Source organism: Salarias fasciatus, chromosome 22 (genome assembly GCF_902148845.1).
Source record: "Salarias fasciatus chromosome 22, fSalaFa1.1, whole genome shotgun sequence".
NCBI classification, from domain to species: Eukaryota; Metazoa; Chordata; class Actinopteri; order Blenniiformes; family Blenniidae; genus Salarias; species Salarias fasciatus.
Window position 1 is genome coordinate 26741956 of NC_043765.1, and position 69670 is coordinate 26811625.

Sequence of the window (69670 nt, forward strand, 5' to 3'; positions counted from 1 at the left end):
TAAAAGCAGCGTCCATCCTGAAGATGAAGACCTGATGAAGCGGGCAGACGGTGGAGTGATGGAGCTCCTCCATCAGGACACTAGTGCCTTGCTTCGGCGGCGCTGCCCTCATGAATCCTGTCCTCCTGAAAACCCTCCTGTCGGCCGCCGTCCTGACAGACGTCCAGCCTCAGAGCGGCGGCGGCCGGATGACGGATTCGGGATGTGGGTCTGGATTTGTTCCTCTGGAAGCAGCTTCAGCGTCACGTTTTCAGCCCATCAGGAGGATCTGGCTGGTTTAAAGACCGCATCAGACCACCACGGCATTAGACCACCATAGACCATCTTAGAACAGATCCTTATTAGACCACCAGGGTAGACCATCATCAGACCACTATGGCATTAGGCGACGATAGAACATCGTAGAACTAATCTACTTCAGCCCACGAAGGCATTAGACCACCATAGACCACCTTACAACAGATCCTTATCAGACCACCAGATCTTTTCTATATTTCAAAGAAAAGTAGAATATTTTCACTGTGATGTCGTCGTCCTCCTCCTCCTCCTCCTCCTCCTCCTCCTGGATCCTGGAGCTCCATCTGGTGGACTTCACTCTTCAGCTTCTGACTTCCATCCAGATCGTGCTCAGATTGATATGATGTTGAAAGAAACACTTTAGTCTCAGTCTGGTCCCTGTCTCTGTGCTGATGACGGATGACTGATTGGATTTGGAGTTCTGACTGGAGTATGATGGATATGGACCAGCGCTAAATCTCACATCTGGCTTGAACTGTTTGAACTGAAACGTACCGAAGTGACCAGACGACACAGAGACGGCGCTGTGGCGAAAACCATCGGGTTTATTAGAGCCATGGACAGACAGATACCATGTTACAAAGGTAAGAAAGGCAGACGTGGGAGGGGGCGGTTCTTCAAACTTTACTCGTTACAAATAAAAACAAAAGGTAGAAAAAACAAAAATGGGACTGACGATTAACGCCGGGCGTCTTCACAACAAGCCCTGCCTCTTCAGATCCTCGTAGGTCTTCTTGTTGACCACGTTCCCGCTGGAATCCTCGTACTCCTCCTGGAAAACAAAACCAGACCGGCGGCGTTGAGTCGGGAGGCGGTTTCAGGCGGAACGTTCTGCCAGAGAGAGTACCCACCTCCGTGTCCGGCTGCCACCGCTCCAAGGCCTTCTGGGACTTCAGCTTGGCCCACACTGAAAGAGAGCAAAGAGCCGTTAGAGAGAGGGACCGGGTCTGGCTCCGGGTCCAAGTCCAGAACCGGCCGGTACTCACGGGAGACGGCGTCCTCGATCTGCGTGACGTTGGCGAAGTGGGCCGTGTTGGGGATCCCCAGACACCTCATCCCGTGAGCGTGTCTCCACTCCTGCAGGGAGCAGCCAATGAGAAACAGACTTCAGCCGGGTCCGGGAGGGGGGAGCCCTCGGTCCGCCTGGCGGTTTTGACTTACGGCGAAGTGTCTCTGGAAGGCCTTGGGTCCCCTGTAGGTGTAGTTCCCGCAGATCTCACAGTTGTAGTTGATGTTGAGGCCATGGAGCTTGTAGAGCCAGTAGGGGATCGGCTGCAGGGAGAAGAAGACGGTTCAGGACAACGGTTTGGGACGACGCTTCGGGACGACGCTTCGGGACGACGCTTCGGGTCCCGAACGACGCTTCGGGCCCCGAATGACGGTTCGGGACGACGCTTCGGGACGACGCTTCGGGACGACGCTTCGGGACGACGCTTCGGGACGACGCTTCGGGACGACGCTTCGGGACGACGCTTCGGGCCCTGAATGACGGTTCGGGGCGATGCTTTGGGCCCCGAATGACGGTTCGGGACGACGCTTCGGGACGACGCTTCGGGACGACGCTTCGGGACGACGCTTCGGGACGACGCTTCGGGCCCCAAACGACTGTTCGGGACGACAGTTCGGGAAGACGCTTTGGGACGACGCTTCGAGACGACGGTTCGGGACGAAGGTTCGGGACGAAGGTTCGGGACGAAGGTTCGGGAAAACGGTTCGGGACGACGGTTCGGGACGACGGTTCAGGACGACGGTTCAGTAAGACGGTTCGGGACGACGCTTCGAGTCCTGAACGATGGTTCGGGATGACGCTTCGGGAAGACACTTCGGGAAGGCGCTTTGGGACGACGCTTCGAGACGACGGTTCGGGACGAAGGTTCGGGAAAACGGTTCGGGACGACGGTTCGGGACGACGGTTCGGGACGACGGTTCAGGACGACGCTTCGGGACGACGCTTCGAGTCCCGAACGATGGTTCGGGATGACGCTTCGGGAAGACGCTTTGGGATGACGCTTTGAGACGACGCTTCGAGACGACGGTTCGAAACGACGGTTCGGGACGAAGGTTTGGGAAAACGGTTCGGGACGACGGTTCAGGACGACGGTTCAGGACGACGGTTCAGGAAGACGGTTCGGGACAACGCTTCGAGTCCCGAACGACGGTTCGGGACGACGGTTCGGGACGACGGTTCGGGACGACGGTTCGGGACGACGGTTCAGGACGACGGTTCAGGACGACGGTTCAGGATGACGGAACAAGAACCCGGATCAGAACCCAGTTCAGGGGGACAGTTCAGGAAGACAGTTCAGGACGATGTTTCAGGACAACGGTTCAGTATAGGCCTGGGCGATTATATGATCGTGATTGGTGATCATGATTAATTTCCAGTCAATCAGCTGTGAGCACATTTACTCGATCAGACATGGCAGAAATGTGCGTGACCACAGCCAATCACAGTCGACTTTTTCCTGCTCAACTTCCGCCTGTAAGTTTTCTGAGAAGTAAACAGAGATGGAGCTGAACGTGGAGCCGAGGGCAGCGAAGCAGATGAAGTCAGCCATGCCTCGGCGTTATCCTCTGAAGATGAGGCTGCTGGTGACAGGAAAGGCTGCTCCACCCGCACCGCTGCTAGCACACCGATCTGCAAGGAATCTGGTCTTTTGAGTACAGGAACTACTTGTGATGAAGTTTAACCAACGATCGTTCAGTTCTTCTCTTTTACTGAAAAAATGTTGCATCGCATCATTGAACATATCACCACGTCTTGCCGCTAACATGCAGAGAGAGCCTGCAGCGCCCTTCTTCCTCTAGTGGCATGAAGTGTAAATGCAGTCATGGTGTCGACTGTGTTATTCCAAATGTTTCAGAAACCAGAATATTTATATTAACACTAGTGCTGTCAGTTTTAATCGCATTGATAGCAATTTAATCGCATTGATTGCAATTAATCATGATGAATGCATGGAGAACTGTCAACAATTAACTTTTTTAAAGTTGAGATTAATCGCAATGAAGAATCTAATCCTCATAAATCAGTCCTAATGTCAGGAAAAACACTATTATCCTCTAGTTCTTTTCTTTGACCCAATTAGCAGACCTCACTGGATTAATCGCGATTAAAACTGACAGCACTAATTAATACGAATATTGACTGCATGTAAACGTAGCCAGTGTCGTCTTTTCAGGCCACTGCACCATACGAGCAACATTCTAAGAGGAGAGAAACAATTGCTTTTGTCTATTTTTTTTGTATTATTGTAGTTTACATTTTAAGTCTAATCTGTCCAGTCTAGATTATTTAAATTTTGTACATTTGATGCAAGCATTAATGATGGCAGCAGCATATTTAGCGTCATAACTTGAAAATAATGTTTACATTCTAAAGCACCTTCATTATCCCCAGGCGGTTTCGTTTTTTAATCTTTTATAGCAACGAAAATCCTCAGGGCTGTAAACTGTCACACTTTAACTAACGATCGTTCCGTTCTTCTCTTTTACTGAAAAAACGGTGCATCGCAAGATTTTATTGTCTTGGTGCTGGATTTTTTTTTTCCATTTACTGCACTGTTAAGTGAAATTGTTGTTATATTTTTCTACGTTTATATTAATTAATTTGCATTGCTATTTGCTTGGTTTGTTAATAAAATGTTAAACTATTCTATAGTTCTAGTTTTCAGTGCAGATGCTTTAAAACTGGTTTAAAACAATATAACATATGGTGATTATAATCGAGATTGAATGATATGGAAAAAAAAATCATGATCTTTTTTTTCCCCCATATCGCCCAGTCCTAGTTCAGTGTTTGTTCGCCTCGGACTGGCAAACAAACACTGAACCGGGCTCAGTCCAGGAACCTGGTCCAGCGTTGGTTCCCGCCCGGCCCGTCCTCACCTTGCCGTCCCAGCCCAGCGGCAGGTTCTTGGGGTTGTAGATGATCTCGTTGTCCTCGTCCTCGCTCTCGCTCTCGCTGAGCTGCTCCTCCTCCTCCTCCTCGCGCTCCTCTCCGGTCCGGGCCTGCTTCCTCTGGACGTTCTCGTGGGTCAGCTGCCGCTGCTCCTGCAGAGCCGGACGGCGCCCGGGGTCAGGACGGAGGGAACAACACGGGGAGAACGAGCGGCGGGGATTACCGGACGGAACCCGACTCACCCCGAGGATCTCCACGTACTCGTAGACCTGGGCCTCCAGGAAGCCGATCTCCTTGTTCCGCTCCGTGTCTCTGCGACGAGAAAACGTTACGAGTGACGACCGGAACGCGGCGGACGGTTTCCCCGCCCAAACTTACTTCTTGGGGCCCTTGGCTTTGGGGTTCTTGGCGAAGAGCGACGGGTCGAGGGACTCCAGGGATTTGCCCTTGGTGCTGAAGAGCCTCTGAGCGCGCTCCTCCAGCGTGCTGCACACACACCAACACAACGGCGGGATCAGTCAGACAAATTCGAACCACCCGGGGCCGAAAAACTGGCTCCAACTTCAAAATGAGGCCAACGCAGCTCCCAAAGTTCCAGATGTGCGGTGGATTTGAAACAAGTACTGAATTATTTTTCAAGAAGTTTTAGTAATAACTACGGATGGCAAATATTTCAATGTTTCATCAGTTTCATCCATCTTTTTCAGCGTTTTTCCGACAATTTTGTCATTTAGAATACAAATACGGGATTAATCCCAGAAGGAAATCCTGGACAGGAGGGACGTTTATTCATTTCATCCCTTTTCTAATCGGTTTTACCATTTTTTGAACATTTCTCAACCAATTTTAGAAATTCTAGTCATTTTCTTACAATTTCCTGTTTTAGATTTTTTTTTTTTTTTAATCCAAGAAAAAATATGATTCAATAAAATGTTTTTAAAGGTTATAATTGAGTGAAAGCTTCAGGAAGAGTCAAACAGAAGCGTCAAAGAGCCACATGTGGGTCTAGAGCCGTAGGTTGAACACCCCTATTCTAGAGTTTCATCTCTAGCTCTGATATAAATCTGTATGTTATGCTGCTTCAGTGAAGTTTAAATTACAAGTAATGATGGCAAACATTTCATTACCTTATCATCTGTTTTGTTTCGGATTTCAGTTTCATCTTTTTTGTAGCGTTTCGTTTTCTCCTTTGACATTTTGGCTCTTTTTAAGCAGTGTTGCATGTTATTTTTTTTTGCATTTACAGGATATCTTTCAACTTATTCTACATTTTTTTCCAAATCACTTTAGCAGTTTCTCACATTTCTAGCAGTTTTACAATTTGCAATTTTTTTTTTAAATTTCAGTTACTGTGCCGTTTATAAATCCCATTTTGAGCCAAGAGTTTATAGTCTTTTTGAAAATGACTGTTGTGTAAATGAGATAAATATGATAAAATGTTGATCAATCATTCAGTGAAAGCTCCAACACTCAGAGGGTTCAAGGGGAACGCTGCCACCTTGTGGCCAGAAGGAACACCTCATCTCACTGTCCTGCCTGATTTATCTCTGTTTTGACTGGATTCTATCTTCTGTCGAGTGATGATTCGCCAGCAGCAGTCCGAAATTCCACACAGCCGCTCAGAGGTTTGAAGTTTCCACACAACGCTTTGGTCGATAATCCCCTCAATAAACTAGATCTCCTTAACCCTCCCCACTTTCAGTATCCTTGTTCCCTTTACAGTTACCAAACAACAGAAATGTTTGGAAACGTTTGTGTCAAACCACTTTTTCAATGCATCTAATCCTGATGACACTTCCTTTCTTCTGTTCTACTTTCTCCCTGCACAAAATATATTTGTATCATCAGCAAATAAAACTAAAAGAAGCAATATAGAGATGTTATTTATATACAGATTGAATGGTTTGGGTCCCAGTACTGAACCCTGGGGGACGCCACAAACAATGAAAATCCCTCATTTTCACAAACTCATAACTTGTAACATTACATCTTCATGTGACAAATAAACTCAAGAAGAAGAAGAAGGACAAGTTACCCTCCACACTTGAGTCCTAACGCCATGAGAGCCGACTTCAACCTGTCCAGACCCAGAGAGGCCAGCTCCTGAGAGAGAGCAGAACCGAGAGAACTGGTCAGTCAGAGAACCAGGGGAACCCCGAGCGTTCCGTCTCTCTGGTCAGTTTACCTCCCAGGAGGAGAAGGCCGACAGGTCCAGGTGAGCGCCGGCGTGCGTCAGAGCGCTGCTGGTCTCTTTCTGCCAGACAGAACCCGGAGAACGCGTTAGCTTTCAGAAACGGACCCGTGGTCCAGAGGTCATCAGTGGGGGGGCGTGGACGACTCACCGGCCAACCGGGGAACGTCCCGTTGTCCCACTTCTTCTCGAAGTCCGTCAGCACCTTCCCGTAGAGCTCGTTCTGGTCCAGCAGCGGCTTGACCCGGTCCGTGTAGTCCTGCAAGTACTCCAGGAGCATCTCCAGGTACCTGAGGCCAGACGGCAGAACGTCACACGCACCCGTCCACACACTCCTCCCCCGGAACCCGGGGCTCCGCCGGACTCACTTCCTGTACTCGGCGTTCTTCCTGTCCTTGGGGATGTCGAAGAGCTGGTCGAAGGACGACAGGTAGGTGATGTACTCCAGTTTCTGCAAGCAGACGAACAGACAGCGGTCAGGAAACACAGGGTGGCGTTCCGGCGAGTTCTGCGTCAGGCGGGTCGGAGGGACGGTCCACCTCGGCTCCTTTCAGGTTGATGAACTTCAGGTAGCAGTCGTGCAGGTCCAGGTAGCGGCCGTAGCCCTCCTCGTCCGTGAACTCCACCATGTCTGAGAACCAGAACCACGCTTAGCGACCGCAGGAGCAGGGACCGCCAGATTCTAGAGGGAACACTCACTCTGAGCCTCCTCGCTGGGGTTGTCTCTGGCCTTCATCAGCTCCTCGAACTCCGCCGACATGGGGATGGAGATCTGCAGGCGGGGGAGGGATGGAACGTCAGGTCGGAGGGAACGCTCGGCGTGGAACACTGGGGGAAGGTTTAGTGTGGAACCCCGGCCTCATACCTCGTTGGGATGTTTCCTGTGGAACTCTTTGATCTGCTTCAGACGGTTGTAAAACTCCGCAAACTCATTTGGACCCGAGATGGCAGCGAGTTCATCTCTCCTCATCCTGAGAGAGAGAGAGAGAGAGAGAGAGAGAGAGAGAGAGAGAGAGAGAGAGAGAGAGAGAGAGAGAGAGAGAGAGAGAGAGAGTATTGCTGTGTCCCTGTCTCTCTCTCAGGACGTCCTCCGTCCCCGGGGTCTCACTCACCCGTCCTTGTCTTCGTAGGAGTCTCGCAGGTTGGCGCTCACCTCCATGTACCTCTGGAAGACAATGCCCCCGTCAGACAGACTGACTGGTTTCCATGGTAACCGGCGACAGCAGGTGTTTATAAAGACACTCAAAATTTTATTATAGAAGGAGCTAAACCACGTTCACCAGGAACCTGGCAGCGACAGGAAACGCTAAAGGAAGCCGGTCACCAGTTAACAGGGACACCAGATTAACCAAAACATCAGCACTAAACCTCTTGACACAGGTGAGCAACTTCAGTTCTGAACATCTGGAAAACGCAGCCTGTTAGTTCTGCTCCTCACATCTGGATCTCCAAGCATTGGTGGACAGATTTGAGCTTTTCTTTGCAAAAATCCTTTATTTGTGTTGGGTTTTTCTCTCTGGAGTGGCCAATCAGGTAAAATAACCCAGAGTTTATTGTGTGAGTGCCTGAAAAAGCCATGTGGATCTTTCTGTGTTCCAATTACAATCTGCTGTAACTTCATTAATATTTAAGTTATTCTGGTTTATGGCTCATTTTACAGCTCTCTTCATGTTCTGTCCCTGTTCATATTCTACTGTTCAGCTCAGTAGAATATGAGCCATCAAAACTCAGGAACAGGATTATAAATTGTAGCAGCTTTTGGTTCCTACACTACTCACATCTGGAACAAACTGTGTCACTGACAAACTCAATTCCTGTAAATTAGGACTTAAAACGCCATTATTCACCCTGGCTTTCCATTCATACTTAGTTTATTACTTGCAAAAGAATAGACTTCTTGCTTCATTGTCCTTTAAGGCCTCAGAATTGCCTTGTTTTAACGTATTCTATTTATTTCTCTGTAAACCACTGAGTTAGGACTCGATCCTTGTGGAGAAACACTCGGTCCTGAAGTGAAGGCGCTCACGTTACCTAACAGTTAGCCGCCGACAATAAAACTCTGACTTACATCCAGCATCGCTCTGGTTCGATGGTCGGAATTGATTTGTTCCCGCAGCTGAAAGACAAACAAGGCGAATTACTACCAAGATTTGGGGAATAAATATGTTCCGATTTCATGCTAATGCTAATTAGCTTCGTACCGTGGACTTCTTATGGAGCATTTCTTTAGTTTTAGCGTCCATCAGCCGCTCTTTCTCCTCGTGGTAGCGGCGCTGCTGCTCTAAAATCGTCTCCATTGTTTACAAAAAATTACAAAAACGGGTAAAAATATGTCAGAAGGGCGAGCAGAGGAATGAAAGAAAGAGGTTTATGTCCCGTTTGTTTTCAATGGCGCATGTCGGAAAGAAGTCCGTCTCTGTTAGGCGACGTCAGAGAAACACGGAACCGACAAAAGGTTCCGGATAGTTTATTCTGCACAGTTCGGAAACATCAATGAATAAAATTTAATTTCTTTTTAAAATGTATTACAGTATGAATAAAATAAGAAACCTATAAAAGGATATAATAAACTCACTTTTTGATCCACTCTTTGTGTCACTGGCCACTGAATTGAATTGAATTGAATTGAATTGAATTGAATTGAATTGAATTGAATTGAATTGAATTGAATTGAATTGAAAGTCCTTTATTTGTCCCAGAGGAGGAAATTTCAGTTTTCCAGCAGCAGTATAACAAACAGAGAAAAGAAACCTAATTAGAATAGAAATGTTAAAATTTAAACAGCAAACCATACATAAAAAAAAAACATTAAATATGAATTAATTAGAAATTTAAGTCAGACACATATGTAAAAGATAATAGAAAAATAGTTGGAGCAGTGTTGGTTATAGAGTCTGATGGCAGCAGGGAGGAAAGACCTGCGGTAACGCTCCTTCACACACCTGGGGTGACGCAACCTGTCACTCACACTCTCCAGGGCCCTCAGGGTGTCCTGCATGGGGTGAGAGACCCTGTCCTTTCTCCCATCACCCCTACTGGGTCCAGGGGACACCCCAGGACAGAGCCGATCAAGCTTCCTCCTGTCAGCAGCTGAGATGCTGCAGCCCCAGCTGACCACTCCACCACAGAGCCATAGAAAGTCTTCAGGAGGGGCCGCTGCACCCCAAAAGACCCCAGCCTCCTGAGCAGATAGAGTTTTTTGACTTTTTGATAAAATCACTGAGAGAGCAAACAGTTGAGAGGCGAGACGGCTGCAAATCGCACAAACAGCTCCGTGGTCGACAACCAGTGGAGACCGGCTGGCGGAGCAGAGCCCAGCCAGGGGGGTCAGGGGATCAGTTTGAACACTCTGAGCAGATATCCAGCAGATAAAAAACTGGGGACTGCTGATTACAAAGCTAAAGAGACAGAGACAGAGATCTTTTGTTCGTGTTTCAGAAACTGAATAAGCAGGTTCAGCCCAGACCCTGTAGGCTATACCAGGACTGACCGTCACAGATCCGTTTAAGACGACTGTTTTCAAACAGACTGGGAAGAAACACCCATTGAACTGGACCAACGTCTGATCCATGACTGAGTCAGTCTCACTCTCTGTTCCACAGTCGTGATCGTCTCACTCTCCTGGTTGTCTCACTCTCTGATCCACATCGTGATCATGTCACCCTCTGATCCACAGTTGAGATCGTCTCACTCTCCTGATTGTCTCACTCTCTGATCCACAGTCCTGATCGTCTCACTCTCCTGATCGTCTCACTCTCTGATCCACTCTCCTGATCGTCTCACTCTCCTGATCGTCTCACTCTCTGATCCACCGCTCCAGAAGGTGTGAATCTTTCATAAGCAGGAAATTGTCTCTGAAATCTTAATGTGCGCCTCTCAGTGGAGATGGATCGGAGCACACACACACACACACACACACACACACACACACACACACACACACACACACACACACACACACACACACACACACACACCACACACACACACACACACATGAAAGCACACGGGTCTTTTTTTCCACTTCCCTTGTTAGTCTACACTCTCATCAAAATGTGACATGAGAGCATGTGATGGCATGCAGCCAGTTGGGAGTGCGCACGGCAGAAGGCCTGCATGGGAATAAAAGAGAACGTGTCCATTAAATCATTTAAAAACAGGCAATGAGACCTGATGGCTTTAATTGAAGTAGTGTTCATGTCGTGAAAAGGAAAGAACAAGATTAAAGGAAACATATTAAGTCCTCATAACGTTAAAAAACATGGAATTAAAACCGGAAAAAAAAAACATTTCAAGTTTACACACAATACTAAAGAAGTATGAGTAAAAGTTCATTGCATGACTTGGTCATTGGCTTTTCCATTCAATAAGATTGAGATCAAGAAACAAAAAAAATTAAAAGTTATTTGATTTGATTTGTGGTTTTTTTTTCAGGGTCAAGACGGAATAAACCAAAATTTTGTTCTTTTTTTTGTGGCTTCAAATTATTATTTAGTGGCCACAAAACATTAATTCAGTCCATAAAATATTACATTATGGCCACAATTCAAAGTTTTATTTCAGAAGTCCTGTCCCGGGATCCATACGTCCATCACAGGTAGTATTCGTGCATTTTTGTCGCTCTTGAAACAAAGCACGGTTCTCATTGGTGCTCTTAATTTGAAATTCACAACATCCGGTTTCACAATGTGAATTTTTTTCATTTCTAGTCTCTAATAGTCAATTTATTAATTTTTTTTAATGAAGAGAAAATTAAAATCAATTTGTTTTTACGTTTTGCTGATATCCTGTTGACCCTGATAACGAAAAATACCTTGAATTTCAATTTAATTTTTTGAATTTGAAAATTAAAATCACATCATCATCCAATGTATGTTTCTTAATATCATTTTGTGGACGGAAGGGCATACACGGACCGTAAACAACAAAGAGAGAGAAAGGTTTCACGCTTTTATTTTCGGCTCCTGGACCGGAAGTGCGGCGCCGCTTCGCGCGGTGCCGCGCGGTGCGGAGCGGAGCGGCGCGGCTCGCGCGGCGCGGCACCGCGCGGTGCAGTCTGGATTCGGCAGCAGTCGCAGCGGAGGACGGGACGCGGCGGACGGAGCGGCGCTGTACTGCGGATTTATCGGGACAAACGGCGGCGATCGGAAGGCGTCTCTCCTGCTGCGGCGCGGCCAGCCTGCTCACAACGGTAAGCGGACCCCGCGGTCCTCCGGGGAACCGGCGCCGGAGCCCCCAGCCCGCGCTGCGGCCAGAACCGGGGCTGAGAGCGCTGTGTGCCCGGGGAGGAGGGAGGGGGCGGCGGCGCTGCTGCCTCCGCCGCCGCCGCCGCCGCTGGCCGGGGAGGAAGAAGAAGGGAGGACGCGGGGAGGAAGAGGGGCCGTCCAGCGGGGCTTTTGTTGCCGGATCCAGACGTGTCGCAGCGGCTTTTTGTCCGCGCGCAGCGGCTGAACTCCAGCCGGGGAGAGGAGGGAGGGACCGGGGCGGAGAGAGCCCGGGGCCCCGCTGCTCCAGCTCCACCAAAGTCCATTCAAAAAAAACCCCATTTTACAGAAACTCTCATTTAAAGTGCCTCAGATCCACGTTTTAACCCTCCTTACAGCAGGGCCTCTCGCTCAGAGCAGGCTGAAGTCTTCAATTACAGCTAAAATAACACATTTAATCACTGTAATGTGTCTCTTGAATTCCAGATATAATCTCATTAAACTAACAGGAGGTGCAGGTTTTTCCTTCTACCTCGCTGAAGCACATGGCAGCACTTACTCTCATATTTTCTTCATTTTTAAATCAATTTAAAGAAGTGTAAGCGAGTCATTTAGTTGTAATTCTGTTTCTTATTCATAATAACATTGTTTTTGATGCTTTCATCCTTTAAATCGCTGAATATTTAGTTATTTTGTAAAAATAATTGTATATTTTTGAGATATGGCGTTAGAGATGAACTGTCAGTAGAATGTTTTGAAATCAGACCTTGTGATAGTAAAAATGGGCATAAAATAAGTTCCAGCATCTGTCCATGGACGGACGCCAGTGTGGTGTGAAAGAGGTAAAAGTGAATATTTCTTCCATCGGGAGATCCACGGAGCTTTTCATAGCTCTGTCTTTGTAACGTGTTCCTGAAGATCGTTGGTTGGAGTGTGTGTGGATACTTTCTGCGTGTTGGTGGGTCTGGTTCTAAAGGTGGCCCCCCCTCCAGCTGCCCTCGGTGGGGTGGGTGAGGGCCTCGTGGACTCTCGACCTGTCCAGGTGGAGACGCAGTGGAACTGTGCTTCTGGAGTTCAAACAGAGTGAGAATCCCCCTTTTTAACTGAGCGGATTCCTCATGGAAAGACTTTAATCTACACGGGATGAGAGTGAAGTGAAATAACCCCCACCTGGAGGGGCGGTTGGGTGGGGGAGGTGGGGGGATCAGGTTGGGGTCCTGAATCCTGAATCCTCTCCTGGATGGGTTTTCTTCACAGCTTTACCCAATAAGACAGTTTGGAAAGCTTGTCCAAGCCTGATCGTTCCCAGTCGTGGTGTTGTGACAGTTTGACGCCTGAGGGAGTGGGGTGGGGGGGTGGAGGAGGGAGGAGGGGGGTGGAGGAGGGAGGAGGGGGGTGGGAGAGGAAGAAGAACATCTGCCCGGCTGCTTCCTCAAGGTGATCCAGCCGTCGCTCCTGTGTGGAGCTTCCTGCTTCCTCACAGCGTTTGTCCTCACCTGACAGGTAGAAAGCATCACCCCCCCCCCCCACCACCCCCACCCCCCGTCATCTTCATCGTCCTCACCTCATGGGACCCTCCACGTCTCCTCCCCGGCGGAACGGTCCGTCCTGTCCGACGTGACTTTGCTGTTCTGCCTGTGTCGGACATTTTTCCACAGCAGAATGGAAATCGAGGCGTTCACCTTCAGGCTGCCATGAGCACCGCTGGTGGAGGGAGGGGGGGAGTGGTAGGGGGTGGGGGGGGCTTTGGATTTAACCGAGACCTTGTAGATGTAGAGAACGAACGCGTGGAGTCATCATGTGTTCGACTCCACCGACTCAAGAGAGGTGAAATATCAACATCAAACCCCCCACAACCTTCAAAATAACCCCCTGCCTCCAAATCAATGGAGCGACTTGCTAAACGTGACTGAATAGTGCAAGAAGTAAACAACAAAGATGCTAAAAATGCCCAAAACTATTACAAATCTAATCTTTTAAAGCTGCTGAAAATAGCCGAAAACATGAAAACGTCTGGAACTGGAGCAATAGAATAACAGCTGAGGTTTTCTAAAATGCTAAGAAGTGACGGTGCGTTGGCCCAAAGCAGCAGAGCGCACGTGTCCACTGGGTCCGTCAGTTCAGTTCATCACACACACTGTTGAATCCAGTCAACTTCGTGCAATTGAGCATATTGTCCGACGCGTCGCGGAACCTTGGAAAAAGATCTGAACTATCTGCACTGGATGTATTCCGTAACTGCAAGGCTTTTTTCACTCCTCAGATGAATCAGAAACACTTTTATTTGATAATTCTACGGTCTGCCATGTTGGTCTGGTAGCGATGCTACATGCTAACCATGGTTAATCACTACAGTGTGTAGATTAAAGGCAGAACTTGGCAGTTCAGGGTGTCCAAAAACCTTTCAGGGTGTCCAGATTTCTGGGCCAAAATGAGCAAATCAGAGGCAATTTTAGAAGAGCGTTGGCCACGCGGTTTCTCTGTGAAAAGGTAAAAGATCTCAAGGTTAAAGATCTCAAGATGGGCATCTTGGACGACTTTGGAAAAGCCGTCCGCCAATCTTTAGGTCTTTTGTCTTTTGTGAAATCGACCGTCCAAAAGATGGGTGGACGACTGATACTGTGGTGTCGCTCGACGCTCCGCTCCGCTCTGTCCTGTACTGGTTGAAGAAAAGCCTCTTTTCATCTAGACGCCACTTAGTGGCCGAAAGTGACACGCCCACAGTGATTTTTTAATATCGAGAAACAAACCAAGCTGACCTCTGTTTCCCCTTGTGCAGTGTCAGCATGTCCAGCGAAGTTCAGCCGAGGCCGGACGACAGTCCCAACACCAGCGGGGGGAGCTCGGACGCCGAGCAGAGGGAGGCGGCCCCCCAGGAGCAGCCGGGCCCCGAGCAGCGGGACCAGACCCAGCCCAAGAAGAAGGAGGCCAAGATCTCCAGCAAGACCGCCGCCAAGCTCTCCACCAGCGCCAAGAGGTACGAGCGTGCGGCGAGGCGGCCATGTTTGATTCTGGCGCAGTGACTTCGTGTGTGGATGGGGGGCCGTGGTGCCCCTGACCTTCTTTTTCCAATACCAATCCAAACACTTGGACCAGGCTTGGACGGATTGACGAACTCAGAACGTAGATATTGACATCATCTGCGTATGGGTTTACACTCGCCGATTTGTCCCCCTACAGAACGGTTTGGATCACGTTTGATCCATCTTTTAAGATTTCAATCAATCTGACGACACTGTATCTTAAAGTTACCCCTCTAATAATCAGAAACATTTCTCTTGGGGGGTGGAGTTTGGGGGGGCTCAGGGTTTTAATGCTTGGCAGCTTTTGAAATAAAAGGCAGAGACGACTTCTTATCGCCGCTGATCGCTGCATCATAAAGAATAAGGACCTCCAGGGTTCGCGCTTTATTGGGAGGCTGACAGGCGCCGTGTTCAGCAGTCGCTTTTCAGGCGAGCGCCAGCAATAAATCATCACACACACACACACACCAAAGCTTTCCCAACATAAAAACTCTGCTCACATGATATGGACTCTGCTGGTGTCGGGGCGGTTCTGCACGTGCAGCCGCCTCCGGGGATTATGGGACGCAGCGAGCCGCGGAGCGCCGCAGCCGGCGAGCGCTCGGTTAAAGGGGTCGGGAGCTGGCGGGAGGAATCAGAAACACCCCCCTCCCCTCCCCCCGTCTCTCTCTCTCTCTCTATAACAGGTCCCCCCGCTCCGCTCGGTGAAATTGGCCACCTCAGGAAATACTGCAGATGAAATTACACGGCGCGCGGAGTGACACCATAACCGAGGAGATGGTATTACAGGCTCCTTTTCAAAAAGATGTCTTCTTCCTCTCTGGCTCCCGCCTCCCCGCCGTTTAGATCCCTTTAACCGCTCACCTTTTGTCCTCCCGGCTCACAAAACCATCTCTAAAAAATCTTTCTCAACTTCTTTTTTTGAAGAACTTGCTTTCTGACACATTAGTATTCACATTTTTTCAAAGGGAGAAAGTCAGAAAATTAAAATAATTCAGACTCTGGGTCTGATCTGAAGACACGGGAATACATTAAAGGGCTCTGTGTAGAGACACGGGCTGCTCAATATATCTCAAATGAGGTTCATTAATGTGGAAAGTTTACAAATGACTGAATTCTGTTTCTGTGCGTTGGCGCTCCACACGCGCAGAATCTGAAGTTGGGAAGAAAAATAAGATTAAGTGTTTTAAAAGCTGTTGAAATAAATAAAAGGAGGAGGAGTGCTGTTATTTGGGTGAACATCATCTACTAATATCTTCACATTTGACCCGAATCTCATGGATTGATTCACCTTCGCCCTAAGAAAAATAAGATTTCAGCCCAAATCCGTCCCTTTAGCTTTGATGCTAATGCTACTTAGGTAGCAATAGCTGTGAGAATTCAGTTCCATGTCTCAATGACGCTTTAAAACCGCGATTGTTGCTAAAACATTGCGTCCCCTACAGGGCAAACGAGGCACAGCAGCAGTGCCAACTGGGGAAACCACAGTTCGGGTCTTGTTGTAGCTGTAAAAATGAACAAACATCGACGACGACGATGTCTTTCTGCTTCATGATTGGTCCGTCTGAAAGACAGGACTCTTTCTTTTGCACTTATTCTGCAAAAGTTTGATTTTCACGACATTTTTGTGCCACTTAATTCTACCCCTGTGTCCGCCAGGGAGGAAATAAATCAGGTTGTTGATGAATTCACCACATGTTCCCGTTTTTGTGTTTGGAATACAGTTTTTAGAGGCATTTCACCAGCTGGATCTCAGTACTCCTGCATGTGCTTACTGTAAATGACGCCTCAGATTTAGACCAAATCTATGACGTAATGTGACGATAAAATTTAAATGCAGTCGGATTGTTGAGAAGTAAGTCCAAGTGTTTGAACCAGAAACAAACTGGTGACATTTTAACAGATTCTTCGTTGGATTATTCTAAATTTCTGCTTTCTGTTCTTCCTAAAAAGTTGAAAAACCAACGCAAAGTGTTTTAGAGCTCATAAAATCGTCACTTTATTGAATTTTAAAGCAGTTTATGTGTTTAAGTTGGTACGGATTTAAACATTTGACATTATTTTCTAACTTATTTTATGAATTTCCTTCTTCTCTCTGGACTTTTCCCACATCGTCTCGTCTCTCCGTCCTTCCTCGCCCGGTCTTATCAGTGTTCCTCTTCCTCTGAGGAACTTTGAATCGGAGCATGAGAAGTGCTGTGTCAGTAAACTCTGATTGATCGATTCAAGTGTTCTCACAGCTCCCCAACACTCTCGTCTTTGGGTGTGTTTAACCGGCTTCCCCCCCTCAGCAGGAAGACGTTGCGCCGCTTCACGGTGTCACTCATCCGCCGGCGAATCGATGCTCAAACGATCCATCACGCCGACAATAACTGCCTGTCACCCGTCTCCCGCCCTCGCGCAACCAGCAAATTATATTTACATTCGGCTAACAAACAGACCGCCTGATCAATGGCAGCAGTCGCTGATTTAATCCCGCGCAAAATGTGTCCGCCCGGCACGCCGAACACAAAGAAGATACACGAGCGTTCAGAGCGGGGAGCAGTAAAAATCCATTTGGGGGAGATGAAGCCGTCTGTCTCGGCTCCTCCACCAACCGGCGCCCTCGGTGGTTTTTATGGTCCAAACGTCGGTGTAACGGCCACAAGGCCGCCGTCCGACAGCTGATATACAGCGCGGCAGACCCGTATCGGTCCGCCAGTCACCGACGAGAGCGCCGATCGATCAATATGTCGAGGTGATTGTAGCTTCCCAAGCGAGACCGAGAAGACGGTCTTGTTTTCCTCCGGATTATGTCTTCAGGTTGGTTCTGCTAAGCCGGGTATTTAGAAAAACATGTTTCCCCTCTATGTTTAAAAAATAAAATAAAATCTCTATTAAACCTGGTCTGCTCTGAGCGTCCAGGCCTGCAGGTACAGATACAGGTACAGGTACAGGTATATACGTCTTCATCTAACACGATGGCTGCAGCTTTCAGAGACGATCGTTTTCAGTGACTCGTAGCTTGAAATATCCTAATTCCCGCTCATTGTTCTGTGAACAGAGCCTGAAAGTACAGCGCATAGATGTTAAAAGGTGTCACTGAAAGGTTCAAACATCTTTTCTTACAATATAGACTTAATCAACACTTCAGTTCCTTCAGGCACTCGTTAGCACAAATGGCTTAGTCAACCAATCCGCTCGGTGGCAGCTGAACGTCTTTCGGTGTGTAGACGGTGTGATCCTGATGAAGACTTCCAGGAATGTCAGTCAGCAGGCCACGGAACATGACGACGAGTTCTCTGGACTCCCAAGACCTCCTGATGGCCTGGTCCTGGTCCAAGGTGATAGTTACCAGTGTTGCTTCTACCGCTCCGCAGCGACAGACGATGTTACAGAAGCTTTCTTTAACTCCAGATCTAAAGATAGTCGAGGCCTTTTGATACGTTTTGCATTAATATTTACCCACGATCCTCCGCCGCCGTTCCAGCGCCGTGCCGCCAGCTGAGGAGAGGCAGGGATGACGCGACCCGACTCGGCGTGATGCATTCATTGCTCATTCCTGCTGGAGGGGTGTTTGTCGCTCGGCGCTCTCTGGATCCGCGTCGTCCTCGTTGACCCTCGCGTCCGTCCGTCAGATACCTCACCCGAACAGCAGGAACAGTCGCACTCGGCGCCCTGAATCTGGATCAGTCCCCAGCTCGTGTTTCCTCCCACAACATGGAAAGACTTGGCGAACATGTCCGCTCCGGCGGGGGGCCACCTCTCTGTTCTCCTGGCTGCACGGGGCAATGCGTTCTCAGGGTATCCCTCTTAAGTCTCTTTGAATCCTGCACGCTGATGACTGGAGGATGGTTAAGGTTACCCTGACCTCCTGGTTCTGACACTTTTCTCAGACGCGGTGTTACTTTTATCACCTTTTACCATGGCTTTTCTAGCGGGGCTTTGCTGTTGGCAGCCGCGGGGCAAGGCCTGGTTTATAGCCGCTGATCAGGATACGACTGGACTGTGTAACGCAGTGAGACAAGGCTTGTGATTGGAAACGCAGTTTTTGGTTTTATTTTTTTGGTTAAATGTTTCCATTTGCTTTTCTCTTTGAGCAGAAATAACTCATGCTGATGATGGTGTCTAACTTCATAATAGTTCTAGAAGTCCTTTTCATTTTAGAGCAAAATAAATTCAGAGTGTTTAAAGTAATTTAAAGCCGATCGTCAGTCTCCAGTAACTGTCTGACTCCGCTTCGCTCCAGAGGTTAGAATCCAGCTCGGAGTGTTCAGACTCAGAACCCTGTTAACTTTACACCTTTCAGCCCAGTGGGGGAGAAGCAGTGGTGGGTGGAGCAGGTTAAAGTGTAGCTTAATTTGGGTGGAGCAGGTTAAAGCGATGCTTTGTGTGGGTGGAGCAGGTTACCTTTAGGTTCATTGAGTCAACCTTGACATTAGTTTCTCACAGCTTCGGTTTAATATCACGATTTCCTCATCCGGACTATCCCGTCCTGCTCTGTAGCTCCGCCTGGTGGCTGGCTGCTGTATTGCAGCCTGCTGGCACCGTGAATGCTGCAGTAACCAGCTGCTGGTACCAACTCCTCCGAGCCGGCCTGTGAGGCTGGAGACGTCTCCCTGATCAGCAGCTGGACTAATTCCCTCTGATCCAGCAGATATGATTCCTTTATCCACCCTTTGACATCGATATCAGTTTACACATGCGTGTGGAGAGGAGGCAGATTCAGACGTTCAGCCATCCGTCGCCGTGTTGATCCGGCGTGACAGGCCCTGATTCTGGTGCTCCATCACGGCGCTCTGGAGCTCATTAGAAAATCAATGAGCTGTTCAGTGTGTACATTTGCAGATTGATTCCACGAGGCTGGATTTATGGAGGCGGTAATAACGCAGACCCCTCTCCTCTCCTTCCAGGATCCAGAAGGAGCTGGCAGAGATCACCCTGGACCCTCCACCCAACTGCAGGTAAGAGCCCGTCCGCGGGGTTCCGGGTTTGGGGTTTTTCTCTCCATTCGAGCCTGCGTTTGTCTTTCTTCTCAGGCTTTCTGAGACTTTTCTGGAGAGACGACCTAAACGTCTTCACGCAGCGTGTCTGTGAAGTTCAGGCATTTCCTGCAGGGCTGAGAGGGGAGGGGAGGGGGGGGGGGTTCAGTGATGCATGCTCGCTCTCAGGCCTGGAGGCTGAGCAGCTGTGGGTTCAGTCACTCCACATATTTTTAGCCAACAAGTCCGCCAGCCGAACGCTTTGCCTCGTCGCGCCGCTCCGCCCGGTGCTCGGCAGGAGGGACTCCGCAGAGTCCTCGCATCCCGCGAACGCACAGATGGAACGTGTCAGGATCGATCTGCTATGGAGTGTTAGAATGATTACAGCCTGTCACTGTCGTCCTGCAGTCGTGGTCTGGAAAGGGCTGATCTGAATCCAGCGCCGTAGCTCCTGAAGTTTCAATGTTCTCGTTACTCTCGTCTGTCGCAGAGCTGCTGTTAGCAGACGCTGCTGTGCTAAACTATTGTTTACTTGAGGAGTAGCGCTTCATCTTGGATTTGACTTGGTCTCAGTCCCTAAAACTCTCGGTCTTGTCTTGGGTCTTGGGATGCTCTGGTCTTGGCCTTGACTTAGTTTCAGCCCCTAAAGGTCTTGGTCTTGGTGTGCTCTTGGGGTGCTCTGGTCTTTCTTCACGAGATGGTCTTAGACCCATAAAGTCTGGTCTTGGTCTCAGGACCATCTCGGGATGCTGTGGTCTTGGTCTTGACTCGATCTCGGTCCCTGAAACTCTTGGTCTTGTTTTGATCTTGGGATGTCTTGGTCTTGGTTTTGGCTCGGTCTCAGATTAGTTGATCTCGACTAAAACAGCAGTTCACAGGCTGACCTACATGGTCTTATTATCTACACATTAATGTGATTCAATAGTTACTCTCTGAAATAACTAGTTACTTTTCATTCGCTGTTAGTTGAACAGTAACTCCTCTACCTTTTTCATGAACTGCCCAGCATCTGCGATCAAAACCAGATTTTTAATACGATATTATAAATACAACAGAGAAGCACCTAAATACAAACATATCCAACCAAGCCTTAAGTTATTTACTTCGATGCCATGCGTATGTTTAGTGGTGTTTTACATGAATGAAAGTGGCTGATCAGTCGTATCGACTTCACTTGCCTGTGGATGAAATCAGGACTTTTCCTAATGTGATGTTTTTCCCCAGAGAAAATAGAAACTATCTTCATCTTTTATCATAAAAATAGCCTTTTGGCGACTTTTCCCTCCAAATGAATCACAAAACAGGTTTAGCATCTGAAGTGAGAAGACGGCTCATGCTTGCCTTGACTTGACTGCTAGCTTTAGCATTAGCCACAGCAGTTTTCCCATCAGTTACTCTTTGACTGACCTCCTGTTTACTGGGGAAGAGCCTCATTCACCCTGAACAGTGTCAGTCCTCAAGACACAAACATGAACAATGCCTCATTAGCATTAGCTGTGATTAGCATTAGCAGCCGAGAGAAACGGTTACCCGTCTATTGTTCATTTATCTGTTTTTTTTCCTGCATAAAGAGCATCTTCCTCCTGATGTGATTTGAGTTTACCAGAACAATCAGGTCCTGAACGCTCCTCGGGGATGTAGACGTTCGGCACATCATGAACATTAAACACCGTCAGGCGTCGCACAGGCACCACCTTCCCGTTCCTCCGGTTTCAGACAAAAGCTTCCCGCCAGCCGCCTTCCCTCCACCTGCTAATTGATGCGACGAGGGCTCGCGGACGGACGCCGTGATGCAGCTCATTACTCTCCGTCTTCATCCCTCCCATGCCAGAAGCATAAAGCGCGGCTCATGATCACAGCCCGGCGCTGCGAGCAAACACCCTCTCTTTTCCTTTTCCCTTTTTTTTAACATTCCCCTTCGCTCGTTCGAAGAAAAAAAGAGGCGCTAATCCCTCCAGGGAAATAGAAACCAAGAGAACCTTTAACTTGTAGCTCGATGGCTTGTTTTAGACATCATTTGGCTTCGCTTTTAAAAGGAGACGGCGGATTTTTGGATTCTTTTTCTTTTTAATCATCGCTGTCGCCCTTCCAGAGAGTAATTAATTGAATGTGACAAGCGCTCTGGAAGGGTATGTAAATAGCACCCCTCCATCAGACGCATTGCATTAGCAGTCGGCCTTGCTAGCTCCGATTGCGTGTCGTGTGTGTGTGTTTTCTATAATTACCATATCCTTTCAAGCTCATCCTGGCAGCGTTTGGATGAGAATCCCCCACTGACTCAGGGGGAAACAATGTGGAATCCAAAGGGGTGGAGGGAAAAAGATGGCACTTTCCCTTCTCGCCGGACTCTTAAAACCTCCCTGGCACGAAGTAGACGTGATTCAAGCAGGACTGGAGGCTTCATTACCGTCCAACTGGCAGTAAATGGGGCTATTATGACTTCTCAGACTTTTAAAGGCTTCATAAATGCAGTCAAAGAGACATTTTCTGCAACACGTTGGTCTTTTCTTCAGCCGTGAGCGATTGATTTAGCTATTTTTAGACAAAGTAGTGTTCCAGGTGTTCTGTTGGTTCTAAATGTTTGTGATCATTCATTGGCCTTCGGAACGCCACAGCCAATCACCGATTGCCAATGTTGACGAGCCTTCCGCCTTCTCTTGAATGAAGTTTGTCAGTATGGAGGCCAGCAGCATCGCAGTCGGTGATGACAGTTTTAACGAGGAAGAGAGAGGAAGTCCAGATGTTTTCAGAGGTGAAGAAAACAGAAAAGGTAATATTAAGCCAAACATTCCAGTTTCTTAGTCTGGTATCGCTCAAACTACTCTGTTGGGATCCTTAAACAACCTCAATAATACTGAATTTAGCGTAATATTTTCTCTCTAATGTTTTGGTGGATTTACGAGACCTTGTTGAGTTAGTGATGAATCTTGGGTTGAGTTAAAAAGCATCCATTCTGATGTTTCCTTGATCATTAGCAGAAAAGTCTGTTTTGATCAGACGGGTGTTGATGGATCAATCAGACATACAGCCTTAAAAGAATCCAGCGAGGAGACGCAGTACTGCCGTTTCACGTGTTCATAAGAGCGAATAACGATCTTTAAGCTACGTAGTAAAAATGAATCTCTTGTGTTTCCCGATCTGTGGAGTTGTTCGCTCTCCATCCAGCCAGAGTTTATATTTGAGCGCTCTCAGGGTGGATTTCACAAGTACAGACAGAAAAATGGTTAAATAAAAGTCTAAGATTACTGACTTGGTTTCAAGAGACGAGTGTTTGCTTGTAAAAGACAGACGAGACGCCGTCCGGCTGTTGGCGAGGCGTACAGTCTTCCCCGCAGCGATTTCCCCACACGGTACTTCTCCAGCTTTGTGTTTGTGACCGTCGTGTCTCTCGCTAACTGTGAAAAGAGCAATTCATCAAAGTCACGAGCGCCGTGCCTCATATCTGTGTCACGGAGAGGTTTCTTCAGATTTAAAGACGTCGGTAAAGAGAACGGCGTGAACAGCATCGGCCCCTCTTTGCCCACGGTGACTGACGGAGGAGAGATTGGTGGAGAGTGTTATTGACTCCCTGCTGCCCGTCAGCTCTTCTTCAGCTGCTGTAAACCAGCCGAGAAAAGGAGCTTTTACTGCAGAGGAGATAAATCCTGCAGCCAACTGAGTGTGCCGTGCGTCCCAGCCAAGAAGGGAGTAGAAAGTTTGATCCAAAGGCGTTTAGAAGACGCCCTGAAGGTGACGCTCCGCACGGATTCACTGTCAGTGTGAGTCATTTTGGTTCAGCCCGATATTTTAAAGCCGATTGCTGATTGGCTCTGGAGAACCACATGAACCGTCTGATTGGCTACACGCCACGTCACAACTAATAAGAGGTTGCCGCAACAACTACGGTCCAAGGACTTCAATTCTTTAAGGTTCATTTTAAACTTCTTTTGAAGTCCATGAAACCAAAGGTGAAGTGGCTCAGACCACGAAGTGACTGATTTCACCCTCGAGGTCAGATTAGATTTTATTAATAAAAAACCAAATGCGCCACAGCCGCCGCCACAGTATGAATAAATTATGACAGTGTATTTCATTCACAAGACCAACCGGACTTCATCCAACAGACGGTAAATCCGGCCAAAAATCTTAAAAGTGCCATGAAAGCATCAATGTCAGGTCGTGTGCAGCCATGTTGAAAACACCCCCAGTCAGAGTCCTTCAAGCTGCCATGAGTTTACCCTTGGAATGCCTTGCTAAAGGGGGCGTTTTCTCCTGCTCCGCAACATCCAGCAGCAGCGACTTCCAAGGTCCAGGCCAGAGGTAACGCAGCGACGTCTGATTGGCCCATTTCAGCTGCTGAAACAGCAGCAAGGCAGCTGTGAGAGGCCGGAATTTGACACCAGCAAAGGTCAAAGAGGCATCGTTGATTCCAAAAATCAGACAATCTGGTGGCTTCACTGTAGGTTTTTGGCCAACTGGAGATCGGAGAGGAGGTCCACAGCCTTTTTATAAAGACGCAGTGTTCAAGAGGTTTAGTACCTCTAGATCTAGAACAGGGGTGTCAGAGTCGTTCTTTTTATCAGACCAGCGAAGCTGAAAACAGTCACAATCTAAATGTTTCCCTGTAGTTTGTACAAATATGTGAAAGCTCTTCATGAAAAGTAGTCAAATTAAATGCACAAATCCAACGAGAAGCTAATGAAGGGTCACCACAGCGCAGCGCTGATCTATACAGCACTGTGTCTGCAGTACCCATGATGCAGTGCGTAGCCTCTACGTAGCCCCTTCACCCTGGACGTTCTCGGTTCAAGCTGTGCTCCAGTCGTTCACCGCTACGCTCGAGATGTCGCAGAAGGACCGGTGGAAACCACGTGAGACTCGGCAGTATTTATTTTCCAGTTGATGGCGGCGAGCTACAGGCCAGCCTGAGACACGGAAATGTCCTCGTCTCAGACGTGCGGAGCGGTTCTTTGAATCTGTGTCTGTTAAATTCCTACAAGTGGGTAGCAGCACACAGGCAGCTTGCTTTGGGATTACTGCTGCTGTGTAACAAATAGAGAACTCACAAACAGCGCCGAGGCGTCGGGCTCGTCTTCGGTCTGCCCGCAGCGCGGCTCTGGAAAATCACAGTTCAGCGTTTTGCATAAACACACATCGAGTATCGACGCGTCTTCTCGTTCTCTCTAGAACATGTGAGATGGGATATGGCAGGTGATCCTGGGAAAAAGACAACCGCAGATCAAATGTCACGTCACTCAGATATTCATCGTTATAAGAACCTGGCAGATCAATGAGGGGAAGCACCAAGCAAATATCTATCAAAACCAAATGTATTTCATTCATAAACGTAACAGATCAAGTCAAGAGAAGCGGTCCAGTCCGGCTCGCCTGCCTCGGTGGGTCGGTCTTTAATCAGATCGGATCTGGTCAAACGCGAGGAGCTCCAGGTTGTCATTATTAAAGCTCCTGCAGTGAATCAACCAGCTTGTGGCCGCAGCAGCTGCTCAACCAGCCACTCGTTTCTCAAGCTGAAAGCCATATGCGCTCGCATAAAGGGATGTGGAAGGGATCCGGGCGATGCGTCCTGTCTGGGCAGGAGTCATTATGACCAGCGGGATCGTGTCGGGGTCAGGCGCTCGCTGTGACTCGGAGCGAACAGGAAACGGTACGGGGTACGTGGTCTGCAGCTGGGAAATACCACAACTTCTCTTCCACTGTCGTTCTACTGCTGATGGAGGATAGCGAGGATATTTCACCGCAGACCTCAGAGAAGTGCCTAACCTTCACTGAAACTCTCCGCCCGGAACGCTTTATTACTTGAATTGTACGTTTGGAGCAAGTCCAGGGGATTGTTGGTGAATTGGTCCACGTGAAGAATCTCACCATTAAACCGACAAACATGGTATTTTCTCTTTTTGAGTGCTGAAACAAATATCTAAGACCTGATGCCTGCATTGTAATGGATTTAAAAACAAGCTGAATGTTCTCCAGCAGTGAGGTCAAACACGTGGCTTGTGGTTCTTCTTACCCATCCAAATGTAGTAACACAGATAAGTCACTTAAAATACGGATAAACTTAAGAATGCAAGAAATGAATTAAACCAGAGGGTGAAGGTTGAGAGCTTCAACTAATGATTATTTTATTGTTTATTGATTTGTCACGATTATCTTTTTCATTTCAAGCACCTTTTCTGCGTGGTACTTGAAGATGTGTTTGTGGCTGCTGAGCTACGATGAACGTGTTTCGCTGGTTTATTTCAGTGAAATGATGCCGAACTTTGGAAACATATTCTTATCGTTTTTATCAGAGCATCAGGTGGAAAATCAGCCATTGACTTGAACGAGGGCCATTCTTTACGCCTGGCGTCCCGGACCTCAACGTATTGAGTGGAATATGAGCTTTTCGTCTGTTTGTTCCACCATAGTTAGCGTTCTTCTTCTCTCTCGCAAGAAATACTGCCCCCAGCACTTCCTGTAGTGAACTGCAGTAACAGAGAAGACAAATGACGAAGATTCACACCAAAGTATCCATCATGAATCTGGAATTAAGTGAAAAAAGAAACATTTTTTTATGGAATATTAAGACTATTCAGCCCAATCTTCAGTTTGCTGCTTGACCAGCTGCTCCTGGGGGTACCGATGTCTAAACCGAGCACGGAGGGGACAGAGCTTTTTCCGTGAATCGAGGTATTAAACACTTAACGAGCTGCAGAAACAAAGTTGAGTTGAGTTACTCGGACTCGGTTACCCGAAATGACAATAATCACTGTAACGTAGCTTCTAGAAAGTACAACTCCCAGATAAGTTTGAGGTGAAGAGACGGGAGAGGATCCATAAATACATTTGTTTCCCCGCTGTGAAGAGAGACGGTGCTGATGCTGAGATGTAAGAAGGTGTGAAAATTCAAAAACGGCGCTTGGCGGCGAGGCGGGCCGAGTTGCAGAGAAGGTGAATCATTAGTATTTCCAGAGCGTCTGCTCCCAGCAGGGGGGCTGCAGAAATCTGGGAGTTCCTCCTCTGATTCCTCTGCTGAGCAGATGGGTCCGTCTCCACCGCATCCCCATCCCCCGGGACGATACCCGGATCTGACAGGACGCCCGTTCTCCAGCACAGACGCCAGAGACGCCATCGTGGCCGAGGACATCTCAGCAGTGTGAGGAGAAACCAGAGGAACTCAACTGCAGTGTGACGCCTTCTCATAGCGTTCATACCTGGAGGAGGACCGGTGTGTCCGCCACCAAGAAAAGAAGGACGGAGGTCCAGTTCAGTCAGCATTTCCAGAGAAAACAGGACATGACGGCCTGTTTGTTTACATTTAATGCTTATTGCTTCTATAATCAATTAACTTTCACTTTCTGTTTGTCATTGCCTCCATATTCCAGTCATTTCTTTTTTTATTCAAGTAATTTCCTCTCTATTCTTGTAAATTCCTCTATTTTCCAGTCATTTCCTCTTTAATCAAGTCTCTTCTTCTAGATTCTGGTCATTTGATCTTGAGCCATTTCCTCTGTATTCTTGTAATTTTCTTGATACTCTGGTCATTTCCTCTATATTGTGGTCTCTTTGTCTACATTCTGGTCAATTTTCTTTTTAGTCATTGTGTCTATAGTCTTATAACTGCCTCTACCATCTTGTCATTTTTTTCTATATTGTTGTCATTTTCTCTTTAGTCATTTCCTCTATAGTCTTTTAACTTCCTCTATTATCTTGCAATGTCCTCTATTTTATAGTCATTTCCTTTATATTCTTATAACTTCCTCCATCGTCTTGTCATTTTTTTTCTGTTGTTGTCATTTCGTCTTTAGTCATCTCAATATTTTTGTCATTTCCTCCATTGTCTTGTAATCTCCTCTACACTCTAGCCATTTGTTCTCATTTCTGTCTTTATATTCTAATCATTTCCTCTATATTTCAACTTCATCAGTCATTTTGTCATTTTCCCGATATTCTTGTCTCTTTTTCTATGTTCTGGTCATTTCCTCTGTATTTCTTATAACTTCCTCCATCTGCTCATTTTCTCTATGTTGTAGTTATTCCCATCATTGTTATTTCCTCTATACTGCAGTCATTTCCTGTTTATTCTAGTTTCATTGTTTTTATTGTAGTCATTCCTTCTATTTTCTTGTCTCTATTTATATATATTTTTTGTGATTTTTCTATGCTATTAATTTCTTAAATATTATCGCCAACTCTGTTATTATCATTTCTTCTTAGACATTCTGATATTATTTTTTCCCCTACATCTGAGGAATTTCCCATGGATTGTAATGATTTCCTCTGTTTTGTTGATTTCCTCTGAGATATTATGGTCAATACAAACACTTACGCAGATGATGGTAGTGTCTTTGTGCTTTGAGACACTTCCTCCCAAATCACAGTGCTCTTTCTCTTTCCCCTAATTTACACCAGAATCTGCATTTCCCAAACGACCTGACCTCTAATGGACAAATTCGGAACCGCACTTCCCTCTATTGCTGCTTTTCGTTTGTGTGAATTTCGGATTCTGATGAAGCTTCATGCTCTTAATGAGCATTAAAGTCAAGTGTGAGCAGCAGCGTAGCGTCAGCAGCTCAGACCACATCTGCACACACCTGGACCACATCCTGCCCTGCGCTCAGAGAGGAAGCTCCATTCATGTCACTCTCACTCACCTGACACAGATTTGCTTTTCAGGACGTGTCGCGGAAAGGTCGCGGCCTCCCGGAGGGAGACTGACGAACACAGGCGGTGCGCGATGTTAACCGTACGATCGTTTAAACGCCGAGCGAAAGCCGCCAGATGAGGGCTTTCTGGCAGGTCTCCAGCTTCGTGCTGCTTCACTTTGGAGGATAACCACAGTCCACAAACACACACTTGTTAGCTGTCACCTCAAGGTGTTTCGGCCTCTGAAGCTGAGATGTTCCTGCAGAAACCCGGCGGTGTTTTTTGTAAACGTGCTGACAAATGTTCTCAAACTGCTGTTTTCTCAAGTACTTTCAGAGTAAGTGAGGATGGCTTTCAAAAATAGAGCATGATGATACCGAGGAAGCCAAAATACTGCTCAAGAAAGAAGCTGAGATCTGAAGAAAGAAACGCTTCTGTTTCAGAAATGTTTCATTTAAGCAGGAAAAGAAGAAGAGCGAGACATGTCGCTGTCAGATAATAGGAAGTAGTGTTGAACTTCAGTTTCGATTAATCTCTACAGCATGAAATACAACACAGTTCTTTAAAGGTTCTTTAAAACCAAGAATTTTACCTGAAAAGATGAATTAAAGGAAAACTTTATCAGGAAGAAACCTGTAGAACCAGGCTCAGAGGAGACTTCCTGTAGAACCAGACTTCCTGTAGAACCAGACTTCCTGTAGAACCAGACTTCCTGTAGAACCAGACTCAGAGGAGACTTCCTGTAGAACCAGGCTCAGAGGAGACTTCCTGTAGAACCGGACTCAGAGGAGACTTCCTGTAGAACCAGACTTCCTGTAGAACCAGACTCAGAGGAGACTTCCTGCAGAACCAGACTCAGAGGAGACTTCCTGCAGAACCAGACTCAGAGGAGACTTCCTGTAGAACCAGACTCAGAGGAGACTTCCTGTAGAACCAGGCTCAGAGGAGACTTCCTGTAGAACCAGGCTCAGAGGAGACTTCCTGTAGAACCGGACTCAGAGGAGACTTCCTGTAGAACCAGGCTCGGTGGACCAGACTTTGTTCTTTGAAGACAACAGTTCCTCAACATGTGGACTTTGTTTTCATTGTTTAGATAAACTGGGTAAAAAGACTCTCTCTCTCAGCATCAGCAGCTGACTCTGGATCCCTGATTTCTTCCTCCTCACACACTCTGAGCGCCGTGAGGAGCCGGCTGAAGTGTGTTTCCCTTCAGAAGCCGCCTTATCGAGGCTCGATTACACAAAGTGAGATGTTGTCGGCGTAAACACGGCGTAGTGATCCCGCTCTCCCCTGGAGGACGGGCGGCTCTGCCCTGTGGATCTGAGGTGGTTTCAGGAGCCAGATTTTCTTGTCATCGTCGCGATAAAGTGGACGGCGAACAGCGCGAGTCCCTACATCTTCCTTTCTTCTTCTAATCTGCCCGTGTTGTTACAGCTGAAGTGGACCGACCGGTCTGGAGAGAGAGAGGAGATAAGGCGAAGCTGCGCTCCGCCGTCGACGCTCGGCATGCATACCCGAGGCCGATAGCGCAGCAGAAATGTGTGGCCTCGGGAAAAAACCGGCAGATAAAGCGCCCGGTCCGCACTGCTGCTGAACGCTGGGTTTTTCTTTCTATTAAGCTCAATTACCGGCGCCTGAAAGACAAATGTATTCTCTCTCTCTGCAATTTTCCAGCCTTTTCTGTTGGATTCGATTCAGTAACTACAATCGCTTTTTGTCGGGTTCATGCTGAGTCCGTGGATAAGGAGCAGCTGAAGCAGGGTTTAGGGTCAGTACGATGCCAGAGTTAACCAGACTGCTTCCACTGAGAGTCAGTGGAAGCAGGATGCATGTGTTTATGGGTACGTGCTCTCCGTCCCTGGCGCATTAAAAAAAAACATGAAAACAATACATTTCAAGCAACAACTGATTTTAATTGCATTAATTGTGATTAATTAATGGAAGGCTGCCAATGATTAATAGCAGAATTAGGGTTATGGTGAACAAGTGGTTCAAAGAGAAGAGTCATTTTACTGTCATTGGGACATTGTTTTACATCCAGTGCAGGTGCATTATGGGACATTGGTTTTTCATTTGGTCCAGGTGCATTATGGAGCATTGTTTTTTTTTTTTTCATCCAGTACAGGTGCATTATGGGACATTGTTTTTCCATCAGTCCAGGGGCATTATGGGACATAGTTTTTCCATCAGTACAGATGCATTATGGGGATTAGATTCTTCATTTGAAGCTTGGCAGTGTTCCAGATCTCGTCCTGTGGCGTCTCTGTTCTGGACGGTTCAGCAGGAGGAGGAGCTGGGACTGACCTTCCCTTTAGCACCTCAACTTCAAAATGTTGGATGGTTCAAATTCCACATTTCTGACTGTTTTCTGTCGTCAGCACCGTCTCTCTTCACACCAGAACCTTCTGGAACTAGAATTCTTTTTCCATTTCCATTAGAGAAGATTTAGTTTTTTTTCCCAGGGCAGTTTTTGAAGGCCGTGTGCTTAAGAAAGTGAGAAATGTGGCTCTTCGCTGGTACCTTAAACTGGCATCAGCAGCCAGACACCGCCTGTTCCTTCAGGGAAGGAAGTACTGTTGAGTCCTGATTTAGTCGTCCTCCGTGTTCCTGCACAAAATCACAAACAGAGCCTCATTCTGACAATTTTCTTTAAGATCTGTTGAATTCCTTTTGCACTGAACACATTCCCGGGACGCGTTTTGAAGTCATTGGAGGAGGAAAAGTCACTGTAATGGTGGAACGGCTGCAGAGATCTTCTCGTCTGCAGACTAAATCGCCCCCGGAGGACACGGCGCAAATCACTGGACGAGCACAAAGTGAGGTTAAACCAACAGTTTCCCAGCTGAAGCAGCAGGAAAGGCCCCCGCTGTTGGTTCTGGACGGACTCTGGGCTGATGCTTTTGCTAATTGTCGCAACGTGTCTCATTTTTACAGACGGTAGATTAGATATGCGACTTCCTGCAAAACTTTCAATAAAAAGGCAGCAAATCGTGTCGTTTTTAAGAGAATCTAAAATGTTCTGCACCTGCACTGTCTGGGTTTTGTTCATTTGGAAGCTAATTTGCTGCTGACGAGCCTCCTCCACGGGTTTCTCAGGCCTGTTAAAACTTCTCTCCAGCAGTTCTCTGCTGGATCGACTCGTCAAATTGATCAAAACCTCAGCCGTCGTCTTCTGTATTTTCTGTCAGCTGCTCTCCGAGCTGGATGTGTCGGCATTAAACGGAGAGGAAAGGGTTAACCAGAAGAGCTTACAGTGCAGCGTTTGATTTTTCCACTAAGTGTTTCTGTGGGTAGTTTTGGGACTTAGAACCACAGATCTGTATTCCGGAGCTGCCTCGGCGTGCTGGCGAGCTCCCGCGGAGCTCCCCTCAGCTCCCGCTCGCCTCCCTCTGTTTATTTTCCATTTCTCATATCCAGCCGCTGCTTTTCTAAACTGCAGCGCCGCCGAATCAATGAGTGCAGCGGGCGGGGCGGGGCCGCACACGGCTCACACACTCGCTGTAACACACACCTCGGGCTGCCTCTTAAAAGAGAAATCACTCCGTAATGTAATGTGTTCCAGGCAGCAGGCACAGCCGCAGCAGGCGTGGGAATCGGAGGGTTGGTTTTTTTTTTCCTACATCAGGGCTTCACTGCGAGGCAAAAGTCGGGACACTGCTGCAGAAACAGCAAGACGGGGGGGAAGCCGCAACATAAGAAGTCACAACTTGGATAAAACAGCTGGAACATGACTGAAGTACAAACGATGAATGCAAAAGTCACAGCACCAAACAGACTTAACATGATTGAAAGAGTGACAGAACCTGCAAAAGTCACAGCACACTGGAAAAAAAAAAACAAAAAACACGAAACCTGCAAAAGTTACACCAACTGCAAAAGTCACAACACAAATAGAACATTAACAACATATATTGAAAAAGCTTGGAAAATGCCAGGAAACCTGCAAATGTCACACAAAACCTTGGAAAAGCGAAAACATTAATACAAAAGCAAGTGCAGTATGACAAGTCCCAGGCAGTGCATGATCCACAGCACAAACAATAAAGCTGCAGTGTCAACACCAAAGTCACGGGATGAGTGTAAAAGCCTCAAATCCTGCAGAAGTCACACACTTCTCAAAGCTGAAACACAAATACAAAAGTACATAAATACAAAAGCCACCTCCTGAAGGAAAAAGATAAAACACCAGTGTTTACTCTTTCTGTTGTCTTTTGTATTGGTGTTGTCTCTTTTGCATTGGTGTGTCTTTTGCATTGGTGTTGTCTTTTACTCCGGCGTTGTCTTTTGCACTGGTGCTGTGTTTTGCATTGGCGTTTCTTTTGTATTAGCGTTGTGTCTTTTGCATTGCTGCTGTGTCTTTTGCATTAGCGTTGTCTTTTACATTGGTGTTGTTTTTTGCATTAGTGTTGTGTCTTTTGCATTGGTGCTGTGTCTTTTGCTTCGGCGTTTAGTCTTTGGTGTTGCAGCTCCCCCGTCTATTTCTGGAGTTTTTTGGGCCTCCTGAGCCCCCGTCTCGTCCCTCCATGCGAGAACTCTTGCCTCAGCTGTCTTGGCCACGCGCACGTCTGCCCTTGACGAGATTAATTACCCACAAAAAAAGTTTCAAGGTATCGTCGTCGCGGCGAGCCGATCGCAGGTGACCTGAGCGGCAGATGCAGCGCGATGGCGCCCGTGGGGGCCATTCCCGCCACGCTGGCTTCCTACCCTGATATCCGGTGCCCACGTTGGCAAGGTCGGACCCCCAAAGCTCCCGTTTCCCCCGCGCCCCCCCGCCCCCCTCCTGCAGGACCGCGGCAGTAAATCTCCGGGTAATTGTCCACGTGCGCGCCTCCGTTGGCTTTCCAGCTGATGTGTCCTCACTTGGCTGTTGAATTCTTAATGTGCCCTTTTTGTGGTCTGCTCCTTCAGCAGCTCTCACCTTCAAGCTCTGGACCTTAATGTGGGAGGCAGAGCAGGGTGGGTGGGGGTGGGGGCGGGGGGGGGGGGGGGGGGGGGGGGGTGTTGGGGGGGTGTTCAGCGGCGAGAGAAGAAAAATAAACCCTAATGCTGTTTTAAGAAGAGCTAATGGACGCCTGTAAATCACCTCCGAGGCTAACTGAGCTGCTGGAGGACGGTGAACCCTCCTCCTCTGTCTGAAGGCGGTGGTGGTGGGTGGTTGGGTGGGGGGTGGGGGGTGGAGTTGGGGGGGTGGCGGGTTGTGGGGTCTGATGGGGCTCATGTGTGGGTAAACAGTGAAATCCTGGAGCCGGTTCAGATTGGCCATGCGGAGCCCGGGCTACGGCCAGATTCCATTACCGTTTTGGCAGCCTAGGCCGAGCCTCCGGACGCACGCACACACACACACACACACACACACACACACACACACACACACACAGAGTGAGGATTAGCTTCCTGCCAGGGCTTTGATTTCATTCAGGTGACGAATCCCCGGCAGCTGGCACTGAAGGGGCGAGTGGCTGGACACATGCCTCCAGGATTCTCAGAAAGCACCGACGTCCACATCGTTTCGGGTTCAGCAGCCTCCGTTTTCACACTCGCCCCCACTTTCACGTCTGCTGGCGTCACGTTCCACCCATCGGAAGCCTTTAGTTTGGATCCAACAGACTACGACACAGATGTGAACTGACTACATCTCAGCCGGTCGCTCCCTTCAGAAAACATCTGCAAATCAGATGTTCTGCCAATGTGTGCATGATATGTAGCAAATGCATGATTATCATGCAGTCAGTGTGCACATCACAGATTGTGTTCCTGCTGGTGCGCGTTCTGCCATTTCAACATAAAATATGCAACAAAAAGTGTGATGAACTGAGCAGATTTTACCGGATATCTGAAAGGATCTGAGCGATCTGTGAGTTTCTTTGAAATAAAACCGATCTGATGCGTCCATTTTGGCTAAAACTTAAACTTCCAAGAGTCTCGTCACATGTTCGACCGACAAGAGAAAAATACAGCGTCGTCTTTCTTTGTTCCGTTGTTTGCCTGACAGCCAGATGTTAACAGCAGATCCTTTGAAAACTGGAAGTGTCGTGTTGGATTCCAGTGGATCAAACCTGCTGTGGCTCTAGAATCGGTCACTTTTTTGATGCCTCTGACATGACGCATTCCAGTCGACTCATTGAAGTTGGTAAACTCATGTTTAAACTGTCTTATTTAAAATAAACAGCTTTTATTTCTATATTTTTTTGGATTCTCTGAGAAATTCTCTTCTGCTAGCAACACATTTGTCGTCCACATGCTGAAGTCTTCTGGATAGAAGTCTGAATCTTTGAGGATTGGTTCTTTCACTGAGAGTTTAGTCTGAGATTTAAACCTCAGTTGGGTTTGATCCCCTGTTAGACATCACGGCGTTCAGTTGTTTTTCAGTCGTTTTGATGTATTTGGAGACAGACCTGCTGTTTACCGAGGCCTGGAACCTGAAAGATAGTGCTGCTCCTCCACAACATCGCACTCTCCGATAACTCTGTGTCTCACAGCGCTGATATCGGTCAAATAAACAGAAAACCCTGCGAACGTTGGCTGATTTCACTTGAAAACAGCACTGATTGGAAGCTCCACTCCGTTGTGGGAGGGATCGGGCGGCGGCGGATCGCACGAGGCCCGGACCGCACGGCGAGGAACCGTCTCAATGGAGGAGTGGCGGGAAATCGATGAGGAGAGATCACCCAGTCGATGCTGCCGTGATGACTTCGGCGGGTTTATTTGGTTATCCTGGAAGGTCACCCCGCCTTTCCCTCAGCGTGTCTACACCCTCGGATTTCCTCATGCTGAGGCTCCCCGCTCAACACGTTCCGCTGCGAATCGAACTTTGTGTGGGTGTTTTTTTTTTTTTTTTTTGCCGAGAGCAGCTAACGGAGAGAGCCGAGCGGCGCGGTCACCTTGGAAAGCGGACGCTTTCCTCTGGAGGACAGAGGGTGTCGTAGATAATCCAGACTGACGGAACGATTGATCATCGGAGTCATTCGGCTTCACTCCTCTTCTCCCTGAGTGTGACTGACGATGCTTCAGTTAGGAAAAAGAAAAATGCCACCGTCAGAGTTTTCTGTAGACGACAGGAGCGGAGCAGAGAAATACATCAGAGGTAATTGCTGGAGCTGGTAATTTCTGTTTTTCTGAGTGGAGGATTTGATTATACCTTCTTGCAGCAAGGATGAAAATCTGGACTGTGATGAAGCCGCCGCTTCGGTCGTCCAGCTATAAATTTACGTTGTTCAGTTCGAAACGTTCCACAGAACTTCTAATTTAGAGACGGATATGGAGAGCTGATGGTGGTTTCTGTCTTTCTGTTGGGAACAGAGGAGGGCGAATGTTAAGATGTGATCTGCTGTCAAACCTTTTTTTGCGTTACGCATACGATGAGTTCATGGATGCATCACGCAGACCTGCCAGGCGGCACCAAATCAGACAGAACTCGCTCATGTTCTGAACCGCAGCGGCCATAACTGCTGTCAGAGACCTTCTGTCTCTGAGACTTCGGTCCTGAAGTTGGTTTTCCTTTGGCAGGTGGCCCTCAACTAAGCAGAATTTATTGTTTCTCAAATTCTCTGAGGTTTCCTTTCATGACTTGTTACCTTGGAGGACTTTATTACAGCCAGATTTCTGACACCTCCACACCGAGGAGCAAAGCTAGAAAACCGTCTTTCAGGAGTTATGGCTGTTTGTCTGAGAGGAGTTATCCTAATACCAGCACAGCGGCGCTCGCTGAACAGCTACTGTAGAAATCAAAGCTTTGAAACTTCCTCTTCAGTTCAGTCCTGAGAGAGCGGGGGGGGTTCAGTCGGTTGATCAGTCTCACAGCTAAATGGAGCGTGAAGCTCAGATGCAGGATATCCTGATCTGAAGAGCCAGAGCGACTGAAATGTCTTTCAGATCAGACACTGGTGTGACCTGACGAACTCCACAGGAGACGGAGACGGGACCTAAAGAGACGTGGACAGACGAATGTTAGATGAGAAATACCTCAGAAAGACCCGAACCAGGAGCAGCCCGGGCTTATGCTTTCCAGTCTGTAGACCTACCGAGCCGAGGCGTAGCTTCATGTGGGTGGAGCAGGTTAAAGTGTTTGTGTAATTGTGATATATTTATTTATATTTACTTGAATTAAAATGTCTTTGAAGTCCGTCCTGAACCAAACACCTGCTGAACACCTGCTGCTCAGATCAGTGACGGTGACGGAGGGAAGCCTTCATCCTGACCGATCTCTGTTTCTCCACCAGCCGCTCCGGAAAGCTGGATTCTCTCTGAATCACATGAAAACAGAAGGCTCCAGTCGGGGTCTGGCCTCTTTTCAAAGCAGGGATTCTGAAGACAAGCGTGAGCGCTGACGCTGTCCTCAACGTGTTCATTACTTCCAGCTCCGCTCAGCGAAAAATCCCTCCTCCTCCTCCTCCTCCTCCTCCTCCTCCTCCTCCTCCTCCTCCTCCTCCTTTGTTCTGTGTGTTCAGGAGGAGGAGGTGGAGGAAGGTTAATGAATTACCGTTTCTGCTCCGTAATGGGAGACATTACCGGCTGCAGCTCCGCTAAAGGTTATCATAAACACACTTGGCTCCGCTGAGCGGCGGAGTGTGTGAAGACGAGGGAGAAGTGAGTCACATCCACCCCGATCGTTTGCCGAAATGATCACTGTGGACGCAGCGTGACGACGGAGGAGGAGGAGGAGGAGGAGGAGGAGGAGGAGGAGGAGGAGGAGGAGGAGGAGGAGGAGGAGGAGGAGGAGGACGTCACAGTGAAAATATTCTACTTTTCTTTGAAATATAGAAAAGATCTGAGCAGACGAGTGTGATCGCTAACCTGCTTCATCAGACGTGGAAAATCTGGTTTAAGAAAGACGATGGAATGATTGTTGAGAAGTTCATGAAGTCGATGTAAAGATATTTACAACATATGGGGAGAATTCTGAACCTCTGATTCTGGTTCTGCAGAAAGTTTTCACCTCTGACTCTCAAATAAAACTGAATTTTTTCTAATTAATCGTCTATATTGATCAGTAAATATATACTTACTTTCATTCATTGGTATTTTCTCTGTTTTCTGCTAAATTTATGAGGTTTAAAAGTTTAAAAACCTGACGGCTTGCTGGATCCTGACCACACACCGCTGATCTCCACCTCTCCGGCGCCGCCGTCCGTTGGTTTTCTGTTGTGTCTGCCTGTACCGGGGTTGTTGTTTCCATGGCGATCCCTTTAACAGCGTGAAATGCACACATGCACGGCGGGGATGCGACGTTGCCAGGCAACGCGGCCCAGACGACGGGGACGTGCCGCCGCGGCACGGCCGACTCAGAAGGTCGGACGGCGTTGGGGCTCCGCCGGGCGTGACCTTCCTCCGACCGGTCCTCGTGTGGCGCCGTTCGGCGGAGGAAGCAGGCGCCGGGCTTCACTTCTGCCTGATACACCGGTCGTCATGGTGTTTCCACTGCCAGAGACCCCGAGACTCTTCACCACTTTGGAACTTTGGATCCCAACAGGAGGTTCCTCCTACCTGGAGGCCATCTGGAACCTGTCTGGGAAAGACTTGAATCCACTGGAGGACTTTTGTTGGTTCTGCAGTGTTGAAATCTGACTGGGAAAAGAAGTGGCTGTTTTTAAAGAGCAGAGGTGAGGATAATGCAAAAAAAACACAGTTGTGGTTCTGATGTTTCTGATTTAGTTGTTTCATAGATGCATTGACATGACTTATATTGGGGAACAAAACTCAAATCCGAGTGTTTTCCTGTTATGGCTTCAGCCTCACAGCATTGTTTCAGTGCATTGTTATTTCTGATTTAGTCTATTTCACAGATTGATTTAAGTTCGAAAACCTTGTCAAAGTATCTTAATCTGTGATTTACAATTAAAAGCTTTTCAAGCTAAACCGAACCTTCATGGAGGAACTTGACACAAGTTTTGAAGTTAGACTGAAAATAAGTAATTTAATGGAATTTGTTTTGTATTTCAAGTTTTTGAATTCAAATGTTTACATGGTTTCCAAACTCATCATGGAAACTTGTTTTTCTACCAATATCGATTCCGGTAAATATCAGCTGTCAACCAAAACCATGATTTTGATGAACTCCTGTATCGGTCAACATTTTCATGTTGGTCCATCCTTTAAAAAAGACTTCTTATGGGTCTTTGAACATGCCGCGTACTGACGGGTTCAGAGAGTTGTTCCCATCAGCATCAAACTCTAAAAATGGTGTCTTGTGGGGTCATGGCGCCCTCTCCTCTTCCTGGACCTGGTCCTTCCAGGATCCACGTGGGTCTTTAAGAACCGATCGAGGGAAATGTTCCCCTCTTGAAAGTCATGGTCTGGTTTCCCGCCTGGAACCGTTTATAGATTTGGTCTGTCTCCTCTGACAGTGGCAGGGTGCTGTGGTCGCTTTGACCGGCCTTCAGCTTTATTTACCTGTTAGTAATGGATTTCTAGCCTCTCATCGCTCCCCGGTGAGTCGCTGACATTTACGCAGTGCCCTTGAGCGTAGCCACAGAGCGGCGGCGCTTCTGCAGTCATGACAGTGGGCTCCGTGCCGAGGCGTCAACGGCTCTGGAAGCAACGGAAGCCCAGAGCTCTGCTAGATCTGTCAACAACAACAACAACAACAACAAAGGCTTCCTCACGTGTTTGATTGTTGATGGAAACCCTGAAAGAACTTTTACCCAAAAGTTTTTCAGGAGATGTTTCTGGAAAGTTCTCCTGGTTTATCCCTGCGACCCTGAACCCCCTGGAAATGGTTCTCGTCGTCCGTTCAGGTCTTCAGTACCAAACGAGTGAGGACCTGGACGTGTCAGGACCTGGCCGCTGGCTTTCGCTTTACTCGCCCAGCCGCTCACGTCGATGTCGGGACCGATCGGGTAGAGATGAAGATGAGGAAGGTGGCCCCCGTCACGGGGAGCGATCGATGTCTCATCATCATTCTCCTCTGATTCGCGGCGTCGTGTCTCTTTTGTCCGCCACGCCGTGCAGTGGGACGAGGACGGAGCAGAGCGTTGTGTTCAGACCCAGAAAGCACCAACTCTACCCTCCAGTGTTCAGTTTTGCCCTGTTACTGAGTGAAATGAAATACTGACTGGTTTGGTCGAGGTTCTTGAGGTTCTAGAGGTTCTAGAGAGGGACTGTCTGGCGGAGCTGGAGAACGTTAGCAGCTAGGCAGCCACGTTGTGTTGTTTCCAAGAGAAAATAGTTTTCTATATTAAGGTGTTTAAATATGAACTGACAGAGAATTAATGACGCTAACATGAACAGTGCTAACATGTGTTAGTACTTTGTGGTCATACAAAGGCAGGATGGGGATTGATACTGAAACCAAGTGCAATGCTAATGTCTGTTAGCATCCAATGCCCAGACGTAGAATACAGTAAGCAGAAACAATACTAATGTGTGTTAGCATCTACTGTCCAGACATAGACTACAGTAAGCAGAAACAATGCTAATGTGTGTTAACATGTAATGTCCAGACGTAGAATAAAGAAAGCAGAAACAATGCTAATGTCTGTTAGCATCTACTGTATCTACTGCCCAGATGTAGGATACAGTACACGGAAAAAATGCTAATGTGTGTTAGCATCTACTGTTGAGATGGAGAATAGATACAGTAAACAGAAACATCGCTAACATCTGTTGGCATCTAAATGATGCTAATGTGTGTTAGCGTCTACTGTTTAGATGGAGAATAGATACAGTAAACAGAAACAACACTAATATCTGTTAGCATCTACTACCCAGATGTAGAATACAGGAAGTAAAAAAAAAAATGCTAATTTGTGTTAGCATGTTCTGACTACAGAAAAACCTGACTGGGAATGTATGTTCCATCCAAGAACAATGCTAATGCATGTTAGCACTCAGGGCTAATGGATTAAGATAGTGGATTAGCCTCAGCAGGGAGTTCCAGTCCCTTGATGTTGCCTTAACCCGATGTGCTAATCGTTAGCGCAGCGCTCCACCTGCTAGCTCATCATGGTTTCCTGCTGAGAGTTAGAAAACCCTCCTGTGAGCTCTGTTAGCATGAGGAGAAGAGAGCGGCGGCAGATCAACCTTTCACTTCCCCAAACGCTCCTGGAGAAGTGAAAGAGTTCTGCTGCCGCTCCTCTTCTGAGAGAAGGTAACTCGACGTATCCCCCACCCCGCCGTGCCACGCCGCCACACGCCGTCACCTCGGATTACAGCGACCGTCTCACACCCGCCGCCGCATTGAGCGGAGACGCTCCACGCTCCTCCGGGCGAGGCGAGGCGACGCAGCGGTTTGAATCCGGCCACATGCTGTGCAGCCTGTGGCTAAAAATAGCTCCTGTGGACGGTGGCAGGTCAGAGGACCGGCAACTGTTCACCGATTACCAGGAGCCTTCACTGGTCAGCTACTTTTTTTTTTTTTTTTTTGCTGTTTTTGCTTCTTTAAGAATTTTTTAAAACTATTTTTTCCATTTTGAAAATTCTCACAATTATCAGCTTGAAACAGTTGTAACCATTCATTTGTTTTAACAGTTTTTAGCTGTTTTTGTCACTTCGCCATTTTAGCAACTTAGCCATTTTTTTTACTTTGTAATTTTTAATAATTTTAGCCATTTTTTCTAGTTCAACTGTTTATTTCAGCCTTTTCAAATGTTTTTATCTTTTTTGGCAGGGTTTTTTTAATTTTGTTTTAGCGATTTTTACAGTTCAACAGTTGAAACAACTAATTTATCTTTTTCAGTCTTTTCAAACATTTTAGATGTTTCTTTCTTGTCATTTTAGCAATTGTAACTATTTTTGCTGTTTTAGCAGTTTTTTTCCTGTTTCAGTCATTTTGTTGGTTTTAGTTATTTTTGTTGAAGTGTTTTAGCTTATCTCTTTTCACTGTTTCTGAAGTTTTTCTCATTTTCACCATTTGATGTTTTAACTTTTTTGACCATTTTTAACTTTTTTTAATGTAGCTTGTTTAGCTTTTCTTACTTTCTTATTGCTGTTTTTGCAATTGCATCTAATTCTTGCTGGCTTTAACAGTGTTGGACGCTATTTAAAAATATTTTCTGGGTATAAAAATATGCAATAAAGACAAAAAGCAGTTACAGCTGGATGAAGAAGTTATTTCTCACCACTGTTAACCTCTTTAACTTGAATCAAACTTCACACCAGAGAGGGAAACTGAATTCTGGAGACATCTTCAGTCTCTCCGTCGGCAGGGTTTTCTCACTTTATCCCCCTGAAATAGAAATGTGCCTCTTTTCATGTGGATTGAAGGTCTTTTTCAAACCAGTGGAAGGTGAAAGAAGTGCCCCTTTGTTCTCTGAAACGTCCCTGAGTCTTTGCACTGATCTTCATTTTCCTTCATCCACTTACCTGGCTGGACCGAGCGCACCTTTTCATCACTTAGAAATATATTTAAAATTAAAGCAGCACTGTTCGGGACCTCGCCACTCTCAGAGCTGCGACTGAGACATTGGTCGTCGTTAATTTTTTTAGATATCAGAGGAGTAGAAATGAGGAGGAGGAAGAAATAAACTCCCCTCCAGTCACTGACTGCTCAGAGCTGCTCTCAGCTGAATGATGCCATCGCTCTACGCCCATATATGGTCATAAGAGTCACATGACCCGAGATTGTGAGACAAAAAAAAAAGTCCCTTCTTGGCAGAAAACTCCTTTTCGTGCTTCAATATTTGTTAAATTTATTAAAAATGTATCATTTTCGATAGAAAAATCGGTTATCTTTCAGTCTAAATTGGTTTTAAAAGCAGTCAGACTTATAGTTTAAACACTAGAGGCTTCACTTTGTGAGAAAGGCAAGATTTTTTCTCATCCAGCGCCGTTATACCTGACAGCCAAAATGTTCACGACAGGATTTCAGGGTTCAAGCTTTGACGGCTAATAAAATCCACACCGTGTGACTTACTAAAGCTAGGGTTGGCGATCTTTGAAAACTAGCGTTAGCATGGAGCATCTCCCCAAGGCTCCGCCTAGCTAGCTCCGCCCAGCTCCCACCCCATTGGAGGAGCTCCCGTTGGGAGCAGAGACGTTCGCGGCGTGCGCGGCGCTTCCGCTTCCAGTGCGTTTCTGGCGTAACCTGTCCTCAGCGCTTCGTTTCTTCGGTTTTCTTTATTTGCACTACGCTAAGTATGGCGCACTGAACGGTGAGTGAACCCCCAAACATTCGTCTCCGCCATTCTGCAACGACGCTCCGTCCTTCGACGCGCGCACTGAACCAGGGTCAGTGCACGAGTACATGTACGCGCAGGGGGCAGGTCGAACGGCGAAGGGATTTGATTGGTTTAAAAAAAGGTGTCCCGGCAAGACTATTGGTTGCTGTTTTTCCCGTTTTACTCCTGCTGTAGATAGCGGATATTTTCCAAACTACTTCAAAAACACGCTATGAATTGCTTCCCATCGGGTCATAAAGATCATTTTAACCAGTATTTTAAAAAGTGTATCTCATTCAGATCGCCAACCCTAGCTTTAAAAAGTTACACACAACTTTATTAAAGCAGCTTGTGCTCTGTCACCTAATGGTATTTTGAAGTCTCGACGACAAGCAGCCTTTTCACAATGACTCAACATGTACAAATAAATCGTATTTTGAAAGGCCAGTTTCCTGTTCATTTTTGGTGGAAAAATGGCAAACCGACATTTTTCATCTCAGTAAGACAAACAAGTGAGCGCTGGTTTGATCTCTCTACGGCGTTCCTACAAGCTGTGGGTGCCTATTTTTGCATATATAGGTGGCGCTAGAGAGCCTTGCCGTCTGGGGCTCGGTCCCTGATAACAGAGCTGCACAAACCTCACCTGGAATATATTAAAGAGGATGAAGCAGAAGGCTGAGTGGACGCTCCGCTTGCCATGTTGTGGTGCTGGTTCTTCTCCCTGTGCTGGGCTGTTCGGTGGATTGGGATCCAGAGGAAGCAGAAAGAGCCGGGTCTTAATCATCATGTCCCCCCCTCCCCCGGCGGGGGCACTTCCAGAGCTCATTAAAAACGGCTCGCTGCGTGGAAATGGACACCGTGGGAAATAGCCCGGTCTGCCATCGTCATTTAGCCTTCATTAAGAGCGGCACTCGCCTTTCCTCCCGGGTGACGATCGGGACGTTTCTTGAGTTCTGTCCTCGTGTGCAGAAAGACAGCGAGGCTGGATAAATAAGAGAGGAGCCCGAGGTGAGGCTTCAAGGTCTGGACTCTCTGTCATTCTGACAGGCGGGCGGTAAAAGTGGAGATCCTCCTTGAATCCGTCTCAGATCGGTCGGCCTGTCGGGGCAGCGGCGTCCATAGTGGTCTGAATACTTCCACATGTGACGGGCTTCACGGTGGGAACCTGTAGAGGTCTGGATGTCCGCTGGATCCTTTAAAGCCGGTACTGGTGGTCTGAGGAATAGGTCAAACATCAGTAAATCAAGAGTCAGTAAATCAGTAATTATATTTGGGACGTCATATTGTTTGGGTTCAGTAATGATAGTTAAGATACAACGGAGTATTGTCTTCATGCGATCATACTGTAAACTCACGCTTTACAAAATAAAAGCCTTTGGAAGTAATGCTTAACCTTTGGACTTAAACCACTGTAGCTTTAATAATGTTGTGGTAACTAAACTCGTCTGATGAGTGGAAATCACAGTGATTGGTGGCTGATGTTCAGGTGAGGTACAACAGAGTGTCATCAGCGTACAGTGGCATCAAATATTTAGCCTTCTGAGGACATTTATCCCAAAAACATTAAAAGATGCTTTTAAATTGGCTTTTCATTCATGAAACAGGACCCTCTTTGTTTAAAACGCTGTTATTTATGCTTTAGTTTGCAGAAAAAATAAGATGTCCTGACATTTAAACTGAAATGCTGTATTTTTGTGTACCATCACCACCAGTATTCATTAATAAAATGCTCAAATAATTAAATGTATGAATGATTGGGACATTTTGGAAACCAACGTAGCGTATGGTGATACAACAGTGTCATCAACATACGGTGGTGTTTATCAAAGATTCTCACATTATCCTGTGCTTCAGTTAATCTCATAAACACAGTTTATAAAGGATAGAAGGTTTTGAAAGTTTCTTGAACAATGCATCTCATAAAGAAATGTTAACTGACCATGGATGGATTGAGTGCGAGGTACAGGATCATCGAGATCTGTTTAACTCAAGTTTTACTCGTGGAAAGACGAGATTAAGAGAAGTGTGTGAACGTGGAGTTTAGTATTGAGAATTATATCAAAATGTCAAGAAAAGAATTAAAAAGATCAACATGAAGTTGAAAAATTGAACCGAAGACCGAGGTTGACTTGATCCTGACCCCTGAGCCCTGAGCCCTGACCAGGACCAGAACCACCCAGACTGACCCATGTCAGGATCTGAACTTAGGGGAATCAGGGAAGTTGTCGACTTCGATATCATGGTTTGAGTGATTTCCCCTTTAGTATAACCGTCCATTTGTTCCTTTCAAGTATCGGAGGTTTTTCCACCTCGGCTCTCGGCGCCGGTCGTCTCCAGACTTCATTTTGTTCCACCTGTTAAAAACACATTTTGAAGAGTGAAAGAACTCCTTCGCAGAACCTCCTCCTCCCTCTGACACAAACTGTGAGACACACAAACACAGATATTCCCGGCGCCGGGTCGCCCCCCGCTGAGAGCTTCGCTGCGTCGGCCTGGTTGTCCCCCGCCGGCCCCAGCGCTCCATCCATCCATCCATCCATCCATCCATCCATCCATCCATCCATCGGCCCGACAAACTATTTTTATCCAGGACGCGTCGGCATCCCCCCTCCCTCCCTCTCTCTTTCTCTGTCTCTCTCTCTCTCTCTCTCTCTCCGGCCTCCACTCCAATAATTCCTCTGTGTGTCCAAACACACGCTGACAGGAAATAGGTCTGCAGCTTCACACGGCGGCGACTCCCGCCTCACGTTCCCTCCGCCTTTATCTGGCTGCTGTTTTCCCCGGCTGTGTAAATGATGAAAGTAAAAGTAATACAAGGAGCCCGACAGGGGCATCTGGCCTAATTCCAACGGAAAATGGAATTGGATTAGTACCTCTGCTGTGTGCCTGTGTGTGTGTGAGTGTGTGTGCGCGCGCGCTTCACGCTCGTGCGCACATGCCACACATATCATTCATCCACACGACACCGATCTCCATCGGTTTCCTTAATCCTCCCAGTGAAAACAGGAGCGCGGCGTCGCCGATTTAACGGCCGGTAATCAGGCGCTTTGTTCCCTCTGCAGCCGGAGAATCGAGTTTCACGTTGAAGAGAGTCGTTTTCCTTTCATGAGCCTCAATCGCTTCTTCTTGGTTTTATTTTTTTTTTTTTCTCCCTCTGAAATTGCAGCGCCGGTCCTAAAGGAGACAACATCTACGAGTGGAGGTCCACCATCCTGGGCCCTCCGGGGTCCGTCTACGAGGGAGGGGTCTTCTTCCTGGACATCGCCTTCACTCCAGACTACCCCTTCAAACCCCCCAAGGTGAGTCCAAGTCCGCCCACCACGACTTGTTTGAGACTCGTCCAGACTTGTCAGATTAGATTGTTAAGAGTCTTATCGGTTCTGGTCCTGGTTCCAGTCCAGATTCTCCTGGTCTCTTTCCTTGGTCTTGAGTGAATTGTTCTCTGCAGAATGTGTCTCTGGTTTCATGACTGAAACAGGCAACAGCACCCTCTAGTGGCCCAACATGAAAACTGCACCGTTTTCAGTGTTTCTCATGTTTCCGTCTAAATGCGAAACTTCCTGTCGTCCTTCTATCGTCTCCATCCAGTCTGTCCTTTGACCTCTGACCTCTTTCTGTCCCAGAGAAGTGAAGTTCCCTGCAGATCTTCTGTGACAAGTGATTGAACATTTAGTCCAAAAACCAAGAACCACCGTTTCGACTGTTGGGGTTTTCAACAGGACGGTGTACGTAGGAGTGTGTGTGGTTGGACGGCAGCGAGGAGCAGCGAGGAGCAGCTCGCCGGCGATGTGATTCAGTCCGACAGCGGCTGTCAGGCGCCGCTTGTTTGTTTGTGAGATCACTTCATTGTTGGTTCTGGTCTTTCCAGCGGATTTGTCGACAGTGAGGGAAAGAAAGAATATCATCCGACGTGCGCTGGAGGTGCTTGTTGTTTTGCTGTCTCCTCCTGATATGCATGCTGCTAGCATTCAGCAGCACTTGGCTCCCCTCCAGAGTGTGTGTTAGTGTGTGTGTGTGTCAGTATTTACACTGCAGAGCGGCTGACAGCGGTTGCCGCCTCCCTGGGTTTGCGTCGTGCCTCTGTTTTTGGGTTTTGGTTTCCTGTCCTCAGATCCTCTCTGGTTGCCTCCATCTGCTCCTTAAACTCTTGAGTTTTTCAATGTAAGCAGAGTTCGTGTTCGTCTGAGAGTATTTAGAGCGGGGTCTTCATTTAAGATTGTGCAGAATTTGCCTGTTTAATCCAGTTCCAGACAGGGAGTCCAGGTCAGCGTCAGAGGGACTTCTTACTCCGAATATATCAAAATTCCATTTTCCTCTGTTTCAAAAGTTGATCCAAATCACCATGTAGAAATATATTCTGTGGACCAAAGTCAGAATCCAGATCTTCCATGTCACCTGTGAAAACCATTGAGTCCTTTGAGGAGCCACCTCAGTTGTTAGACGTCTCATAGGTAATTGGATTTCCCTTATGTAGCACTTTTTTATTGCTTAAGCGATCCTCAAACCCGATTACACTGTTCATCACATTTGAGCAATCACCAGGGGAAGTAGGGAATTGAACAGGCAACTGTCTGATTGCGAAACGAGGTCTCGACCAATCGAGCAGGGTGACGTCAGTCAGCTGATAGCTTAGCCACTGGCAGTAGTCAGCTGTTAGCTTAGCGTCCTGCCTCAGTCCACTGTTAGCTTAGCATCAGTCAACTGTTACCTTAGCCTGCGGCCTCAGTCAATTGTCAGGTTAGCCTGCAGTGTCAGTCAGCTGTTAGCATAGCCACGGGCATCAGTGAGCTGTTAGCTACTGGTGTCAGTCCACTGTTAGCTTAGCTTGTGGCGCCAGTCAGCTGTTAGCTTAGCCTGCGGCATCAGTCCACTATTAGCTTAGCCACTGCCGTCAATCAGCTGTTAGCTTAGCCTGTGGCGTCAGTCGGCTGTTAGCTTAGCATCTTTACGATCCGAGTCCGAACGAGGAGAAACGGATCACAGGTCTCAGTTTAATGGGGCTGATCGATTGGCTGAACTGGTGCACATGTAAACCGGAAAATCTGATTTCAATCAGACAGAATTACAAAGAAATCACTGAAATCAGATCAGATTTCTCTGAGTCATGTAGCAGTTTTGTGTGTTTGACCCCGGTTCGGTGAAACCTGACTCCAGAGCAGTTGTGGACGAGACGGCTCAGACCCCTCGTCCCTCGTCCCTCCCTCCTGCAAGTCGTCACTGAGGGAAAAACAGCGCTGGTGTGAATCCTCTGGCCTCCCGCTGCACCTGTTGGTGGACGGGAGCCGGTTATGGACACCGATACTCCCAGATGAAGGTCGGGGAAGTGAAGGACGGGGCTGCGGGGCTGAGGCGGGACCCGCTCAGTGACAGGCTGAGAGATTACACTCCCTCCACCCACTCTCATTTCCTCACGCCTTTGAGCCTAATTCCCCTGCACGCTTTATCTCCCCCCGCACGACATCGCTCTCATTTCCAGAGTCGCTTAACGCGCCGTGAGGATCGCACCGTCGAAATCACGGACCGTCTGGTTCCACCTCCTTCAAACCAAACCAGACCGTCTCCTTTGAAATCTGTCACAGCCGCTTCCTGGGAATCAAACCACCGCTCGGTCCTCCACGGTGAGCACGAGGCGTGCATGAGGCGTGCACGAGGCGTGCACGCCGGGCACGGGGAGGGCGGAGATACTGATGGTGAAGAGCGCTCCATCAGACTGCTCTGTTGATGAAGATGAAAGGATCAGAACGAAGATGAACTCCTTCGTGGTCGGAGTTCGATACGGAGACAGACTTCTGTCTTTCTCACAGATTGACAATCTCAGATTCTGTTTCCTGCAGCTGTGGTTATGGTTGTAAACACGGTCTTCACACTTCAGGGGTGTTGAATGTAATGGTTTCTACGACGCATCGCTGTGCGATTCTGCATCGCTGTAGCAACAGAATGCAGTAATGACAAGTGATGGGTTCCAAATTCGGTACTTTTCTCGGCACCGACTGAATCCCGTTGGTTAACGATTCATATAAAATCAAACGGTGCCATGTTCCGGTGCCTGAACGCATCTTTGTGACTGTGAGGGAGTGGAAGAGTAGGGGATTTTCCATGCCAGACTTGAATGCAGCAATGCATTCACAAAAGTATAATGACGTAAGTAGCTAGCATGTCAACAAAGCTAGCATGACTAGAAAGGGCTCCAAAGTGCGGCTCCACTTTTCAAAATAAAATGTAGAATATGCTAACGGTGACCCGAGAACTTCAAATCTTAGGCCTTTTTCAACGACTCAGAACTACACTACAACTGATGCATTCAACACCGTTAGCATACTAGCATCCATTAGCACACTAACATCTGTTAGCATGCTAGCAGCCATTAGCATACTAGTGTACCTTAGCATACTATCATACCTTAGCAAGTTAGCATCCATCAGCATCCTAGCATCCATTAGCATGTAGCACACTAGCCTCCGCTAGCATGCTAGCATCCATTACGACACTAACATCTGTTAGCATGCTAGCAGCCATTAGCATGCTATTATCATTAGCATACTAGTATACTTTAGAAAACTAGCATCCATTGGCATTCTAGCATGCCTTAGCACACCTTACCACGCTAGCATCTGTCAGCACACCAACATCCATTAGCATCAATGAGCATGTAGCACACTAGTATCTGTCATCCATGCTAGCATCCGTTAGCATGCTAGCACCATTACTATGTAGCACACTAGCATCTGTCATCACACTGGTACAGACAGACTTGTTGACCTTGTCTCTGGAAATGTGTTTTGTACGACAGCCGCGCTGCTCTCCTGTGGTTTTCTGTCTGCTCAGATCATCTTTGTGAAGAACTGTCTGCAGAGACAATCGAGAGTTTCTACTTCCAATAGAGATTCCCGAGTTAGAATCCCAGGTTGAGCCGTCCTCCACCCTCACTCCGTTTCTTTATGTGGAGGTTATTTCCCCTGACCCCGGTGTGCTGCAGCGGCTGAGTGAAGTGTTGACGCTCTCTCCGTCCCGAATGACAACACCAAGGTGTGTGTGTGTGTGTGTGTGTGTTTGTGTGTGTGTGTGTAGCCTCAGTCAGACGGAGGGGTGCTTCTTGCTGTTGCTGCACACAGGCAGCATCATAAGCTATTAGCATCATCATGATGGGATTACAGCTGGGTGATGAGACGCACGGCGGCCAGGCGTTAGCATACTGCTGCTAGCGCCGGAGCAGCAGACTCATCTGAGGAAGATCCGGACGCTTCTGTATATCAGCCGGCTCTGTTCGTCCCTCAGGGAGATGGGTGGAAGGGGGGGAGGGACGGAGAGCACAGAGGTCAGAGGTCAATCCATAATGGTGTGATGCTGATGTGAGGCTCATCTTCAGAATGAAACACGGCTCTGCTGAACGACCTGTACCCCAGCCAGGGATGGGCGGCATTCATATCTGAACAAATCGGTACCGGTACTCAGTGGTACCGGTAGCCGGTACCTGGGAGTCGTACCGGTGCTCAGTGGAACCAGCTTTCTTTGCTTTTGTCTTTTTATGTGGAGTTAATGTTAATTTGTTGCTGGATGCAGATGAGCTGCTAATGCTAGTGTGCTAACAGATGCTAGTGTGCTAATGAATGCTAGTGTGCAAATGGATGCTAGTACGCCAATGTGTGCTAACGTGCTAATGGATGCTAGCATGCTGACAGCATGTTAGCATGATAATTGATGCTATCATGCTAATAGAAGCTAGCATGCGAGTGCCAAATACAGAGTTGTAGCTGTAGATCTGAGGCTGTTCACTCCGCAGCCTCAATAAAAATCTTGTTCTTCACCAGGAGCTTCCTAAGATTAGAAGTTTTCCCGCCACACTGAGGGTAATCTGCATCTTATTATGAAAAGTGAAGCCGTACTTTGGAGCTCTTTCTCGTCACGCTTGCTTTGTTGACATGCTAGCTACTGACGTCATTACACTGTTGTGGCCAATGCTGCATTCAGGTTCAGCATGGAAAATCTCCTATTCTTCCACTCCCTCACGTTTACGATGGTGCATTCAGGTACTGAAACATGGTACCGTTTGATTTTACATGAATTGGTACTCGGTAGTACCAACGGGATTTGGTCAGTACCTCGGAAAGGACCGGATTCAGGACCGATTCCTTCTTCCCACAGTCTTAAAACATGAATGTGAGGTTAACTGGTGACCCTGAATTCCCCCTCGGTGTGAAGGTGAGTGTGTGTGGCGGTCTGTCTCTGTGTGCTGGTCCTGTGATGGACTGGAGAACTGTCCAGGACGGACCCCAGGACGGTTTTCTTACAGCAGAGAAGTCAGGTTTCTTCCACAGGAATGATCAGTGACTCGTATTAACGGTCCTGTCCTCTTTCATGAAGCACTTCTGCATTTTCATGTCCTGGTTTTTGAAATATGAGGTAATGAGAGGTCAGGGTTAGACGGTCAGAAAGTCTCCTCAGTGTTCCACGTCTTCAGTTCCCTCTCTGAGTTTCACCTCAGTGACACCAACAATTTTTCAACATTCCTACAGAAAACAAAGAAATTCAGGGGAACATGGCAGCTGTTTGCATCTTAAAGTCTTTTATTCTTGTTTTTTCTTTCCTTGTGTGTGTGTGTGTGTGTGTGTGTGTGTGTGTGTGTGTGTGTGTGTGTGTGTGTGTGTGTGTGTGTGTGTGTGTGTGTGTGTGTGTGTGTGTGTGTGTGTGCGCGCGCCAGGTGACGTTTCGTACCAGGATCTACCACTGCAACATCAACAGTCAGGGTGTGATCTGTCTGGACATCCTGAAGGACAACTGGAGTCCTGCTCTGACCATCTCCAAGGTCCTCCTGTCCATCTGCTCCCTGCTGACTGACTGCAACCCCGGTACACACACACACACACACACACACACACACACACACACACACACACACAGAGTAAAAAGTTGCCCATCGTTTATATTTAAGATAAATTTCTGCAGCATTCAGGTCAAACTAGACTGAGAGACAAAGTCTGAAAGCTGGACTTTGACAGTTTTTGGACTTTTCTCATGAGAACCTTGATTATTCTCTAAATATTTGATGACCGGACCTTCTTAGAGAGTTAGTATCTTGTATTTTAGGTCATGAAAATTGAGTTTTCGTCTCTTATATCTTGTAATCACATTGTTAATCAACCCAAGAGGGAAACCTGAGCTCGTCTGTGCCGGGTTCCTGTCTCCATTTGAAAGGCAGTTTGAACCTGGTTCCTCTTCATGACCACACTTTTCACCTCCTTCAGTCACCACAGCGATTGTTTTGATCGTTTCCTCTCTCAGACTAGTCACCTACTCTCAATGGAGATTGACCAGGAACACCCTGAACCGCTTCCCCGTTTGACCAAAGAGAAGGACTGAAGGACTGTTTCAGACCACGGTCGCCCTCCTTAAGCTGTCATCCGGAGCCTTCGGCCGGCTTTATTACAGTCTGATCAATACTGAACCCGCGCCGGCCGGCCGACTGAACACAGTCCTGTAAACAGCTGACGGCGTCCGCCGAGGCCACGTCGTTTTCAGACCAATTACAGTTTATTGACCAGTTTACCAGGAAGAACCCAGCTGGAGGACCGACGAGGAGAAACGAGGCGTCTTTATCGACGAGTTACACCTCGAATCAGATCCAAGCTAGTCCTGATCCAATACTGATCTAGTCCCGATCCGGTACCCAATCCAGTACTTATCAAGAACTGATCCTGTCTCTATCCAGTCCTGATCCAGGACTGATCCAATTCTGGTCCAGTATCAATCTAGTCCCAATTTAGTCCTGATCCAGTCCCGATCCGGTCCATGTCCAGTACCGGACTAGTAACGATCCAGGCACGATCCATTCCTGATCCAATCCTGATCTGGTGCTGATGCAGTACTGATCCAGTCTTGATCCAGTACTGATCCAGTCCCCAACCAGTAGTGTTCCAGTGCTGGTCCAGCCCCGGTCCAGTCCCGGTCTGTTGGTGGTATTGGAGCCAGAGATGGATGGAGCTGTGAGGGTCAAATTCACTGGATCCAGCTGGTTTAGTTTTCTCCCTCGCCGTGTTTGACCTTCTCTGAACTAATGCTGGAGAAACACGACGACGACTCATCAAACTACGGGAGCCTTCTCAGCTCAAACCTGTGACTGAAGCCTCATTTATCCTCCATATCCAAAGAAAACATGAAACCAGCTCTGTAGGGCTTCTAAGAGCCTCTAATCACCTCTAAGATCCTTTAACAACCTCTGCAGAGCCTCTAAGAGCCTCTAATCACCTCTGCGGAGCCTCATCATGGCGGTGAAGGACTTCACGACCGATACAACCTCGACAGAGCTCCCAGCGGTGAAGGGACTGTCTAGACGCCACAGACTGCCCAGTGTACTGTAGATACAGTAGAAGGAAACGGCTTTATTCAAGTAATTCACACACTCCGGCTCTCCCAAACACTCTGCCTCGAGATCCTCGACCAGATCAATGGAAATAACATTCAGCATTTCATCCCAGTCCTAACAGGATATCCCTGAACACACTGAGCAGGATGATGAGTGCGAACTGACTGAAGACTGGGACTGAGAAACGCCCCGTGTTGGCTCGAATATATTATTTAGAATTAAATTAACACGTTAAAGTCCAGCCTGAACATCAACAAATGTTTGTTTTTGCTGCCTTAAGGCAAGGCGGTGTCTCACATCTCTTCATATCAAAAGGATCTGAGCGGTTTAATACAGAAATACAGTCATCAGGACTGTGATGCTCTAAGTTTAATGTGTGATTAATAATTTCTGATGAACCTAGAAATACCAGCCAGTACCAGAATTCATTCTGCCCTGGAAAAACAGAGAGAAGGAAGGACGGTTCAGCAGCTCCGAGTCCCACCAGGCTGCAGCCACACGGCAGCCGGACGCCTCCAGCTCAGAGGACGGCCGCTGTGATCTGAGAGGATCCATTCATCCTCAAATATGGCTGGAAGCCCGTGAAAAACCGCCATCAGCCGAGCCCCGGCGGGGATTCTGGCCGGCGGCTGCTCAGCAGAGCCGACCGTCGGCGGCAGGCCGCCTCCCTCCGTCGGCTCGCTGAGAAATTGACCCGCGGCGTGACCGATGGGGGCGTCGCCGCCGCTCGGACGTGTGCGGCGTAGCAGCGCCGCCGCCGATTTACGGCCGCGCACGCCCCTCACCGCTGTCGGGCGCTCGTACGTCACGGTGGAGCGCCGTCTGCTGAATGACGCCGTCCTGCCTGTTTTCACTGCTCCTAATAAACACCCAGCGAGACCCCTCCTCCACCGCGACTCGTCTGATTGGATGTGAGACGCCGCCTGCGTACACTCTCCGTTCGGCCTGATAAATAAAATATGGCCGCCTTTCGGAGGCCGCCCTGGGGAAATCTCAGGGTCGTCCGTAACAAGGGCCGGTATCTCTGAGCCGGAGGGGTGAATCGACGGGAAATTAGCTGTGGACGTTTCCGCTCCGCTGAGGATTCACCTCAGAGACCCCGAGAAGCCGCCGACGTTTGGCTTCCAGCTCCAGAAACTGATTTACAGGAAACAACCGAGTGAGAAAATCCTTAAAAATGAGATATTCTGTTAATTATTTGTCACAGATGAAGAAACAAATGAACAGGCAGCCGAAGGACAGAATGGATTTCTCCCTTCAGTTCCTCTTCAACAAACCAGCTCCAAGTTCTCAGGGTGGAGTTTCCACTCGAGGAGTGAAAAGGAAGGCAAGGCCACTGAAATCGCAAAGTGGAACTTTTCTGACACCGAGTACACGGTGGGAACGCTGCTGCTGCTGCGCACCATCGCCGTGGTGAAAAGTTCATCCACACGTAGATGGATGATAACAAACATGGCCGCCTCCATAGTATCTCCCCTCCCTAGTCCAGATTCTAGAGTTAGTATCAGTCTGCAACCCATATAAAGCTATAGACTAGCTTACACAGCTAGCTTGATCAGCTCTCATGGTTAAAACGATAGCTCAAGAGCTATTTGATAGCTTAATTAGCCGGAAACAGCTCAAATGGTTTTAACTGCCCCAAATAGCTACAGTGGCTGAAAGAGATGGAGATGTCTAACGACTGCTAACGATCCTACAACAGCTAAAATTAGTAAAAATCACTGAAAAGTGGTAAAACAAACTTATTGTAGTTCAAATAAAATAATCCTTAGAAGCTAAATTTGCTGCAATAGTTGCCAGAAATGGCTAAAGGGGTTAGCCACTCCGAACTGGGACTAGAGTCGCATTAGTTTGGATTAGCGGCTCCAAAAAGTAGCGTTTTCAGTGGCACCAAACACCCACAACACTGCTGTGCTACACACACACACGCACACACGCACCCCGGCGGGTTCGCGCCCTCTGACCCGCTCTGTGCGCTCTGTTCCAGCGGATCCTCTGGTGGGGAGCATCGCCACACAGTACCTGACCAACAGAGCGGAGCACGACAGGATAGCCAAACAGTGGACCAAACGCTACGCCACATAGAGCGGCTCCCCGACACGTCCCGCCACACACACACACGCACACACACACACACCACACACACACCTCCCTCTGGAATCTATGGAAGCACACCCGCCCGGCCCCCCTCCCCCACCCCGGTCATCCCCCCCTCCCCCCTCTTCCAGATATGAACTGTTATTTGTTCCATGCTGACTTGAAAAGCTTCTTTTTTATACAAAGAGTCTATTGGGATTGTATTTTCCAATACACTGAATGTTGATATGGTCATGAAAAGCTTTAATACTGTTCTTGTTCTCGTCGACGTTGTTGCTCTTGACTGTTTCCGCATTGTCGATAACATCCGCCGCCACCTCCGTTAGCTAAACGCGTGCGTGTAATTATGATAATGATATTAATATTCCTGTTTTTATGTGATGTAAAAAGTTTTTCAAGAGAGCGAGTGTGTTGTTTTGGTTTGGTTTTTCTAATTCCCGGCTCACGGGTGATCCTAGTGCATGGCGTCCAGGTTTGTTCATGCGGCGTTCCGGGCGGCCGCCTGTCCCCGTCCCGCCGCGGCGCAGCGGGTTCATGTCTTCAACGCCGTCCTGGACGCTCAGATGGCGTCCCAGCTGCTGACATTAGTGTGGAAGAAATGGCAAAAAAGCAGCTAGCTAATTTGCCAGTGGCTATGCTAACAGCTAACTCACTCCAGGGGCTAAGCTAACAGCTGACTGATGCTGGTGGCTAAGCTAACAGCTAACTGACGCCGGTGGCTATGCTAACAGCCGACTGACGCCAGTGGCTAATCTAACAGCTAACTGACGCAGGTGGCTAAGCTAACAGCTAACTGACGCCGGTAGCTATGCTAACAGCCGACTGAAGCCAGTGGTTAAGCCAATAGCTAACTGATGCCAGTGGCTAACATAGCAGCTAACTGGCACTGGTAGCTGAGCTAACAGCTGTTTGACACCGGTGGCAGAGCTAACAGTCAACTGATGCCAGTGGCTAAGCTAATAGCTAACTGACGCCAGTGGCTAAGCCAACAGCTAACTGACGCCGGTGGCTATGCTAACAGCTGACTCCAGGGGCTAAGCTAACAGCTGACTCATTTCAATGGCTAAGCTAACAGCCAACTCACCCCAGTGGCTAAGCCAACAGCCGACTGACGCTGGTGGCCAAGCTAACAGCTAACTGATGCCAGTTAACTAGCTAGCTGGCTCGCAGATGCGTTCATGTTCCAACATCACTGGAGGACGTTTTAACTTCTGGACGGTGGAAGACATTAAAACGCGGTGCGTCCAGGACAGAAGGGGACAGGCGGTCTCTGTAGCGCCATTATTTCTGCCCCCACCCCCTCAAAAAAGGAAGAACCCCACTGCCCCCCCGCCTCGCCCGTCCGCCCGCAGGCAGAGTTGTGGCATGGAAGTGAACCTTCTCACCATCATCACGTCTGACACTAGTGGTTAGTTTGCTGTACATTTTAATGCCTTGTGAGAAAACATACTCATCAATACTCTGATTAAACTCTGGCTGTAATGTGACGGAGCCTCAGTCTGTGTGTCGCCTCACTCCCACCACGAAAACACACCTTCACTCTGGTTAGCTTCAGCGGACCAATGAAATGTGACGACGTTCAAACTGTAAAGACAAAACTTTCAAACCCTGCTGCAGTTTTTGATACTGAGTTGTACTTTCTGCCAGTTTGTGCTGTTTCAGGTTAGTTAGTTTATATTTTGTTTGACAAAAATCAGAACAATTCAGGACAGTTTTGCTTCCTTTGTTGAGATGAAGATAGCTCAGTTTGGTTTTTTAAATGCGTTAAATGAATTAAATGGGACTTTGAATGCTTTATATTGGGGGATAAAATTTTAATAATTCAAGTTTAGGGTCCATGGTCCAAAAGGTGAGTCCAAAGTTTTTAGTTGCCTCAGTTTTTCCAGTTGTTTATCACTATTCCAGGAGCTGGAAATGGTACGAAGGTAAGTGGAGGACTGAACGAGAACGGACAACACTGAAGACCGTGTTGTTGTCATGGTGCTGCCAGCATCGGTTGTTTAAATGGAATAAACAGCGTCTCTACGTGTGATCCAGAGGATTCACTGGGTTTTGTTACATTGAAGAGTTTAACACACCACGGTCACTGTTCTGAAGGAATCCCTGAACTGAAGCATGGACCAGGGCGTCCTGCAGCGCCAGGGCGTCGAAGGTTCTTCCACCGGTAAGATGAACACCGGGAGCAAGAGAGTAAAACTAAAGATTGAAACCAAATCTGAGTGAAAATGAATGTTGGGTCATGTCGCAGCATAAACAGGTAAAATTACTCAGTAATTTAATTTGGTTTCTTGAGAAAATATCTTTACAAACAATACATTTCAGCATGATGACAGGTTTGATACAGAATATGAGAAAAACATTTACATTCTGTTGACAACACTAGAGCACATTTATCATCATAAATGTTTTTTTCTTTATTGAAATCCAATTTTATTTAACAGAATTATAAAAATGACTTTGTTTCCTATATTCATCACATTTGGAAGAGATTAGATTACTGATGAATACCAATAGATATTTATTATTACTGACACTTTGGTAGTCGGTTAAAAATGAGTTTTCTGGATTCTGAACTTTCTTCCGCTGCCTGGTCCTACAAGTATTCTGTGATTGGTCAGATTTTCCTGCTTTGCCTCTACATTCTACCAGTAATAATACAATATGTAATTGGATGTGGTTGAGGAGATTGTGCATTTTTTTAAACGGAGCGGAAAACTTCCCAGGTTTCCAACAATCACTCTTCAAGGCAGACGAGTCCTTCAGGATTCGTTCCAGGTTTTAATTCAAATCTGAAACATCTGGTTCCAGTGGATGTGAAGTTATGCTTCAGTTGAAATAATGATGAAGATCTAAAACAGTGATGTTCTTCACTTCAGAGACCTGCTGCCACTCATCACAATGGAGGATTCAGTCGCTCCAGGAAGTGAACGTCTTGAGCCCTGGCTGTAAATTCTAACCTCCGGAGCAAAATAATCAGTGGAATCTGAGAGACTTTCAGACAAATTGAAGACATTTTTTAATCAAAGTCTTAAAACCAACACGCTGTTCTCGCTGATGTTCTATTAGCCGTCACTGGATCTCGTTTCTCTGCTTCCTGATCTGCTCTTCGTCTTCGTTCTCACATGAACTCGCCCATAAAAACACTCAGAAATCAGGAAATTCAGGACGACTCTCAGCTGTTTTGAGACCTGAACAGGAAATGCTGCTGGTGGAGACGACCGGCTCCTAGAGGGACTCCGGTCTGACAGGCGGGTCTCGGTTTCTGGTCTCTTCATTACGTTTGGCTCCACTGTGGAGATAAAACCTCTTCTCGGTGCCACATGCAGCAGAAGGGGGGATTTTTTGGGGGTTTTCTGGTTCATTAGAGGCTGAATCTGCTCATTAGAGGAGGAATAGATGAGCCGGCCACGCCTCGCAGACGCTGGTTAATGGCTGAGGATGAGTGGATGAGTCAGGGCGGTGGGCGGCTCGGCGAGCCACTGGTTGGCGCTGTCGCCTCCCAGCAGCTTCACATTTGGACCTGTTTTTCCTCTTTGCCTGACGTGCCAGTGAGATGATGAGTTCTCCTCGGGTTCCAGGTTCCCTCTGCTCCGTCCACTGTTCCACCAGCAGAAGACATGAAGGAAGACTGGTGACCGGATCTGGGCCAGACCACAACACTGAGGTGGTTCTAGGATGGAGGATGGATGATGGATGAATGGATGGTGGATGGATGGATGAATGAATGATGGATGGATGGATCAATGGATGATGGATGGATGGGTTGGTGGATGGATGGAGTCACTGCGGTTCTCATTTCTCTGATGTACTTCTGGACTTTATGGAATCCTCCCACCTGAACTTACAGACACACCACCCTTATTTCCCTCCCTCCATACTGTTCATTGTCTCTCTCTCCTCTGGTCCTGCCTTCTGCTCCATCGCTCTCCTCCCTTCCCTCCCTTTGTTTCCCTCCACCTTGCAGCCGCCTCTCTCCTCCAGCGCCCCCTTCAGACGGGGAGGATTCCTCACATTCCAGAGTCAGGGTTCAGTCTGGTCTGCTCCAGGCCTGTCAGTCCCCGGTACGTCTGGACAGAATCAGCCCCAAAACCAACTGTCGGTTTTTATTGCAGGCATTGAGTCGGTTTGAGCCTCCCGGGGAACTCGGGGCCCATCAATCAATCAATCAATCAGTCAATCAATCAATCAATCAATCAATCAATCAATCAGTCAATCAATCAATCAATCAATCAATCAATCAATCAATCAATCAATCAATCAATCAATCAATCAGTCAGTCAGTCAGTCAGTCAGTCAGTCAGTCAGTCAGTCAGTCAGTCAGTCTTTTTTCTTTCAAGTGCCTCAAGCAGTTTATGTGAAAAGTGCAGAACAGCTGTAATTCCAGGGAAGTCCCAGCAGGGGGCGATGATGTTATTTTCACAGAGAGCCAGAGTCTCATTAGAGCCCATTCAAAAAGGCTGAATTTGTGAAAATAAACATACATACAGAGCTCCCGGTTTCAGAACATGTTCTCGTCTCGATCACTAGTTTCTACAACCGAGTCGTCTTGACCAGACTCTGATTTTCACATCAATCATCTTTTGATTTTATTTTCAGAATCAGAAATCAGGAAATCAGAGTTTAACCATCTGTGGTGAAGAACTGAAGCTCCGTAGACGAGTCAGACAGTCTAGGATTTAAGACATATGATGACTTCTAACTCTGGAGCGACTGTGATCCTCTGATCAGGAGCTCCTGAGAGTGTTCACACACTCACACACACACACACACACACACACACACACACACACACACCGTTGCTCATTGCCAGTGTGTGTGTAGAGGTTTTCTCGAGTGTCTTTGCAGCAGAACGCCGTCTCCCCGGAGCAGACAGGAAGTGGCCGGCCCGCCGCCGCTGTTCCCTCAGACGTGGCTCCTGAAGCCGCTCTGACCTGCTGCTGCCGGGCCGGGCGCTGGAGGAGTTCCCCTCTCTGGACTGGAAGCTCCACGTCTCATTCCAGAGGACCGGATCATAGCGAGAGATCCAGCTCATCAGTAGCAGGAGCGTCCAGGCTTCAGCCATTGATAGTCTATTCTTTATTACTGTAACCCAGCAGTCCTGTGATCTGTTTCTGTGGTTCTGTTCTTCTCCTCGAACACACATCCTGACTAAAGCGCTGATGTCAGCTTCATTGAGCTTTATTGAGCTTTATTTTACGGCGTTCAGATCTGGAGGATGTATTTTTTTCATTTCTCGTTCATCTGAATGATGTTTTTCATTAAGCTGAGAGTAACGACTTCCTCCATCGGGGCCCTGGACCGCCGCCGTCTTTCTCTCTTCGCCTCTTCAGCCGAGGAACATCAACGCCGTCCTGAGATATTAATCCTCCCCCGTTCTCGTGAAGCACTAAAAGAAGATCCAGGGCGCCGATCGCCGTGGCGTTAAAGTAGCGAGGAGGAGGAGGAGGAGGAGGCAGATTAGAGTGAAGTCAGACCAGAGTGAGAACTGCTGAAGGAGAATCCGACTTTGTGAAAAATCCTGACTTACAGCAGTCCCTCAGGAGGTGGAGGTCCTCCACAGGCCTCAACAGTCACAACACTGGAGCTCCACCTAGTGGCTGCCTAGGAAGTGACAGTTACACAGGAAAGGGTGGTGGAACTAGCTGCTAGCTAGCTACGCTAAGGCTAGGGCACTAGTTGTTAGATAGTTACGCTCAGGCTAGGGCGTGAGCTGCGAGGAAGCTATGCTCAGACTAGTGCGCTAGCTCCTAGCTAGCCACGCTCAAGCTGGGGTGCTAGCTGCTAGATAGCTACACTCAGGGTAAGACGCGATGTGCTGGCTAGCTATGCTCAGGCATGGGTGCTAGTTACTAGATACCCACGCTCCGGCTAGAGTGCTAGCTGCTAGCTAGCTATGCTCAGGCTAGAGCGCTAGTTGTTAGATAGTTACGCTCAGGCTAGGGCACGAGCTGCGAGGAAGCCATCCCCAGGCTAGGGCGCTAACTACCCAGGCCCAGGAGAGAGTGCTAGCTGCTAGCTCGCCTCGTCCAGGCTAGCTAATATTTAACCAATAGTTAATTTCCACACCAGAGTCATTTGTGAAATGACTTTAATTTCTTGGATTAACAAAGAATTTCTGAAATAACCTAAAATAACTTGGATTTCTAAAATTTGAAGAAAAAAACTGAAAATAAAACACAAAACAAAACTTATTAGGAGAGATGAAATATTAAAATGGCCAAACGTCCTCCAGCCGTGGACATCAGACTCTGTAACCTCCCTGGAAACGGTGTAAATAGTGTTTACACTAATTTCTGTATATTCTTGTTTGCCATAGTGGAGTGCCTATGTTTTTTGTTTGTTTTTGTTTTATTTTATATCTAACTATCTATTTATTCTGTATGCATCAATGCTTTAAGCAATTTGCCTCTGGGAATAATAAGTATTTCTATTCTAAATGATAAAATGGTCTGAAAAACGATGAAAACGAAGGATGAAACTGATACAATCAGGAACAAAAACAGCTGGAAGCATATCGAAATGTTTACCATCCTAGGGCATTACTAAAACTCCTTATAAAAACAGTTGTTGTTTCACATCCACTGTATATCTGAATCTTTGGAAGCTGTGTTCGCCTCGTCTTGCTCTGCGGCTCCAGGTAAATTTAATTTGGTAGAAAAGTCACATAAATGGTTCCTCTGGCCGTGACGGCTGCAGAGCTCTGGACGGCTCGGGTCGACGAGTCCTTCCCAGGTGTGAATGAGCCACTCCTCCTGCTGGGGGGGACTGTTTTCTCCATGTGAGGTGAAGACTGTGGGGATTACAGACAAAAAACGAGTCCTCCATCGACCCAGAGACTGTTCTTCCTCTGCTGGTTGGTGTGTGACGGGTTAAGAAACCCCCACAGTGCAAACAACTCATATAACCTTTATTTTTCCTTATGGTGCTGAAGTAGTCATCTGATTGAACTCAGATCATTTTCAGGTGGAAACTCCTGGATTGTCCCACAGAAAACTAAAAGCCAGTCCTCCATGGTCCACAATCATCCTTCACAGCCGCTGTCAAATGACGGAACCGCCGTGAGTAGGACGGGCTTTGACAGGTGGCAGCTCTTTGAGCAGAGAATCTATTGTAGAACGCATGTTTATGTCGACTTGTTCATCTCCTTACATGCTAATTAGCGCCGGTTAGCCTTCTCCTTCAGCAGCTGCGTCTCCATGGCAACCAGCCTGTTTCAGTCAGGGGACAACAACATGTTTGACCTTCAGCCACACCACAGAGAGTCAACGTCAAGCTAACTGCATGAAAAAGAGCAGATTAAGGATTTTTTTTTTTCCAATTTTCAACAATTAGCAACAATACCAAGTTACCTAGTTGGTGTTGTCTACGTAATCAACGACTAAAATTCATGGACGATTCCTTTCAAGTCCACATGATCCATTAGTTTAAAGGCATATTCGAGGATTCTCCGCCGATTTCGTACAACATGGCCGATTTGCCATTTTTGGAGCGCTGCCATGCGCGGCTCCCTCCCCATGAGGACTGTGGGAGCGCGCACGTCAGCCGCATGTCAGTTTGTTTACATCCACACAGCTGGAGCATCGTCTTTCCGCATAGGATTAAAACACATTTGTAATCATGTCGGACTCTTCTTCCACTCATACATAAGAATACGATCCGTAAAGTCGTGTCTATTTATGCAACAGAAACAGATCTGAATGGGATCATCAGCAGGTTACCTGTCCAGCAGAAACTTCCCCACGTCCTGATCAGTCCTAAATCCCGTTTGTGCTTTGAATGTCCGCCGCCTCGTAAAGGAATCTCCCAGTAAAACACGCGTTTTGCCTTCTTTTCTATGGCCTTTCTTCTATCCTCTGCCATCTCAAACAATGTTCTTTTTTTGTGGCTGGCCATCTTCGGAGGCGCCGGGAGGAGCAAGCTGCTTCTGAATGAGGTGCTTTGGTCGCTCCCGCTGCATGTCACTTCCTAAACAATGCTCTGCGCATGGCGTCTCCAAACCAGAGCGCACAGAGGCGGCGACTCCACATGACTTGTCGTCACGCAAACGCGTTCCCACATTGATTGGCGTTATGACTGCCCAATTACGAGTTGGAATCATACAATTCTGATTGGTTCTAAGGATCCTCCAGTACACCTTTAAGTTTTTTGTTTGCTTTTAGATTTATTGGTCAATATATTGAAAAATTACTCCAAAGTTAAATGAGTCCTTACTGGTTAGCACGGCAGTCACCGATCATCTCCCTTGCTGTAACACATTAAAGGTGCTGTAGGCAGGATTTTGCTAGTCAATGCTAATTTTTCTGTGTTTTCTTTGGATTAAATGTTAGAGTATCCACTGATAATCCTTTAGGAGTGTAGCATAACTGCACTACAGCGAGGGCGCAGCGTTTCCATCTGCCTCTGTTCTGAGCTGAAAAGGAATCTCGACAGCTCCAGGTATCTTTGACCAATCAGAAGAGCCCATGAGGCTCTAACCGTGATTGGTCGAGGGGCGTTCGTCGCGGGTTCTTGTGGGAGGGGCTTAACTTGCGTAAGGGCGTGATGTCAGAGAAAACAGGACAGGATTGGCTGTGCTGGGTTTCAAATCGCCATCTTAGATGGGTCAAATCGCCATCTTGCTTAGGTAAACCTAAGCAAGATGGCGGAGATGCGGAATCCTGCCTGCAGCACCTTTAAGTGACACCATTGGTAAATGCATTAAAATCTTAAGTTTTAAATAAATCCAGTCAGATTTCTTCCTATGCGGCTCACAACAAACTGTTTCCTCTACATATTCTCAGAGTTCAGGAGCAAAGAGGTTAAATGTCAGATGACAAATGCAGAAGGAATCAGTAGGGAGTTCTTCTGGGCATCACCTGCCTTCAAACTCCACCCCAAGGTTAAAAATCAAATAAAAAACTGAATGAAGTGCTGCAGGCTGTGAAGCTGCAGTTTACAGGTCATCCAGCAGAGGGCAGCAGCAGGCCTGTTCTCTCTGTGACTCTGGAGTCAGTAGAAAACATTTGGCCTTTAAGAGTAAAGAAATGAATAGATTTGAATGAAATATGGTAGACTGGTTAACTATCTACAGCTAGAAGAAAAGAATTTGAATGTTATTTGCTACTTGAAGCGGTTAATTTGGGATTTTGTAGAATTTGCAGCCGTACGGTCACTTTGACTTTAGGCGATAAGCTGATCAATGTGAACGTCGGCTCTGGAGCCGGAGCGGAGAACCGACATGTTTCAGTGTTTGTTGTGGTTTCAGAGAGAATAAAGAAGAAGAAATAAACCACCATCTAACAAGGCCTCTTGGTTCAATCACTTTATTTCATTCAGTGCATTTTAAGACTTCTTTGACACGCTAGTGCTACGGCGGGCTAGCATCACAGCGGGCTAGCATGGCGGGCTAGCGCCGGAGGTCCTTCACCCCGTCCCCACAGAGGAATGTGGCTCATTAAAGTGACAAAAATAAATTAGTTACAAAATAAATATCTTCCTCTCAGACGCCCACGGCGGCTACCGTTAGCGACACGCGCGCGCGGCTTTCGCTAGCGGCTAGCTCGACGACACACAAAGGCAGAAGTACCGTGAGAAATGATTATTGCCGCAGGACGTTAAGGGAACATTTGAGACGCCTGTGTTTGATTTTCAGACCCCCGCTTGAAGCTATCTGGCCGCTACGCTACGACGAAACGACTAAACCAGGAAGTCGTCACAAGAACTCGCGTGAAAATGTTCCAGCTCACGAAGAAACGTCACAGTTTTGCATTAAACTTCTAATGAAATGCTACAATATGGTGCCGATTTATCAAGAAATTTACATGGACTGCTTTTTTCCAACCGTTCTTTGACGTTAGCATCTCCAAAATGACAGAAAATTAGCTACAATCTGAATTATTTCAACATTGTTCCAGGATGAGAAACATGCAGTTAAATATAAATCCACATTATACCTTAGCTTGAAGCCAACAGTAAAGAAAAAGAGGCACGTTAGCGTTCCAGTTATGAGTTTACCCTCCATGTTTCCCGCAGAAACGCTTAAGTACACATTTTTACTGAATTTGAAATGTTGTGAAAGAAGTGACATTTAATTTACCGTATTTTCTAGACTATATTACTTTTGAAGTTATTAAATATCAATACATCTGATCTTTGATCACGAGATGTCTCTGCATGGTAGCAAAAAAAAAAAAAAACAAACAAAAACCCATAAACAGGACTTTTAGTCCAGAAAATACAGTAATATCTTTTCAGAAAATTAAAAAAAAAACACACACGTATAACTTAAATCTTTGTGAAATGTCTCAAAACCAAATCATGTATGTTTTCCCACCACCATGAATCTAAAGTTCGATTTTTATTCAGCTTAAATCACAAGATTTCATCTTCAAATGTTCTATAAACTAATCATTTTAACCATTTTCATATAAATAACTGAGGATCTCCTCAATACTTTCACCCTGTGGACCAGATCAGGGCCACGGGCCTTATGTTTGACACAGCTGATCTGAAACTTAGCTGATAATAGATTTTAAAGGAAATCTGGATTTCTGCTGCTTCAACAAGAATAAAGAAGAAAAATAAAAATAAAAAGACAATCATGGTGCATTCAAGACAAACTGGGAAAAAATCCATCTGAAGTGAGAAATTCCCAAAACTTCAGTTTTACTAAGAAAGAGAAAGTGCAGGAGGAAAACATCCAAACTTCCTGAAATGTTGGGAACATTCCCACCTTCAAATGGGAATTTTGCAATTTACCACTTCTGAGCTGCGCGAAACAAAACAAAACAAAATAAAACCTTTGTTAAATTGTAAAGAAAGTGCATCGTTCATTAACGTTCAGTGAGATTTCGTCGGACCAGCGCGACACAGGCTGGGACAATATTTGGACTTTTCCACTTTAACTGATTTAAAGGTTTGTTGGTGTTAATTCTTTTTACCGTAAATCCCAGAATATAAGTCACGAGATCTTTTCATTTCCACTGATGGAAATCTTCACATCCTTCTTTCTCATTTTAAACTTAGAGCTTTTAATCTTCACAGAAATCTTCTGTTTAGTTTCGAATTTATCCCACAGTGTGACTTATAGTCTGGATAGTACGGTGAAGAGCGCCGTTATGGTGTGTGGGAGGGGCCTGTTCTTAAAGAGACGGGCGCCGGACAGCCAGGCGGGGCCTCAGACGTCGTTGCCCGCCGCGCCCTTGCTCTTGCGCCCGGGCAGGGGGAAGCTGGATTTGCTCTGCGGCTGCGTGAGGCGGCTGGTGAGCTGCGTGAAGGGCTCGATGAGCGAGGCGCGCTCGGTGACGCTCACCTCCCACAGCTTCACCTTCTCGCCGCGCGCCCACTGCTGCGCCGCCTCCGCCTCCACCTGCCGGCGCTCCCGCAGGTCGCTCTTGTTCCCCAGGACCACCAGCGCCACCTGCAGGAGGGGGACGGCACACGGGGGGGCGGGGCTTAGGGACAGGACAGAGCAATGGTGTGTGAGCTTCGCAGTAAAGCCTCACCTCCTTCTTGTCCCGGGACCGGTCGATCTCCTTCTTGAGCGTGTCCACGCGGCGGAAGGACTCCAGGCTGTCCACGCTGTAGACCAGCACGAAGCCGTCCGCCACCGACAGGTAGTGCCGGGGCAGCTCCAGGCCGTCCTGCAGGCCCCGCGTGTCGTACAGCCTCAGCTGCTCCCGCACGCCGCGGTCCGTCTCCACCGACGCCACGTACACGTCCTCCTGCGTCCCGCTGGACTCCGAGCCTGGAAGCAGAGAGAGAGGGGAGGTCGCCCACCCTGGCATCAAAATCCAACTGAAATTATACTTTATGGAGCAAAATACAGAAAAGTCTACATAAAGCTGTTGAGATTAACGGCGTCTTCTGGTTTGTCCTTCCCCGTCTCCTCAGCTTGCTCACATGACTGGAGCGTTTACTGCTGTGGGTATAAAACTCCACCGACTGCTCACCCACTGTGTGGTTTCCGTACAGCAGCTGCTCCAGGATGGCAGTCTTCCCGACCGCTGCCTGGCCGCACACCACCACTTTACAGCCTTTCCCCATTTCAGACCTGCAGCAGAAGACACCGGTCACGTCTCCGGGAGAGAGCAGAGCCTTTAGCACATCCACACACCTCCTGTCAGGAGCCTCTTCCTGCTCTGCAGCCTGAGACGCTCGTTTGTTTTTAGCTGTTACCCGGAAGCTAGCTGTCTGTTAGCCGGAGCAGCAGATTCAGCCGAGTTTCAACACTAAAAACGAGTCAAATAATAAGTATTCTCCTCTTTTAACAGTAATTGTAAGATCCGTACCTGATGCAGGTCAGTAACTATCAGTCTCTCAGCGTAATAAATCCAGAAACACGGCCGCTGCTTCCATTCTGCTGGGCTAATATGCTAGTGGGTTATTGGATCACTAAGCGCATGCGCGGCGGCGATCTCGCGAGAGTTCACAAAGCAACGAGTTTTTATTATTATTATTACTGTTTTTAATAAACACATCGGCATACAAGTTTAAACGACCAAATTAAAACAAATAAATAACAAATGGAATTATGAGGAAAATGAAGCGAAAAGGGGGTTTGTAAAATTAAATTGTTGAAAAATATAAGCTATATATTAGACAATTTGAAGAGGTTTAGAATAAATAAAGACTCCGTATGATAAATTATTATTATTATTATTATTATTATTATTATTATTATTATTATTATTGTTATTATTGTTATTGTTACTGCCATAATTATATTTCATTTACATATTATTTAAGAGGTTTAATAAAAGAAACAAAAAAAACGCCGATTATGTTGCTTTGTCAGTATTACAGAATAACGACTACATTTCCCTTGATCCTCTGCGGCCCTGACGTCATGCCGTTGCCGCGATAAGGCATTCTGGGAACGTGCGCTCTCTCTTTCCGGTTGGTTCGCCATCATGTAAGCCAGTTTCTCTCTATTTCACACCAGCATCCATCCATTAAAATCCGCCTTTACAGCGGTCCATCCGCGTCATCCACTCCCCCTAGTAACAGATCGTGTATTAAATACCTGCGCCGGGTCATTATTTAATGGTTATCGTGTTTATAAGCGCCGAGGAGAGCTTTGTTTTACCGCTACTGTGGGTTAGCTGTTAGCGCCAGGAGGCTAATGTCTTCTTTGAATGATTAAGTTTGGGTTAAAGTCACAGAGTACGGTCGGAATACCTTTAACATTAACGTCCTGTTGTGTCCGCTTTGTTTTTTTCTGAATTATAACTTATAAATATTGGCTTGGAAGCAGTGGAGTCAGTCCGTTAAGATTGGCATGCTAGCTGTTATTCCCTATGAAGAGCATGGTTTGACGGAATCCAGTCAAACTTTCTGTGTTCAGTTGTTTTAATCTATGTATTCTCTGTAGTCCCTAACTACAGCTCAGGATCCTGTCCAGTCAGGTCTCAAGTCACTCCATTAGAGCTGATGTAGAGTGTTTTGCATGCCTTCTGTAAATATAACTTGCATTAAATGGAGATATAGTCATTCAGATGTGGTTAAGAACCTGTTGTATTTACTGATACAGATTGTATAATAATGTTCATGTGATTTTGTATGCATGTTTTCCAACACCTGACCGAATGTCGGAAACCTAGATTATGGTCATTTAGATGAGATTAAACTCTGTCTGATTGAGTGTTTGCTGTTTTTGTGAAGTAACATGAGTATTCTGCAGGATCTAACCGCGTCTTCTCTCCTCAGATGAGTGAAGATGGGAGCGTATAGGTATATGCAGGAGCTATGGAGGAAGAAGCAGTCGGACGTGATGCGCTTCCTGCTGCGCGTGCGCTGCTGGCAGTACCGTCAGCTGTCCAACCTGCACCGCGCTCCTCGGCCCACCCGGCCCGATAAGGCTCGCCGGCTGGGCTACAAGGCCAAGCAGGGTGAGTGAGCGACCCGCCGCCGCCGTGGACGTCTGCGTCTCTTCATCCGCTGACTGGCGTTTCCTTCCATTGCAGGATACGTAATCTACCGAGTCCGCGTTCGCCGCGGAGGCCGCAAGAAGCCCGTGCCCAAGGGCGCCACCTACGGCAAGCCCGTCCACCACGGAGTCAACCAGATCAAGTTCGCCCGCAGCCTGCAGTCCACCGCTGAGGTACGTCTCCTCGGGTCACGGCTGTTTGTCTTTTCACGTCCTCCTGCTGGAAATGGTGAAAGAAGCAGAAAAGCGTTTAGCCTCCTGCAGAGTTTGTCTAGCAGCAGTCTGGCCGTCTGTAGGAAATATTTTATATACATGTTGTTTTGTAGAAGATACAGAGTTCAACTGATTCAGCTTGTAGATCTGAAGATGTCTGAGGTTTAGATCCCTGCAGGTTGAAGCTGCTGTCTTTATCAGAAACAACCTGTTGAGGCGTTCAGGGACGCTCCAGGTTGCCTCAGGATAACTCTCACCTCAGGCCTCCAGTGACTGGAGTTCAGTCCGAACTCGTCTGAAACGGTGAAGAATTCAAAGTAACCATCAAAAAAAATTAAAGGAAATCAAAGTTTTTCGTTGATTTTCATTTTATTCTACAAACTGAAGGCTGAATTCAGGACAAAGTCAGAAAGAAAACAGAAAAGACAGATTCATACAGCATCATTCAGACACTGGGAATAAAAGGAAGTGCAGTACAGGTGAGCAGTCATTGTAATGTTAATTTAGATTAATGGAATACTTTTAAAAAAACATGAAGGTAAAAGTTCATAAAGGTAATGGAATTGGTTAAACATATTTAACAATGCCTCTGCAGATAGTGGTGTGTTAAGGTGTGATTTAAAAGAAGGGAGTGTGTCAGCAGGAGATTCGATCCACATGTGAGGAGCTAAAAGCTGCTCCACCGGGGTTCCTCCGCCTCTGGAAGCTCCTAGAGAACCTCCGAGTTACTGAGCTTCAGATTCCACCAGTGAATCGGAGACGTCTTCAGAGCTTTGAAATCCAGAAGTCAGACGTTGAAGTG

General features: G+C 47.3%; 4 protein-coding genes across 4 annotated transcripts in view; 2 read left to right on the forward strand and 2 right to left on the reverse strand.

Annotated features, from left to right (window-relative positions):
* Positions 1-821: 821 nt before the first annotated feature.
* On the reverse strand, positions 822-8810 carry sf3a3 (splicing factor 3a, subunit 3). The gene is made up of 17 exons (XM_030121182.1): positions 8591-8810; positions 8458-8505; positions 7502-7554; positions 7255-7360; positions 7089-7161; positions 6929-7020; positions 6758-6840; positions 6541-6679; positions 6384-6452; positions 6234-6301; positions 4577-4684; positions 4441-4510; positions 4186-4350; positions 1459-1569; positions 1284-1374; positions 1149-1204; positions 822-1069 (listed from the first exon to the last, which is right to left on the reverse strand). The coding sequence occupies exons 1-17, from the start codon at positions 8684-8686 to the stop codon at positions 992-994; spliced, it is 1506 nt and encodes a 501-aa protein (XP_029977042.1). The 5' UTR covers positions 8687-8810; the 3' UTR covers positions 822-991.
* Positions 8811-11456: 2646 nt separating this feature from the next.
* On the forward strand, positions 11457-56236 carry ube2e1 (ubiquitin-conjugating enzyme E2E 1). The gene is made up of 6 exons (XM_030121140.1): positions 11457-11580; positions 14373-14570; positions 19509-19559; positions 45459-45591; positions 50991-51138; positions 54640-56236. Exons 2-6 carry the CDS (start codon positions 14380-14382, stop codon positions 54735-54737), a joined length of 621 nt encoding a protein of 206 aa, XP_029977000.1. The 5' UTR covers positions 11457-11580; positions 14373-14379; the 3' UTR covers positions 54738-56236.
* A 7813-nt stretch (positions 56237-64049) lies between these two features.
* Positions 64050-67137, reverse strand: nkiras1 (NFKB inhibitor interacting Ras-like 1). The gene is made up of 4 exons (XM_030120797.1): positions 67019-67137; positions 66680-66780; positions 66233-66474; positions 64050-66147 (listed from the first exon to the last, which is right to left on the reverse strand). The coding sequence occupies exons 2-4, from the start codon at positions 66771-66773 to the stop codon at positions 65905-65907; spliced, it is 579 nt and encodes a 192-aa protein (XP_029976657.1). The 5' UTR covers positions 66774-66780; positions 67019-67137; the 3' UTR covers positions 64050-65904.
* A 438-nt stretch (positions 67138-67575) lies between these two features.
* The window catches only part of rpl15 (ribosomal protein L15), a 3207-nt gene continuing 1112 nt past the window's right edge, over positions 67576-69670 (forward strand). The window contains exons 1-3 of the mRNA XM_030120796.1: positions 67576-67641; positions 68436-68617; positions 68693-68829. Coding sequence (XP_029976656.1) covers positions 68446-68617; positions 68693-68829 — 309 coding nt within the window. The 5' untranslated portion in view covers positions 67576-67641; positions 68436-68445. The remainder of the gene's footprint in view (positions 67642-68435; positions 68618-68692; positions 68830-69670) is intronic.

What these genes read in the sequence shown, in the direction of transcription:
- sf3a3 (XM_030121182.1), bottom strand. Translation starts at nt 8,686, where the DNA reads ATGGAGACGATTTTAGAGCAGCAGCGCCGCTACCACGAGGAGAAAGAG. An exon ending in TTAGGACTCAAGTGTGGAGG is followed by an intron (nt 4,685 to 6,233) that starts GTAACTTGTCCT and finishes GTGTGTGTGCAG; the next exon opens with CACGCTGGAGGAGCGCGCTC. An exon ending in AAAGCCAAGGGCCCCAAGAA is followed by an intron (nt 4,511 to 4,576) that starts GTAAGTTTGGGC and finishes TTCTCGTCGCAG; the next exon opens with AGACACGGAGCGGAACAAGG.
- ube2e1 (XM_030121140.1), top strand. Translation starts at nt 14,380, where the DNA reads ATGTCCAGCGAAGTTCAGCCGAGGCCGGACGACAGTCCCAACACCAGC. An exon ending in GACCCTCCACCCAACTGCAG is followed by an intron (nt 19,560 to 45,458) that starts GTAAGAGCCCGT and finishes CTGAAATTGCAG; the next exon opens with CGCCGGTCCTAAAGGAGACA. An exon ending in ACCCCTTCAAACCCCCCAAG is followed by an intron (nt 45,592 to 50,990) that starts GTGAGTCCAAGT and finishes TGCGCGCGCCAG; the next exon opens with GTGACGTTTCGTACCAGGAT.
- nkiras1 (XM_030120797.1), bottom strand. Translation starts at nt 66,773, where the DNA reads ATGGGGAAAGGCTGTAAAGTGGTGGTGTGCGGCCAGGCAGCGGTCGGG. An exon ending in GTACGGAAACCACACAGTGG is followed by an intron (nt 66,475 to 66,679) that starts GTGAGCAGTCGG and finishes CTCTGCTTCCAG; the next exon opens with GCTCGGAGTCCAGCGGGACG. An exon ending in GGTCCCGGGACAAGAAGGAG is followed by an intron (nt 66,148 to 66,232) that starts GTGAGGCTTTAC and finishes CCCCTCCTGCAG; the next exon opens with GTGGCGCTGGTGGTCCTGGG.